A 72089-nucleotide genomic window follows, 5' to 3' on the forward strand; every position below is an offset into this window, starting at 1 on the left:
CTGGAAAAGGCAGGGAAGCTATTTCTCCCCTAGAGCTTCCAGCATGAATGTAACCCTGCTGACACCTTGATTTTGGCCTCATAAGACCCATTTTGAACTTCCAAACTGCAAAATATTTTTTTGTATTGCTTTAAGCCATTATACCACTAGATTTGTCGTAATTTGTTACAATAGAAAAGGGAAACAAATGTAGTCATTTGCCTTATGGCTATTGTTGATTTTGCATAAAGAAGTCTCTTATATTTGTCATCATTGTCCTGCAGTACACTGGAATATGTGGAGAATCACACATATGTATACTTAAATGTTTGAAATATCAAGTTTGACATATCAAGTCTAAGGTTAGGCAATGCTTGTATGTGCCGTAATATTCTGCTCAGAAAATGCTCAACACTTTGTCTGAACATGCTGTGCAATGCTACCAGGAGGTTCCTTTGTTCTTGCTTCTTGTTTATTTTTTTACATCAATAAATGAAAGACATTCTTTGTGGTCAACAACTGAACTTAGTTATATACCAACAACATTCTCCAAATCGACACAACAACAACAAATAACCCCTTTCCAATGGATTCATGTTCTTTGAAAAACAAACAAGTATTCTTTCTGCCCTTTAAAAAAATCAACTCAAAAGTAACTTCAAAACCACCAAAGGTATAAGTGTAAATAAATACTTTCTTCTGTTTAAAGATTAGATTGTAATTAATGAGTGAAAATAAAATGTTGTTTTTAAAAATGATTGTATAAGTTTCACACCACTTGGCAATAAAGATGAAATTCTTTAAAAAAATAATAAGATGAGTGCTCCCCAAAGTTTGCTAAGAGAAATTAGCCCCAGGAAATTCACTAAAAAAAAAAGTAGACTTTATGTATTTGACAATCAGTGCACGCTGGCTTTTCTGTCTTCAACTTTCACAATGGCATAAGAATTCCCTGAAAAGGCCAGAAGTAAAGAATCTTATTCAAATGTAACTAAGCTTTTCTTTAAGATATTTAAATATGAGACACTTTTATTATTATTATTAACTCTAAAAAAGTATTGAGGTAAATGATGATCAAACTATTCTCTGAAACTCATGGTAAATAATATAATGTAGTCATCAACTTGGAATTCAGGCAGACATCCTTAAAATTATTGGGATAGGCATAATAATTTCTATCAGTTTTACCTTGAGATTGTCTTCTTATTTCCATTTTAGAATTTTAAAAACTGAAACACAGGTAGGTTACATACCTCTTCATGATCATCTTATATTTGAATGGTGAAGATGGAATCAATGGAAATAAAACCAGTCTATGCCCTTGTGTGCTCTGATATCTTGTTTTTTTGGTCATTTCGAAGTCTCTATTGTCTGTCATCCTATTTTTTTTTTTTTACTTACATGAATAAAAGGCTTTAATTTTATTTTAAAGCAAACAAAACTCCAGGGAAAAGTGAAAAGAAGCATATTGTGTTTCAAGTGGTTTATGTGTCCCCTGCAATTGTCAAAATTCGTCCTTTTCATACCATAAATTAGGGAATGTGATTAATTTGTGGTGGTTTTGAATAGGAAATTTACATAAAAGCAGGCAGTTATAATTCATACACTCTAACATAATCGACAATCTGATGGTAAAATTTTCTCTAGGTGTATTGCAGAACTGAATTTTCAGTCATACAATTTCAGTGATTTCTAATTCAGCTTTTCGGAATCCTAATCAGTTATTTAGTTAGCATTTTTGACTTCATTCAATTTAATACTTAATTGGTCAAGTTATATGTGCATATATATATATATAAAACTTAATAGCTAGTTAGACTCCAAGCACTATATGTTCCTGATGTGAAAACCAGCAACTTTTTATATAATTACTTCGCATATTTTCTGTGGTTCAAGGCAGTGACAGCCATATCCTGCTTGCATGAGGCAAGTATAGACTGCAGCTTTGAATCTGTTTTCATTCAGGTCCATCATCTTGAAGTACCAAAGTATAGTAATGGTTATGACAGTTAAGATTGTTTGGCACCAGGCGACTTTATTATTCTTGCAAATATGAAGCTTAAAAATGTACCATATATAGAAAGTTCAGGTAAATTTGCAATGGTATGATGCAGTACTTGTTAGTCTTAAATTACCATTGGTGTAAGATAATATTATGGTAATGGTTATAACTAAATAATAAAGATACTTTTCATATGAGTTTTTATAAGACTTGTGCTGCCACAAGCAGAATTGCTGAAAGTGACCTCACATGCTCACCTTGTGTTGCCTGTATATTAGCCACCTGAAGGTAGGGATTGCCTTACCAAATCATCTTCCGATAGGCCTGAGGCTTCCTCCCCCAACAGAAGGATTTCTTGAGATCCAACATCTCTAGGTTTTGAAATGCTAGTATTTCCAGAACACCTTTGGAAATAGATGGACCCTAAATCCATCCATTCGTTTATACCTTCAGTGATGATACTGTTTCCCTATACTTGTTATATGAAAAAGGAGACTCATATTAGAGAGGACTCAATGATTTAACAGGCTCAGAGATTTGAGCACATTTCTCTGTGGAATGATAAGAGGATAAAGGGCTCCTAAAACTTCACTTGCTGACCTTGGGCATACACAAATTTTCTCAATAAAGTGTATTCCTTAACTCATGTTATACATTCTGAAATTCATCCAGACTTCTGCTGCACTACAGGTAAAGACGAAGAAACGATATAATTTGTATGGCAATACTCTTTGTGATTGTTCAAACTGAAATTATAGTTTCTGTGTTGAAAAATGGTTATATATTGACTTTTAAAAATAAATTTTATTGTGCATATTTAAGGTATAAACACGCTGTGGTATAAATAAAGATAGTAAATAAATTACTATAATGAGGCAAATTAGCACATCATCTCAAATATTTACCCACAGTTTTACTTTTGTGGCAAGAACCACTTAAATCTACTCATTTAACATCAATCTCTTATACGGTACAATTTTATTACCTATGGTCCTCATGCTATACATTAGCTCTCTAGACTTGTTTTGTTTTCTCTGTATATTCAATTTTTTTTGGATTCTACATCTAAGTGAGACCATGCACTATTTTTCTTACTGCATCTTGCTTATTTCACTTAGCATAATATTCTCCAGACTTATCCAGTTGTGGCAAATGGCAAGATCTCATTCTTTATTAGGTGTGAATAATATTACATTGTATATATGTATATTTACATTGTAAATATACATGGTTTCTTTATCCATTCATCCACTGATGAAAACTTAGGTTGTTTACATATCTTCACTATTGCAAATAATGTTGCAATGAACATGGAAACGAAGGTTTATTTATGAGGTGGTTATTTCATTTCTTTTGGGCATATGCCCAAAGGGAGATTGCTGGGCCATATGGTAGTTCTCTTTTTAATTCCTTTAGAAGTCTCCATACTGTTTTCCATAATGGCTATGCCAATCTATATTCCTACCAATAGTGTGTAAGAGTTCCCTTTTCTTTACACTCTTGCCAACATTTGTTGTCTTTAGGATTTTTCTAATGGGTGTGAGATAGTATCTGACAGTGGTTTTGATGTGCATATTCTTGATGATTAATAATGATGAGTACCTTTTCATATAATGGTTGGCTATTTTATGTCTTTGTTAGAGAAATGTCTATTCATGTCTTTTGCCCATTTTTAATCAGGCTATTTGTTTCTTCACTATTTAGTTATATAAATTTTTATAAATTTTGAATATGAACCACATATGAGATATATGGTTTGCAAATATTTTTCCCAATCTGTAGGTCATTCATTCATCTTGTTGATTGTTTCCTTTGCCATACAGAAGTGTTTTCGTTTGATGTAGTCTCCTATATTTATTTTTGCTTTTGTGGTCTGAGTTTTTGGTGTAATAGCTGAAAAACTATTGCCAAAGCCATTATCCAGGAGCTTTTCCCCTATGTTATTTTCTAGGAGTTTCATAGTTTCTTATCTTAAATATTTGGGTCTTTCATCCATTTTGAGTTGATATTTGTTTATGATTTAAGATAAAGATTTAATTTCATTCTTTTGCATGTGGACCTCCAGTTTTCCCAGCACCTTTGTTTGAAGAACTCTCCTTTCCCCATTGTGTCCTCTTGGTGTCCCTGTCAAAAATAAGTTGAACTTATATGTTTATATTTCTGGAGTTTGAATCTATTTCTGGAGTTTGAATCTATTCTGTTCCACTTGTCTATGTGTCTGTTTTTATGCCAGTACAATACTCTTTTGATTCCCTTAGCTTTGGAATACACAGTAATTTTAAACCAGGGAGTCTAATGCCTCCAATTGTGCTTTTCTTTCTCAAAAGTTCCACACATATTTTAAGTGTTAAGTGTTTTTTTTTTTTTTGGAAAGCCTTTTGCTCTGTCCTCCATGTTGGAGCACAGTAGCGCGATCTCAGCACCTCACTGCAAGCTCCGCCTCCTGTGTTCACGTCATTCTCCTGCCTCAGCCTCCGGAGTAGCTGGGACTACAGGTGCCCGCCACCACGCCTGGCTAATTTTTTGTATTTTTAGTAGAGATGGGCTTCACCGTGTTAACCAGGATGGTCTCGATCTCCTGACCTCGTGATCCGCCCGCCTCGGCCTCCAAAAGTGCTGGGATTACAGGCGTGAGCCAGCGCGCCTGGCCAAATTTTAAGGTTTTTGAAACTTTCTGTGAAGAATACCATTTGATGGGAATTACACTGAATCTGTATATGGCAATATACATGCCTTGGGTAGCATGAATACATGAAGAAAATCAACTCCTCTGATCCACGGTCATGGGATAGCTTTCTATTTATTTGTGTCTTCTTCAATTTCTTTAATCAATATTATATGGTTTTCAGTGTACAGATCTTTAATCTCCTTAGTTAAATATATTCCTTCATATCTTATATTTTGACACTATCATAAATGGGATAATTGTCTTGAATTCTTTTTCAGTTAGGTCATTATTTGTGTATAAAAATGCTACTGATTTGGTATGTTGATTTCATACCCTACAACTTTACTGGATTCACCTACTAGTTCTAACAGTTTTTTATATAAAAATAAATCAATAAAAAAGATAGTTCCTCATTTTTTAGCTGTGGGGAAAATGAAGCAGTTGGCCTTAAGTGAAGACCAACATTTAACAATAGCACTTTGTCATATTATTCATGAAAAAAATAAAATGTCTTGACAACCATAGATTCAAACAATTTTATAGCATGCTTCCTTTTATTGAATAAAAGCATTCAATATTTTTAAGTAAGTTTTTAAGCCTTGTAAAATCCTCTTCAATGCCTTATATACATTACTCTAAACCTTATAGATTAAGTCCATAATGCTGCTTATACAAAATTGAAGTCAGATTTTTAAAGCACATTATCCAAAATGCCACTATACTATATGTAAATGACCAAGTGTAATGTGCTGTTTGTTACGGGCAACTGCACATTCTGGTTTGCTTGGGACAGGTCTGGTTTCTGTCTATTGTTCTGGCATCCATCTAGTTTAGCATTTGTCCCAGATTTTCATTTTTTAATCAAGATTTTTTTAAAGTAAATAGTTGCTTTAGAATAAATCAGGATAGGTATGGGAAAACTCAAAGCATCTTATTTCTAGCTTTTTTCATGGTCTCATTGTCTACTTCTAAATTTTGGTTAAGAAGATTGCCCACAAAGCTGCAAAGGCTCCATTTATGCATTTATATATTGTATTATTCCATTTTCATGCTGCTATAAAGATACTACCTGAGAATGGGTAATTTATAAACAAAACAGGTTTATTTGACTCATAGTTCAGCATAGCTGGAAAGGCCTTAGGACATTTATAATTATGGCAGAATGCAAAAGGGAAGCAAGCACCTTCTTCAAAAGGTGGTAGGAAAGAGAGAGAGCACAGGGGAAACTTTCACTTTTAAACCATCAGATTGCATGAGAACTCCCCACTATCATGAGAACAGCATGGGGAAAACCACCCCCATGATCCAATCACCTCTCATCTGGTCCCTCCCACATCACATGGGGATTACAATTTGAAGTGAGATTTGGGTGGGGGCACAGAGCCAAATCATATCATTCCACCCCTGGCGCCTCCCAGATCTCATGTCTTGACATTTCAAAACCAGTCATTGCCTTCCCAACAGCCCCCAAAGTTTTAACTCATCCAGCATTAACTCAAAAGTCCAAATACAAAGTTTCGCCTGAGAAAAGACAAGTCCCTTCCACCTATGAGCCTGTAAAATCAATAAGGAGGTGTTAGTTACTTCCAAGACACAGTGAGGGTAGAGTCATTGGGTAAATGTTCCCATTCAAAATGGAAGAAACTGGCCAAAACAAAGGGGCCACAGGCCCCATGCAATTCTGAAACCCTGCTGGGCTGTCATTAAATTTTAAAGGTCCAAAATCTCCTTTGACTCCATGTCTCGTATCCAGGGCATGCTGATGCAAGGAGTGGGCTCCCACAGTTGTGGACAGCTCCATCCTGTGGCTCTGCAGGGTACAGTCCCCCTCCTGGCTGCTTTTATGGGCTGGTGTTGAGTGTCTGTGGCTTTTCCAGGTGCATGGTGCAAGCTGTAGGTGGATCTACCATTCTGGGGTCTGGAGTATATTGGATCTCTTCTCACAGCTCCATTAGGCAGTGCCCCAGTGGGGACTTTCTGTGGGGTATCCAACCCACACATTTCCCTTCCACATTGCCTTAGCAAAGGTTCTCCATGAGGGCTCTGCCCCTGCAGCATGCTTCTGCCTACACATCTAGTTATTTCCATACATCCTCTGAAATCTAGGTGGAGGTACTCAAACCTCAACTCTTGTCTTCTGTGCATTCGCAGGCTCAACACCACATGGAAGCTGTCCACGTTTAGGGCTTCCACCCTTTGAAGCAATGGGCTGAGCTGTACCTTGGCCCTTGTATCTGTGTCTGGAGCTGGAGTGACTGGGATGCAGGGTGCCACATCCCAAGGTTAACCCAAGAAACCACTTTTTCCCTCTTAGTCCTCCAAGCCTGTGATGGGAAAAGCTGCCTCTAGGATCTCTGAAATGACCTGGAGACATTTTCCCCATTGTCTTGGTGATTAACATTTGGTTCCCCATTACTTATGCAAATTTCTTCAGCTAGCTTGAATTTCTCCCCAGGATTTTTTTCCCTATTAAATATAATGGCAAAAACCGCAATTACTTTTGCATCAACCTAAACCAACTGTCAGACTGCGAAGTTTCCAAACTTTTATGCTCTGCTTTACTTTAAAACATAATTTCTAATTCCAAATCATCTCTTTGTGGACACATATGACTACGCTTTCAGGAAAAGCCAGGTCACCTCTTGAATGCTTTGCTCCTTGGATATTTCTTCTTCCACATACCCTAAATCATCTCTCTCAAGTTCAAAGTTCCACAGATCTCTAGGGCAGGGGCAAAATACCTCCAGCTAAAGCATAGGAAGAGTGACTTTTGCTTTAGTTCTCAATAAGTTTCTCATCTCCATCTGAGACCACCTCAGCCTTGTCTATATCATCATCAGCATTTTGGTCAAAACCACTCAACAAGTCTCTAGGAAGTTCCAAACTTTCCCGCATATTGCTGTCTTCTGAGCCTTCCAAACTGTTCCAACCTCTGCCTGTTACCCATTTCCAAAGTTGCTTATACATTTTCAGGCTATCTTTATAGCAGTGCCCCTCTCCTTGTACCAATTTCTTGTATTAGTCCATTTTCATGAAGAATGATATGATAGATGTGAAATGTCTTGGCTCCATTGGTGCAAGAGAAACTTCAAAAATAAATTATTCTAGTTTTTTTTTAAAATAGTGTTTTCAAATGCTTCTTTTTCCTATATATTCATTGACTGAAAATATAGATGTAGGAGTTCAATTTGATAAAAGTGAAACAGTTACCATGCTATTGGAATATCAGTAAAAACTGGCCGGGAACGATACAAATATTTTAGCCAATTGGCAAGGCAAAGCTTTGTAGTAAAAGGAATATTCGAACTAAATTAAACCTATGGAGCGGAAGTGTAGCTGGAATTGGTTTTTGGACACACAAAAGTTGTAATTATACTCAAATAAGATGAATGTTCTACTAATGGACATAGAAGCTTGAAGTTGTGAACATTTACAATTTTTGCCTATATACCTCTAGAGTAAATAAACTAAAAAACTTATAGCAAAACTGATGTTGAATGAACCCATATACGAAAGCTCAGTATGGTGATACATGCAGCCTTTCTTTTTACTTTCTATAATACTTCATGTTTCAGAAGTAGTTACAACTTGTTTTATGAGTTTCATTTTGTGAAAATATTTATTGAAGGAATATATTCTGATTGGAGATGAAAAGACAATAACTGAAATGTCTTATGCTTAGTAGAAATTTTTTTTTTCTCAGCCTCCCAGGGACTTCAGCATGTAGAGAGATTTTCATAATTTAAAAATATGTGAAGACTCTTCAATATAATTTGTTAGCATTTTCCTATTTGTTAACTATAAAATACTATTTTGAGAACAAGTATAGGCAGTTTTATAAAAAATATTTAAAAATTAAGAACATATTTAAAATGTATTTATATTAGCATCGTTGGCATAGTATTAGAAACAGATATGACTAAGAAACTGAATAAAGTATGTAAATTTATGCCCAGGTGAATTTGTATTATTTTTAAAGGCTTAGAAAATTAAACACTTTCAAAAATTTTCTTTAATGTAAATAAATATGTGGATATATTTAAACATTTTTAAGAAATATATTAATTTCAAAAATATTTTAAAACATAATTCTGTTAAGGTCTACCAATATAATGAAACCAATGGCTAGTCAATAAAATTTTTTATAAAATTATATTTTATAATTATTTTAGTAACCCCATTCACTGTAAAAATTTCCCAATTTGGATCAGTAAGTTATTTGGTCACCTAGTATTGAATTGAATATTCTTTCTTTGCTTTGCAATTGTTCTCAACCAGGATCTGGTAACTTGGTTACAGATTATACTACTGCTTCTTGCATTTTACTTCTCTCCTCTAATTCAATTTCTTTCTTATCCAGGTATGTTATTTGTAATTCTTTTAGCAAGTATGTATTAGGGCTAAACTGTTCCAGTATTTCAAAGAAAATGTGTTTATATCATCTATGCTCCTGAATGATAATTGAACTGAGTACAGAATTCTTAGGTGACATTCATTTTCTCTTAGCACTTTTAAGATACCGTTCTGCTGTCTTTGAGCCTCTTGTTGCTGTCAACAACTGTCAGTCTAATTGTTATTCTTTATAAGTACTTTATAAGTAATTAATCTTTATGGTTATTTTCAACATCTTTTCTTTCTTTCTTTTTTTTTTGTTTGAGACAAGGTCTTACTTTGTCACCCACCATGGAGTGTGGTGGTGCAAATGCGTCTCACTGCAGCCTCACCCTCCCAGGCTCAAGCAGCCTCAACCCTTCAAGTAGCTGGGACTACAGGAACATATCATCACGCTTGGCTCATTTTTATATTATCATGTTGCCCAGGCTGGTCTTGAACTTCTGGACTAAAGTGATCTGCCTGCCTCAGCCTCCACAAGTGTCGGGATTACAGGTGTGAGCCACCGCGACTGGCTTCAATACTTTTTATTTGCTTTTGTGAGGGTTATTTTAACTATTAATTATATATGAATTCTTTTTATTCATTTTGCTTGGGAATAAATGGCATATTTGAATGTGATAATTCATATCTTTACTAAGTGCTGAATGATTTCAGTCATTATTTTTACAAGAATTGGTTCTGTGACATTCCTTCTATACTGTGCTGTTGGAGCTCCTACTAATGAATGTGGTGGATTCTACCACTGGCCAGTGTATTCCCAGACCTCTTCTTCCTTACACCCTTTCATTAAAAAGAACAGAGCTGCTAAATATTTACTTTTCTAGCCTCTCTTAAAGGCAAGACTTGCCAAGTACAGTTTTAAAGATGAAATGTTAAGTGGAATTGTGTTATTGGAACTTGTGGGAAGTTCCTTCTTTCATGATGAAAAGAGAAACCCAATTGGTGGTATTTCCATCCCTCTGCTTCCTGCTACAAACTTAAATACAATGAGAAGAGTTTTAGCCTTCATTTGGATTTTAGTAAAAGGTCAAGATAACATCAGGGATGCATCTGTGACATCTCCGAGACACAGATCTGGTGATTGTTAGCTGCCTCCCTCCAAATTTGTAATTATGTGATAGTATAACCTCGGTTTCTTTAAACTGAGTCCATGGAAACACCTAAGCGCTAATACTTTACTTAAGAGAAACATGCATAGAATATGTGGGTGATGAAAACATAGCAACAAAGGAAAGGAAGATGCCAAGTAAAATAATGCAATGTATCTCTCTCTGCGTATCTGCTCACCAGGAGGCATAGTAACACAAGAGACAGTACAGTTTTTCACTTGCCACATAACAATTTTTGAAAACATGGAACGGAGAAATTTTACATCAGAGTAGTTCACTAGAGTGGAAATGGAGGCAGGCTATTTGTCTAGTGCTTTCCTGCCTCCTGCTTCCCATGAGATCACATGATGCAGAACATTTGGAGATAATCACCTCTTTCACTTCTGTGTGATGATGTCCAGCCTCTGGGTGACTGGTCACTAAGCCATATCCTATAACCTGTAGTATGATATTTCATCCATGTCTAAAAATGGAATGGAAATGCAGTTCTGAGAGGCGGGATATGGACCAGGAGAAAGAGGAAAGGAACTAGTTGGAAGAATATTCCCAACATAGAACCTTTTCATTTAAAATTCCAAATCCTTTTCTGAGGCTTCTCATATTTCTTCCCACTTTTTTTACTTTATATGATAGGACTTAATTCTAGATAATACAATGATACTATATTTATATGATTTATTTATTTGTTATCTTTTACTCTTTAATAGTTTGTAAGCTAATTCATGAAGGCAGTGAATTTTTTCATAGGATATTAATGAATTGCAGCCTTAGTGCTTTGCCCTACCTTCTTGGATATTAATATGTATTTGAACCAGATTCATCTTTTGGAGATTTGGTCAGCTTGGACTTATTCCTATTGGAGATAATTACAGGTGACAAGGATGATTTTTATCTAGTATTCTGGTGGTTAGGAGCATTAAATTTAGAGTCTATCTGAATTCACATTCTCACTCTGACACTTATAGTTGTGTGACATGGTGAAAATTATTGAATAACTTTAAAGTTGTTTTCTCACCTACCAAATGATTTTACTAATATTATCTATATTTATGGTTGTTGTAAGCAATATATGCAACATCATATATAAATCATTTTTATGGTGCCTAGCACCCAGTAAAACTTGTTAGTCATTTTAATCAGTTCAAGCTGCTATAAGAAACTACCATAGATGAGGTGGCTTAAACAACATAAATTTATTTCTTGTGGTTTTGGAGACTGAGAAGTCCGAGAGAAGATGCCAACAGACATGGTGTCTGATTAGGAAGTCTTTCTGATATGTATAACACCTTCTTCTCTTTGTGTCCTCATATGGTGGAGAGGAGAGAAAGAGAGAGAGAGAGAGAAAGAGAGAGAGAGCTTTCTTGTTTGTTCTTATAAGGGTGCTAATCCCATTCATAAGGGCTCCACCCTCATGAACTCATTAACTCCCACATACCATCACATTTGGGATTAAGGTTTCAACATGTGAATTTTAGGGGAACACAAATATTTCGTTCATAACTATGGTGTTTATATCCTCAGTGTCTAATGAGAAAGACAGTAAACACTCTGTTTTGATGTATATAGCTTTTTACACAAGTGGTGGAAAAGCTGAAAAAAACTGTGGTGAGGCAATCCATAAATGAGCAACAGCAGGATGCTGCTACCACCTCTAGGCATTCTGGACAAAGAGATCAGGCAACATGAGAGCTCAGGGGCAAAGTCACATGATTGGAAGCTGCTGCCTTGAAGGAGATGGAGGCACTGCCTGATCTTGATGACAAGATGGACAACAAATACCCTGCTTTCTCTCATCTTTTCGCCTTCTATCCTCCCATTCAAGGAACCTAACTAGAAGTCAAGTGATAAGAGAACCTTAAAAATCCAGCTCATGAGATCAGCTTGCCAGTTGTCCAGAGTGTTCAGGGAGAAGAGCAAAGAATGGATCTGAAGGCAAATAGGTCCAAACTCTGGTCCATATTCGTTATTATTGTTAGAATTATTATTGCCAAGATTTCAGCCTTTCTCCATTCTATTATTCAATGTAATTCAAAGGCTTTTTCTTATTTCTTTGGGATCAACTACAAATTACTTTTTATACTATTTCATATTAAAGCAGAAACCATACTTACTAGTTTTAGTATAACCCATGTTGCAAAGTGCCTGTCTCATGGAAAATACTTCTGTGACAGGAATAAATTAGAGTGAATCTATAAATCCATATTAGTACTTTATAATTAAACCTTGATCAGTTCAGCCACTTAGCAGTTCACCTACATACCTCTAATTTCATTTTATACTTCCCTGTTTTAGAATAAATTACTATTTTTATGCAAAGCAAATGAGTGTTTCATTTCCATTACTGACTCTTCATATGAGAGAAATTGTATGATGAAGGGTTATTGTCATGATAAAAAGTTTCTAACATTTTTTCCCTTTATGCTCTTTAGCAGTTATTATAAATAAATGATTCCTTATATCTAGATACTACTCTTTGTGTGTTTTTCAAAAGCTAATTAATTTTAGCATTAGTGAGTAATATTTTCTGTGAAATATTATCTGATTCTGTTCATCTAACAAATAGGAAGATTTAAGAGTACTTCCCCCTCGAACATTTTCTAATTCATGAAATTTTATGTTGCTTTCAAAAAACAAATCTTATTTTTTAATTTTAAAATGTTTTTGGAGAATTTCCTCAAAAATAATGTATTTTCAAATGCAGTACTATTTGTACATAGGACATTCCACTATAAGCCCTCTACCTCTCCAGGTTTTAAATAAAAGCCTGACCTAAAAAAGACACATGTGAATATAGTATATTTCTAAAATCCCTCTGCTTTTCATAATAAATAGCATTTGTGTGCTTAAAACTTCTACAGATTTAAAACCTATTTCATAGTGTTATGATCAACATAGTACACAATCCCTGTGGCATTTAGACCCCCTTTATTTTACTCATTGCACAAATACGTTGGTTATAATTGTGAAGCTCTTCTGTTATATACCAGATACCGAATTTCAAGGATAAACAGGTAAAAATAAATAGCAGTCTCAATTTCTTCTCTTAAATTGAAATTTATAGGACTGATATTTTTTAGAACAACTACAACCCATATTTATGCATTTATTATAAGTGAATCACCCTCAAAAGGACTTTTTAAATCACCTCTTTCTTTCTAGTGGGATACTTATAGTATGAGGTATGTTTTGAATATTTCCAGAAAATTGTTCAGTGTTTCAAACATTACTGGTAATTAGTGATACACAGTGCAACATCTTTCATCACCCTTTTACCACTTCAATGACCATAGCTATATTTATAGGATAAAGAATAGAGAATCTCAGCTGGGCGTGGTGGCTCACACCTGTAATCCCAGCACTTTGGGAGGCCGAGGCGGGGGGATCACCGGAGGTCAGGTGTTCAAGACCAGCCTGGCCAACATGGTGAAACCTGTCTCTACTAAAAATATATATATATAAAAATTAGCTGGGCATGGTGGCAGGTGCCTGTAATCCCACCTACTCGGGAGGCTGAGGCAGGAGAATTGCTTGAACCCGGGAGGCGGAGATTGCAGTGAGCCAAGATCGTGCCATTGCACTCCAGCCAGGGGGATAAGAGCAAGACTTCATCTCAAAAAAAAAAAAAAAAAAAAAGAATAGAGAATCTGAATATTCCCTAGGTGGAAAACTATGGCTGAGCAAGAGTGTTTCAAGTAAAGCCATGGAGAAAGCAATTAAAGATAAACATAAGGTCAAGTCAAGGTCATGGATAGAAAACAGATTTTGGATTGTTTTCTTAAAGTGAAAACGAACCAAGATGGAAAATCTAGAGTGTAAGAAATGTGAATAGTAAAAATCAGTAAAATGTTCAAGAGCAAGAAGACGAATGTTATTAGTAGAGAATGTAAGGATCTGTGTTGTAGGTTGCTCCAGGAATTTTTTTTAGCTTTCTCTAAGTTTGGTTAAAATTTTCCCTGAATTATATACTGATGAGCATAAGTTCTGCAGAATGATGATATAGTCTGTGTCCAGCTGACATAATGAAGATTTTTGAAATTACGTGTATTTATAATGTAATCTATGTGGATTCTGCCAAGAAGAGGAACTGGTTCCAGTTATCCTGTTGCTGCTGGAGGGGAATCAATCTAAATGCTGCTTAAGAAACCAATTGTTTTGTTTTATTTTTACTCTTTGTGTCTCATATCCTCTATAGGGCAGTCCGATAGGAATAGAATGTGAGCCACCAATGTGAACCACATATTTAATTTTAATGTTTCTGGTAGCCACATGGAAAAAAGGTAAAACAAACAGGTCACAGTAATTATAATAATATATAACATTTACTCCAATGTATAATGAATATTACAATTTAAATATGCAATCAACATACAAGTTATTAATGAGGTATTTTACTTGAGAAAGTGCTACATTTTAAAATTCTGTGTAATTTTGCACATTTTAGTAGTGACTCAAAGTGGGACAATCAGAGTCCAGAATTCTGTGATGCGTAGCTAATGGAAGAGGTAGGCCCTCTCTGGGATTAGAGGTTCAGGAATGAGACTCAGGAATTGTTTGGCAGATTGTCACATGTTAAAAATGCCTTTAAAAAAGCAGTTAAAATCTGCTGAAATTCAAAGAAACAGTGGAGAGCAAGTCTTAGTGACATTAGAACATCCTTACTAATATTCTTTCATAAATAACATTCCAAAATTATGCGAGTTATCTCAGTATCCTTTGGTTAATCTCCTGCTTACTTAAGCTAGTTTAAGTTGCATTCCTGTCAGTTGCCGTATTTGTTTGCTACGGCTGCAATAACCGAATACCACAGATTCAGTGGCATAAACAACAGAAATTCATCTTCTCACAGCTCTAGGGGCTAGAAGTCAAAGATCAAAATGCTGTTCTGAAGTTTGTTTTCTTCTGAGTCCTCTTTCCTTTGCAGATGGTCATCTTCTCTGTACGTCTTCACCTCATCTTTCCTCTTTGTGCACATGTCTGTGTCCTAATCTCTTCTTTTTACAAAGACTCTCGTCATATTGCATCGGAGCCCACCTAGATGATCTCATTTTACCTTAATTACCTTTTTAAAGATTCAATTTTCAAATTTATAGTCACATTATGACATGCTGGGGGTTAGGACTTCTACATAAGAATTTTAGGGGGACACAATTCAGTCCATAACACTTACAAAAAAAAAAGTCTTGACAATTATACTCTCTATGGAAGATACTGAATTTAAGCCTTGCTTTGTGGGTGATTTTACTTTTGAAACTTGATTTTTTAATTGAATGAGAAAACATGTCTACAACACATTCAAATAAGGAAAGTGTCAAGAACTGATTATATTTTATAATACCATTTTTTGAAAGGAATATGCTGACAAACAGATATGGCTCCAGAAAAAGCAAATAATTGTGAAAGTTGTGAAAAGTGTGGCCTTTGAGGGATTGTTAAATTATCAACCTGGACAAGAAAGTAAGGGCAAAAAGTAAAAGTTACCACGTACTATTTGAAGGCCTGTCATCTTAATGAAGGTATTACATTACGGAAAAGAGTAAGAATCAGAGGGAAGGAGATATAAGAAGGTACAATTTAGCTCAACATGAGAAAATTTTTTTATTCCTCAGAATTGAAGCGGCCTTGGAATAAGCCATTCATAAAAGCAAGTGTTCAGAAAATGATTATCATAAATCTGAGATGTCCATGACTATTTTATATACATACATTCATTTTATAAATAGCTATTGAGAATCTTCTATGACTTTTTGGTACTGCTTTAGGTAACAGGGCTTAGTCATAAGAACACATGTCTTAATAAAGTGGTTAACTAGTATAATTTTAAAAATTGGACTAGATAAATGTCTCTACTCTTATTTTGTGATTTCATGAACTTAATCTCTTTTCTTAACAACTTTTTAAAGTAATAATATACATGCAGTAAACTACATACATTTAAACTCTAGAATTTAATGAGTTTTACAGTTATATATGTCCACGAAACAACTATATCGAGTACAGATTATTTTCAGAACTTCCAAAAGATTACCTGTGCCTCTTTGCTGCTCATCCTCCCTTAGCTCTGGCCCCAGAGATGATCTAATCTACTTTTTATCACTATAAACCTGTCACTTTATGCAAATGGAATCACACAGAAGGAATCTTTTCTCTCTTTTTTGTTTTCACTCAGCATAAAGATTTTGAAATTCATCAATTTGTAGTCACACTAAGAAGTTTCTTCCTTTTTAAATTGCTGAATGGCATCCCATTACTATATGGATTTCTCACAATGTGTTTACTCAATCAAATGTCAATCGACTTTTAGATTGTTCCTATTTTTGTCTCTTGTTGACTAAGCCACTAGGAGTATTCATATACAAGTTTTTATTTTGACATATGTGTTAATTTCTGTTGGCAGATACCTAGGAGTAGAATGACTGGTTATTATGTTAGCTGTATTTGTAACATTTTTAAAAAACAACTTCTAAACAGTTTTCATCTGTGGTTGCATCATTTTACATTTCTAACAATCAGTAAATGAGTGTTGCAGTTGATCCTTGGCAAACTAGGTATTCCTAGTTTTCTTAATATTTGCAATTCTGATGAGAATGTAGTATTGTCCCACTGTGGTTTTAATTGGCATTTCCCTCATGGTTAATGATGTTGACTATTATATAAAATTCTTATCCAAATGTATATATTATTTTATGAAGGATCTGTTCAAATATTTGCCAGTTTTTTTAAATTGAATTATTTGCCTTCTTACTGTTGATTCTGTTATATAGATGTATTGCATACATTTTCTCCCATTCTGCAATTTGCTGTTTAGTTTGCTCAATGGTATCATTTAAACAGAAAAAAGTATTAAAATCTGATACAGTAAAATGTATAAATTTTAAAGGTTTATATTTTATTGACCTACCTATTTTACACAATTTTCTCCTGTTTTTTCTTATTTTTGCTTTTATTATTGTTTTTAATTAACACAAAATAATTTTACATGTTCATGAGGTACAGTGTGATATTTCAAAACATGTACACAATGTGCAGTAATCAAATAATCAGTGTAGTTAGCATATCCATCGCCTCAAATATTTATCATTTCCTTGTGTTGGGAACATTGAAAATCCATTATTCTAGCAATTTGAAAATATACAATAAATTGTTGTTAATTATAGTCATTCTATAGTGCTATAGCACCTTAGAACTTATTTTTCCTATCTGCTTGTCTTTTTCATCCATTAACCAGTATTTTGTTATCACCCCATGCACCTACTTTTCCCTGCTTTCGTAACCACTATTTTAATCTATGAGGTGTACTGGACATGTCATATACACCTTTCTGTGCCTGGCTTATTTCACTTAACATAATGTCCTCCAAACTCATCTATGTTGCTATAAACAGCAGAATTTCATGCTTTTTTTCTGGCTAAATTATGTTCCATTGTGTATATATGCCATATTTTCTTTATCCATTCATCTGTTAATAACATATAGGTTGAATTCATATCTTGGTGATTGTGAGTAGTGCTGCAACAAACATGAGAGTGCAGATGTTGCTTCCTTTGGATATATACCTGATAGTAGGATTGCTGGGTCATATAGTAGTTCTATTTTTAGTTTTTTAAGGAATATTCCTACTGTTTTCCATAATGTCTGTACTTACATTTCCACCAACGGATTTCCCGTTTTCATCCTCACTAGCATTTGTGTGTTTTTGGCTTTTTTATAATCAGCATTCTAACTGGAGTAAAATCATATTTCATTGTGGTTTTGATTTGCATTTCCCTGAGTATTGATATTGAATATTTTTCTCATATACTTTTTGGCCAAGGTATGTCTTCTTTTGAGAGATATTTATTGACCTCATTTGCCCATTTTTAATTTTTTTTTTTTTTTTGCTGTTAAGTTCCTTGTATATTCTGTGTATTAATCCTTTGTTGAATGAATAGTTTGCAAATATTTTCTCTCATTCTGCTGGTTACCTCTAAACTCCATTAATTGTTTATTTTTATTTTTATTTTGCTTTGCAGAAGCTTTTGTTTGATATAATTCTAATTGCCAATTTTTACTTTTGTTGCCTGTGCTTTGAGGTTTTACCCCAAATAATCTTTGCCCAGACTAACATCCTGAAATGGTTTCTTCTAGAAATATCATAGCTTCAGGTCTTAAATTTAAGTCTTTCACTCATTTTTGTTGATTATTTTAATACAATGAGAGATAAGGGTATAGTTTCATTCTTCTCTATATGGATATCTAGTTTTTTCAGCACCATTTGTTGAAGACACTATTCTTTGCCTAATACATGTTCTTGGCACCTGTGTGGAAAATCAGCTGGCTGTAAATACATGGACTTATTTCTGGGTTCCCTATTCTGTTCCATTGGTCTTTGTCTGTTTTTATGCAAGTACCATACTATTTGGTTACTATAACTTTGTAGCATATTTTGAAGACTGGTATTGTGATGCCTCCAACTTTGTTCTTTTTGATCAGGGTAGCTTTGCTATTTGGAGTCTTTTATAGTTCCATATACATTTTAGTATAGCTTTTTATTCCTTTTCTGTGGCGAATGTCATTGGTATTTTGGTATAAATTGCATTGAATCTATAAATTGCTTTTGGTAGTATGGTCATTTTCACATTAATGATTATTTCAGTTGTGACCATGGAATGTTTTTCCTTTTATGGTGGTCATCTTCAATTGATTTCATCAGTGTTTTATAGGTTTTCTTGTATAGACATTTTATTATTTAAGTTTATTCCTGGGTAATTTTTTTTGTAGCTATGATAAATAAAATTGCTTTTTAAAATTTATTTTCCACTGATTTGTTTGTGTATGAAATGTTACTGATTTTTGTATGTTGATTTTGTATCCTGTAATGTCACTGAATTTGTTGATCAGTTCTAAGAGTTTATTAGTGAAGCTTTTAGGGCTTTCTATATATTAGTTGGCGCAAAAGTAATTGCAGTTTTTGCCATTAAAGATAATGGCATTATGTTTGCCATTAAAGATATTTGCTATTAAAGATAACGGCATTAAAGATAATGCCATTAATGATAATGGCAAAAACTGCAATTACTTTTGCGCCAACTTAATAGAAGATCATGTCATCTGCGAAAGGACAATTTGACTTCCTCCTTTCCAGTTTGGAAACCCTTATATTCTTTCTCTTGCCTAACTGCTCTGGCTAGGACTTCCAGTACTATGTTGAATAAAGGTAGCAAAAATGAGCATCATTATCTTGTTCCAGATCTTAGATGAAAAGCTTTCAACATCTTCCCATTTTGTATAATACAGGCTCTCAGTTTTTCATATATGGCTATATTTTGTTGAGGTGTGTTCCTTCTATGCCTAACTTTTTGAGAGTTTTTATCATAAAGAAATGTTGAATTATATATAAAAAGCTTTTTCTGGATCTATTGAGATGACTGTATGGTTTTTGTCTTTCATTCTATTGATGTAATGTATTATGTTTATTTATTTACATATATTGAGTCATCCTTGCATCCCTAAAATAAATCCCATTTGATCATGATGAATGATCTTTTTAATGTGCTGTTAGACTCATTTTGATAGAATTTATTTGAGGATTTTTGCATCTTTGTATTTACAGGGATATTGGACTACAGTTTTCTTTTACAGTTGTGTTTTTGTCAGGTTTTGGTGTGAGGGTAATGGTGGTCTTATAGAATGAGTTTGGAAATATTCCATCCTCTTTTACTTTCTGCAATAATTTGAGTAGGGTTGGTAATACTTATTCTTTAAATGTTTGGTAGAATTTAGCTGTGAAGCCATCAGGTCTTGGGGTTTCCTTTGACAGAAGACTTTTTATTACTGCTTCTGTCTTGTTACTTGTTATTTGTTAGATTTTCTAATTATCTAACAAATTAGATAATTTGTTCATTGGTAAGTTGTGTATGTTTAGAAATTTATTCGTTTCTTCTAGGTTTTACAATTTATTGACATGTAGTTGTCATAATAGCCTCTAATAATCTTTTGAATTTCTGTGGTATTCATTGTAAAGTCTCCCTTTTCATCTCTGATTTTATTTATTTGGATCGTCTCTTCATTTTTTTTCTTACTCTGGCTACAGATTTTTTAAAAAATTTCTTCTTTTCAAAAAAACAACTTTTTTTCATTCATCTTTAGTAGTTTTGTCTCAATTTTATTTATTCATGCTCTGATTTTTATTATTTATTTTCTTCAACTAATTTTCAGTTTGATTTTCTCTTTCTTTCTAGTATTTTACAATGCATTGTTAGGTTGCTTATTTGGTCTTTTTATTTTTTGATATATTAATAAAAGTTTATTGATATAAGCTTTTATATCAGTAGTGCTTTTGCTGTATCCTATAGGTTTTGATATTTTGTTTTTCTATTTTTATTTGTTTCAAAAAATTTTAAATTTCTTTTTAATTTCATTGACCCTTTGGTTGTTCAGGCACATGTTGTTTAATTTCTATAAATTTGTACAACTTCCTCTTGTTATTGGTTTCTAGCTTTATTTCATCATGGTCAGAAAAAGTATGTGATATTATTTTAATTCTTTAAAAAATATGCTGTAATTTGTTTTGTGACCTAAGACGTGGTATGTCCTGAAGAATGTTCTGTGTACTATTGAGTAGAACGTATATTCTGCATTTGTTAGATGGAATGATGGAATGTTCTGTAAATGTCTGCTAGGTCCATTTACTCTAAACTGAAGTTTAAATTCAATGTTTTTCTTTCCTTTTTTTTTTTTTGCAGTTGTTGATTTTCTTTCTAGGTGGTCTCTCCAATGCTGAGAGTGGGGTGTTGATGTCTTCAAATATTATTGTAGTGGAGTCTATCTCCCTTTATAGATTTAGTAATAATTGCTTTATATATCTGCATGCCCTGGTGTTGGATATTTTCAGTTGTTAGATCCTCTTGTTGAATGGATCCCTTTATCATTATATAATGACTTTTTTTGTCTCTTCTTATAGTTCTTGACTTAAAGTCTGTTTCATCTGATATAAGTAAAGTTACTCTTGCTCCCTTTTGGTTTTCATTTGTGTAGAATATGTTTTCCATTCCTTTATTTTCAGTCTATGTGTGTTTTCACTGGTGAAATGTGTTTCTTGTATGCAGCATATGGTTGGGTAATTTTTTTTAAAATCCATTCAGCCAGTCTGTATCTTTTAAATGGGGGAAATTAAATTCATTTACATTCAAGGTTATTATTGGTAGGTGAAGACTTGCTTCTCTCATTTCGTTAGTTGTTTTCTGCTTATTTTGTATATTCTTTATTCCTTTCTTCCTCCCTTATTATTTATCATTGCAGTTAGAGGTTTTCTGTAATGCTAAGGTTTAATTCTTTTTTCTTTCTCCTTTGGGTATCTGTTCTCCCAGTGAGTTTTATACTTTTCATGTTTTCATGACAGTGATTATTGTCTTTTTGTCAAAAACTTCCTTGAACATTTCTGTAAGACCTATCTAGTAGTGTTGAATTCCCTCAGCTATTGCTTATCTAAGAAATACTTTATTTCTCTCTCATTTATGAAAGATAGCTTGCTAGGGTCATCTATATTTTCTTTTAGAAATTTTATAGTTGTTCATTTACAATTATTATTCAATTTGTGTTTTTTTTAAATTTTGTGTAGGTAAAAGTCAATGCTCAATCTTTTTTCTCAAATGTATGTATAACCAGTTTTTCTAGCATATTATTTGTAACCATAACTCTTTCCTCATTGAATTAATTTGGTACCTTTACCAATTTCCACACTGGCTGCACAGTTTTACATTTCCACCAGCAAGGTACAAGTTTTCCTATTTCTCCACATCTTTGTCAAAACATATTAGTTTTTGTTTGTTTGTTTTTATTACAGCTATTTGAGTATGTGTGAAATACTATTGCACTGTGGTTTTGACTTGCATTTCCTTAATGACCAAAAGTGTTGAATATCTTTTTATATGCTTGCCCACTATTTGTCTATTTTTATTAAAAAAGAAGTCTAATTTCTTTGCCCATTTTTTAATTGAGCTCTCTCTCTTTTTATTGTTGAGTTGTAAATGTTCTTTATAAATTCTGTATATCAACTCATATGATATGTGATTTGGAAGTATTTTCTCCTGTTTTATAGACTTTCTTCTTACTTCCTTGATAATGTTTCTAGAGGCACAACATCTTTAGTTTTGACAAAGTTTAATTTATATTTTTGTTCTCTGTTGTATGTGCTCTTGGTGTCAGTCTACTCTAAGAATCCATTACCTTATCTGAGGTCATAAATAATTATCTCTATTTTCTTCTAGAATTTTATGATTTTGGTCTCCTATTTCATTAAGAGCCTAATTGGCTCTATTTCATTGAGTCATTAGTTCATTTTGTGTGAATTTTTGTATATAGTATAAGGTAGGCATCAGAGTTCATTATTTTGTATATGGTTATCTGATTTTCCCAACACCATTTGTTGAAGGGACTATTATTTTTTCATTAATTGATCTTGGCCCTTTTGCCAAAAATCAATTGTACATGAATGTTTGGATTTATTTCTGGGCTCTCCGTTCTATTCCTTTGGTCCACATGTCTATCCTTATGCCTGTGTCACACTGTTTTGATTAGAGTAGTTTTGTAGTAAGTTTTGAAATCAAGAAATATGTGTCTCCTAACACTGTATTTTTTTCTCAACATTGTTCTTACCAGTCAGGGTCCCTTGCACTTCCAATATGAATTTGAGAATCAGCTTTTCTATTACCACCAGGTGTTTGGAATTTTAATAGGAATTGCAGTGAATCTGTATATTGCTATAGAAATATTGTCATTTTAGCAAGATTGCCTTCTTTTTGAGATGGAATCTTTCTCTGTTGCGCAGGCTGGAATGCAGTGGTGCAATCTCGGCTCACTGCAACCCCACCTCCCAGGTTCAAGCAATTCTAATGCTTCAGCCTCCCGAGTTGCTGGGACCACAGGTGTGTGCCCCCACGCCTGGTTAATTTTTTGTATTTTTATTAGAGACAAAGTTTCACCATGTTGGCCAGGCTGGTCTCAAACTCCTGACTTCAAGTAATCCACCAGCCTTTGCCTCCCAAGGTGCTAGGAACATTGCTTTCTAATCCATTGACATAAGATATCTTTTGATTGAACTGTCATCTTTAATATAAAAAAAATGTTTTGTTGTAGTTTTCAGTATAAGTCTCTCAATACTTGGTTAAGTTTATTCCTAAGTATTTTGTTCCTTTGGATGTTAAGTGGAATTACTTTATTAATTTTCTTTTTAGATTGTTCATTGCTGGTGTGTAGAAACACAACTGAAGTTGTGGCCTAGAGGTTTGCATTCCAAAGGGAAGAATGCTTTCACCAGGAGACAAAACAATATGATTTCATTGAACTGGAAGTTAAGACTGCTGCCTGACGCCACTGCACTGCAGCCTGGGTGACAGAGTGAGACTCCGTCTAAAAAAAAAAAAAAAAAATAGACTGCTGCCTCATCACTTTGGACTCCTCACGTCTCTGAATCAATGGATAAAAAAGGGAGTTACGATGCTGGCTGGGGTGAATGATCTTGACTATCAAGGGGAAATTGGGCTGGTACTCCTCCACAATGGAGTTAAGAGTATACACGATATAAAACATCTCTTAGAGCAGCTCTTACAATATATTTATGAAAGATATTAATCTATAATTTTCATTTCTAACAAAGGTTCTGTCTGGTTTTACTACCCAGGTTGTATTGATTTTATAAGATGAATTAAAAAGTGTTTTGTCATGTTTACTATTCTAAGTTTGTGTGAAATTGGTAATGTTTCTCTCTTAAATATTTGGTAGAATTGATTAATAAAGTCATTTGGGCCGTAAATTTTCTTAGTAAAATAAAGTTTTAAAATATAACTTTAATTTATTTAATAGGTATATAGAAAATTAAGTCTATATATATTCTCGAATAAGCAGGTAATTTTTATCTTTAATTTTTTTTAATTTCAAGTCAGCTGCTTACTTTCTTGACATAATGTTATGTATAATGTTCTTTTATTTAGCCTTTAACATCTATAGGATGTCCTGGGATATTTCTTTTTTCTATCCTCAAATGATTATTATTGTTCTCTCACTGTTTGTTGATTATTTCATATTGCCAGCTTTTGGCTTTGACTTTCTCTATTTTTTTTTTTCTGTTCTGATGTTTATTGATTTCTGCTGTTATTTCCATGTTTCTTTTTTCCATTTTTTTTCTCTAGTATGGTGTGGTAGAATCTTAGTTATTGGTTGTTAACTTTTATAAAAGTTATATTGTAGTATAAGCATTTAATAATGTAAATTGTCTGATAAGTATTGCTTTAACTATATCCCACAGTTCTATTTGGTTTTCATTAAGTTTAAAGTGCTTTCTAATTTTCATAGTAACATGTTACTCTGACACATGAATTATTTAGAAATGTTTGTTTAATTTTTTAATATTTAGGGGTTTGACAGATAACCTATTGTGGTTAATTTCTATTTTAAATATTTTATGGCCCTAAAATATATTCTGCATAATCACAACCTTTTCAATCTTAATTAATTTTGTTTATGTCTAACATATATATTTTGGTGCATCTACCATGTGCAGAAAGAAATAATATTTATTCTGAAAATTTAGGGTATAGTGTTATATAAATATTAATTAGATCGTGGTGGGTAGTACTATTCAGATTACTTATTTCTGTATTAATTTTTTGTTTACTTATTCTACTGTATTTCAGAGCAGGGTATTAAAATCTCTTTCTTCATGGTAGAATTCTCTATGTCTTTAATTCAAATTATGCTACATGCACGTTGAGGCTCTGTTCTTAGATGTTTATACTTTCACAATTGTTATGTGTTCCTACTGAACTGAACATTTCATCATTAAAAATGTTTCTTGTTATCTTTGCCAATACACTTTTTCTTGAAGTCAATTTTATCTCTAGCTTTGTATTTTATTCTTCGCATGGTTTATCTTTATCCATCTCCTCCTCTACAATGTATCGGTATATTTAGTTGCATTTCCCATAAATAGAATGTTATTTACCTTTATTTCCTTTTTGTTTACCTAAAGTATTTATTTCATTTATGTTTATTATATAATCATAAGTATGGCTGGATTTGTACTTATTATTTTATTTTTATCTTCAGTGTGTTCTCTTTTTTTCTCTCTTCTGTTCCCATCTTTCCTTTTTCATTCTGATTTTGAATTTTTAGAAGTTACATTTCAATCAACGTATTGACTTTTTTAACTGTGTATATTTTCTTCAGTTTATAGTAGATATTCTTTAGAATATGCCAGTTCCTTTAGGGATTACAAAATGTATCCTTAAATTTTAATCATCTACTGAAGTTTCATATTATATTATTTTTCAGAAACTTTAGAAACTTTGCAATCATCATACAGGTTCATTCATTTCTGCTTCTTCATTTTTTTTTTTTTTTTGAGATGGAGTCTGGCTCTACTGCCCAGGCTGGAGTGCAGTAGTGCGATCGCGGCTCACTGCAAGCTCCGCCTCCCGGGTTCACACCATTCTCCTGCCTCAGCCTCCCAAGTAGCTGGGACTACAGGCGCCTGCCACCATGCCCAGCTAATTTTGTTTTTTGCATTTTTAGTAGAGATGGGATTTCACCATATTGGCCAGGATGGTCTCGATCTCCTGACCTCGTGATCCGCCCACCTCGGCCTCCCAAAGTGCTGGGATTACAGGCGTAAGCCACCACGCCCAGCCTGCTTCTTCATTTTTAATGTCACATTTGTCATATATATATACAGGCATGTCTCATTTTATTGGGCTTTGCTTTGTTGTGCTTTGCAGATAATATATTTTTCACAAATTGAAAGTTTATGGCAACCCTGCATGAAGCAAGTCTATCAGTGCTACATTTTCAACAGCATATGTTCACTTTGTGTCTTTATGTCACATTTTGATAATTCTCACAAAATTTCAGCCTTTTAAATTATCATGCCTGTTGTAGTAATCTATAATCAGCGATCTTTGATCTTATTACTATATTGTTTTGAGGTTCCACAAACTACAGCCATAAGAGATGACAAACTTAATAAATATTGTGTGTTTTCTGACTGCTCTATCAACGAGTTGCTTCTACGTCTCCTTGTAGATGTATAAACAATAGTTGCTTCTACATCACCTATTCCTTGAGGTACAAAAATATTGAAATTAAACCAATCAATAACTTTACAATGTCCTCCAGGCGTTGAAGTGAAGGGAAGAGCCTCATGTCTCATACTTTAAATCAAAAATGAAAAATGATTAAGCATAAGGAGAAAGGCATGTCAAAACTTGAAAAAGGCTGAAATCTAGGCCTTTTGCACTCTATGGTTAGCCAAGTTATGAATACAAAAAAAAAGTTATTGAAGAAAATTAAAAGTATACTACTTCAGTGAACAAACAAATGATAAGAAGGTGAAGTAGCCTTACTGTTGATATGGAGAAAGTTTGAGTAGACTGAACAGAAGATCAAACCAACATTCCCTTAAGACAAAGCCTATTCTAGAACAAGGCCGTAACTCTTTTCAATTCTGTGAAGGCTAAGATAGGCAAGGAAGTTGCAGAATAAGAGTATGAAGTTACCAAAAGTTCGTTCATGAGGTTTAAGGAAAGAAGTTGTCTCAATAACATAAAAGCACAAGGTAAAGCAGCAAGTGCTGATGTAAAAGCTAGAGCAAGTTACCCAAAAGATCCAGCTAACATCAATAATGATGCTGGACACACTAAATAACAGATTTCAATGCAGTCAAACAGCCTTCCATTGAAAGAAGATACCTTCTGGGACTTTCATAGCTAGAGAGGAGAAGACAATGATTGTCTTCAAACCTTCAAAGGGCACTGGTACTCATGTTAGAGTATAATGAAGCTGGTAACTTTAAGTTGAAGCTAACATTCATTTATCATTCTGAAAAACCCTAAGGCTGATAAGAATTACACTAAATTGACACTACCTGTGCTCAGTAAATAGAACAACAAAGTCTGGATGTCAGCACATTGGTTTACAGGATGGTTTTCTAAATATTTTAATCCCACTGTTGAAACCTACTACTCAGTAAAAAAGACTCCTTTCAAAATATTACTGCTCATTAACAATGTGCCTAGTCACCCAAGAGTTTTGATGGATATTTACAAGGCAATCAATTTTCGTGTCAGCTAACAAAACATCTATTCTGTAGCCCATGGATCAAAGAGTAATTTTGACTTTCAAATCTTATGATTTAAGAAATACATTTTGTAAGGCTACAGTTGTCATAGATAGTTATTCCTGCAATCAATCTGGGTAGAATAAATTGAAAATCCATTGGAAAGAATGTACTATTCTAGATGCCTTCAAGAACATTCACTATTTGTGTGAGGAGGTCAAAGTATCAACATTAACAGAAGCTTGGAAGAAGTTGATTCTAACCTTCCTAGTTGACTTTGAGGCATTCAAGACTTCAGTGGAGGAAGTAAATGCTGATATGGTAGAAAAAGCAAGAGAACTAAAATTAGAAATCCAGCTGATGATGTGACTGAATTACTACAAACTCATGAAAAAACTTAATGGATGATGAATTATTTCTTATGGATGGGCAAAAAAAGCAGTTTCTTGAGATAGAAACTACTTCTAATGAAGATGCTGTAGCATTGTTAAAATGACAACAAATAATTCAGAATTCTAGATTAATTTAGCTGATAAAGCAGCAGCAAGGTTTGAGAGGATTTACTCTAATTTTGAAAGAAGTTAATACTGTAGGTAAACTGCTATTAAAGAGCATCACATGCTTAGAGAAATCTTTTGTGAAATGATGAGTCAATCAATGCAGCTAATTTTATTGTTTTATTTTAAGAAATTTCTACAGCCACCTCAACTTTCTGCAACCATCACCCTGATTCATCAGCTGTCATTAACTTGAGGCAATACCCTCCACCAGCAAAAATATTTTAACTCACTGAAGGCTCGGGTGATGCTTAGCATTTTTAGCAATAAATTATTATTATTTTTATTATTATTATTATTTTGAGACAGAGTCTTGCTCTGTTGCCCAGGCTGGAGTGCAGTGGCATGATCTCAGCTCCCTACAACCTCTGCCTCCCAGGTTGAAGCTATTCTCCTGCCTCAGCCTCCCGAGTAGCTGGGACTACAGGTGCATGCCACCACACCCAGCTAATTTTTGTATTTTTATTAGAGATGGAGTTTTACCATATTGGCCAGGCTGGTCTCGAACTCCTGACCTCGTGATCCACCCGCCTTGGCTTCCCAAAGTGCTGGGATTATGGGGGTGAGCCACCGCACCCAGCCCCTAAATTATTCTTTAATTAAGGTATGTACATTGTTTTAAGACACAATGCTATTGCACGCTTAATAGACTACACTATAATATAAACATAATTTTTATATATACTAGGAAACCAAAAAGTTTGTGTGACTTGCTTCATTGTGACAGTCTGGAACCAAACCCGTGATATCTCTAAGGCATATTCATGTAATAATTACAAATATTAGAAAGCCAGAGTCAAAGTTATAATTTTTAAGCCATTATATGTATTTTGCATAAAGAAAAATGCTGTTTCATACTCTCTCACATATTTATGATTTCTGAAATTAATTATTCCTGACCATATGATTTTTCTGTCTAGTAGTCATTTGCTTCTAGTCTGAAGAAATTCATTTAGCCCTGGGGTATTTCACCACATGCTGGTATAGTCTAATTGATGAGGTTTGAGCCACCATGGATAATTATTTCAGAATTGTACGTGCATCATGGAGATGCCAGATTATTTAAGCTGTAAAACACCCTTAGAATTGAGATAGTTGTCCCACTCTCATGTCATTTAAGGAAAAATTCTCATTTTCCTTATTTATCCAACACCATCCAAGGGTGTTGGATAAATATATACTTATTTGCCGGACTCTCTTTATTTTTCTGTATTATTTTTTTGATTGTCAGAGGTTCTCTTTAAAACAATCACATGGCAGATAAATCCCAACTGAACATCAGATTACACTTTATGTTAGTAATCTTTTAGAATGTTTGCTGAGGATTTTCAGTGTTTGTGTGTGTAGTTTCAATATTAATGTCAATCAATTTTCCTTTGTTTCACTTTCAGTTCTCAAAGTAGGATTTTCTGAGTTTCTAAAAGTATGTGCTCTTTCAGGTTACTATACTGTTGTATATGTTACACAGATGATTTGCAATTCTGTAGGACAGAAAATCCACTACATGTTTATGTCCATGATTGGGAGTCATCCCTTTTGCTCACAAGCTCTACTGTATTGTGCTGTGTATTTTACTTTCTGAGTTTCTAGAGATGACCCTGGGGAAAAGTCAAATAAGTGAAGTCTGTCTTCATTTTATACTTCTTGATTTATATTTTCTCTTTTTCCCTTATGAAAACCATCACTGTGGAAACACTTTGAGGAGCTTATTATCATTAATCACTTTAATTATTATTCTATCAAAGGGAATTTGCTTTAACAGAGGTTAAAGGAGTAAAGCAATAATAATAGTGAAATTTTAGCACTTTTAAATCAGCTGGAGGAGGACTCTTTAAGAAAAAGTAGTGTAAAAATAGAGAAAGAAGATGATGCTTTTAGAAACATGACATTTGGGAAATTTCCCCATTCTGACTAATCCAATTTAAAAGGACTCCTACACTAAACCACTTACCTTGAATCTGTTTTTGCCTTAAAAACAAAAACAATAAGCTGAATATATGCAAAATCAAATGAAATGCACAGTCATCAGCTATTTTTATTTATCAATGAAGAGTCTTAAATCACCACTGAATTTTAATACCTAGGATAGTATATTTATCTGATACAAGATGGTTATTTGCTGTCTCTGGATTTAAGGCAACAGACAGCTGACTATACATCAGATACAGTAGAATTACAAATATCAGAATATAAAAAAGAGTTCAAATAATAATGTATTGCTTCAATCAAATTCAGTTTTATTTACCCAAGAAGACTTTGATAAGTATTAACTGATTATTCTCATATTATTTAAAAAAATCATTTGGATATATCAATATAGATAACTCTAACGTTGAAAGGCAGGGTAGAAAAGTTTATACTAGAAACCAATTCTTTTTTTTTGTTGTTGTTGTTGTTGAGACAGAATCTCTCTCTGTCGCCCAGGCTGGAGTGCAGTGGTGCGATCTCGGCTCACTGCAACCTCCGCTTCCTGGGTTCCAGCAATTCTCCCTGCCTCAGCCTCCCGAATAGCTGGGATTACAGGCGCCCACCACCACGCCCAGCTAATTTTTGTATTTTAAGTAGAGATGGTGTTTCCCCATGTTGGCCAGGCTGGTCTCGAACTTCTAACCTCAGGTGATCTGCCCGCCTTGGTCTCCCAAAGTGCTGGGATTACAGGCATGAGCCACCATGCCTGGCCATAACATACTAATATTTTACTGTTATTTCCTCTTTAAAAGATAATAATGTCAATCTGGGACTCATGCTATTTTTTTCAAAATATATGTTGTTGGATCATCAATAGAATCCAATGAACCAGTTATAGAGTATCCAGAATTCAAACTCTTTCAACAAAAGTGGCATATAATATAGATATAAAATGTAAATAACATACATATAAACAATATACATAGTGTTATATATAAAGGGTAGCTCAATGAATAAATGAGTTACTAAATAACATTTTTTCTATGTCAGTATAAAAGATCGTATAGTATTTTGCTGATGGCAGAGAAAGTATCATCACGGGATTTCAAGAGTAAACTAATCTGTGTTAGACATGCATCACTTTCTACTTTCTTGACTAGTTATTCCTGTGAAAATGTGCTGACTCCTTCAAATCCAGTAGAGAAATGCACACAAGGAGAGTCGTTATTTACATGTGGTGAAGGCTTAAATGCTAGATGATATCAGACTCAGTCCCTTGTGATGAACCTTAAAAAGTCAGTGGTCTTCACTGATGTCCAGTTAAAATGTTAGTGTCCAAGGATCAAAAGTACTCAGACATGAGTTTTAGCAGTTTTTGGCAATTGTTTCAATACTGACAAAAATTCTATGTGAGGACGGGTGCAGTGGCTCACGCCTGTAATCCCAGCACTTTGGGAGGCCGAGGCGGGCGGATCACAAGGTCAGGAGATCGAGCCCACCCTGGATAACACGGTGAAACCCCGTCTCTACTAAAAATAAAAAAAAAATTAGCTGGGCGTGGTGACGGGTGCCTGTAGTCCCAGCCACTTGGGAGGCTGAGGCAGGAGAATGGTGTGAACCCAGTAGGTGGAGCTTGCAGTGAGCCAAGATCGCGCCACGGCGCTCCAGCCTGGGTGACAGAGCGAGACTCCGCCTCAAAAAAAAAAGTCTATGTGTGACAAAGAGAATGATATAAGGAACAACGGCATGATAAACTACTTCAGTTTTTATAAAACTACTGTCCACACCATTGGCATTAACTTCATATTCAATTTGTGTATGCAGCCTTTTTGTGCCAAGATGGAGAACCTGGCTGAGAAGATATGTACCTATAAAAAGTCCACTTAGAGGCAACACTTTACATTGACTACAAAGAGAAAGAACAATGAGCAGTTAAAGAACATTAGTTTTGGGGAAAACAGGACTGTGTTTGTTCCTTTTTGTTCCTTTTATTTAATTAGACGACTATCAAATTATCTTGGTAACTAAAAAATAATAATCAATCTGACAGGAAAGAAAATTAATGCTGATGGTAGAATTATGCTAAACAGCATTCAAATACGCTCTAATGGAAAGGTGTCTCGGTTCAGCTGACCTTCATATTTTTACCAGTACAGAGGAAGCATACAAAGTTTAAGCTGCAATTTGCCCTGACTAGTTATAATTTACGTGTATCTTGGTTATGTTTAGCTAATATTATAATTCATTGCACACAGGATTCCCATTTATCTGGGACCCATCTCTAAACTGATATTTTGAGTTGATAGTTTTGAATTAATTGCCTGATATTTCTCAGGCATCATGATATAATATAATCAGAAGGCTTGTGCTGATTCTTGAATTTACTAGCAGCCAAACTTGGAAATGTCTCTATTTCTTAGTGTCTTAGTTCTCTCAGCTGTTATATGTGAATAATTTGCATTGCATTCCCTGAAGATAAAATATCATAATAGATGGAGAAATGGTTTTTACACTGCAAAGTGATGTACAAATATGTGGTCCTATCATCATCATCAACCTGCTAACATAAGCAGGTCATTTCAGCCACTCAGTGGCTAAACAGAACTGTCTCCTCTTTTCTTATATTGCTGATAAACTCTCATGCATCGTGGATATTTTCAGGAGTGTCACCTGTCGTGCATAGGATGTGGCCAGGTGTGGTCTAAGGGATCATCTCTGTGGTTGGAATCAATAAGGCAGAGAATAGAAGCAGTCCCAAGTTTCCCGTCATACCATGGAGTGTGAGATTCATTCCAATACTACTTCCACCTGTGGATCTCTTCATATAGAAGATGTTCAAAGAACGGATCTGCACAGGAGAAAATAAATAGGCTGTTTGGCTTAGAGAATTTCTATTAAATGATGTTGCTTGCTAACAGAGTGTCTGGGAAAGCAAGGTAACCTGCACCTGTTGATCAAGGGACAGCTGAGAAACAAAGTCCTTGGGATGCTACATGCCAAAGGGAGGGCACCACTGATCCTATGAAAAACCGAGTTTGGTTTGCTCTCTAGCTGAGAAAATAAGTCTCCTGAAATCCAGCTAGCCCTTTGTTTAAGGAACACGGAGTGAGCCCCTAAGATCTTACTCAAACAGTCCTGATTCTTGTATGATACAAACTCACTATTCTCTAAGAAGAGACTATTTTACTCCTTAATCCACCAAAACTGGGCCTGTAGGAAAGCATCTCTATCTTCTGCATCCTGCCAAGTTGTGTCAATTCTACCTCCTTTGTAAGAGGTAGTTTGGCATATAGAGTAAGAGTGTTAGAGTGAATGTGCTCTGGATCCAGACTGCTGTGGCTCAAACCCAGCTCTTCTGCTTGTTATTCTGTCATCTTCATCATGTTACTGTCTCTGGGCCTCAGGTTACTCACTTGCAAAGTACAAATAACAGAAATACCTATCTTATAGATTTTTACATATATCAAACGATATAAAAGATTTGGAGCACTGAGGAGAACACCTCCTATATATTAAGAACTCAATAAAAGTTGCTATCTTTATGGACTTATACAAATTTGATCACTAAGCATTTAAGGTCTTAAAAAGCAACACTTGCTGACTGAGGTAGGAACTTTCCGTTTATTGATTATATAGATTGATTCCTTACACTGTGCCAAGCATTTAATCCTCAAACGATTTTATGTATATTTTATTTGCAGGTAAGAAATTTGAAGCCCTGAACAACCTTTTGAGGCTACAAGGCACTCACTCAGTAGACGAAGGAGATCTCAGGATCATCTGACTCCAAAGTACTGGCTTGCTTTCTTATTCTATGTTCAGAAGCTCTGTTCTTCCTTCAGTTTTCTGTTTCATTTCCCAATGAGAATGATTTTAAAGCATGTTAGTTTTTATGTGCATGCCCAGAGGCACTCTAGCAGAGACACAATTACCCAGAAAAAGATGCACATGTCTTCTTTATAATCCTCATATATCTATAAAGAAAAAAATCCTTACAAATACACATATATATTCCAATCTTTACAATTCCAATAGTAGATACTCACATAGAGATAGAAGAAGGTATTCTTCCATTCACTAATATGGACATGCACATAAGCATATTAGAAGGTGTCTGTGGGCCAGGTGCGGTGGCTCATTTCTGTAATCCCAGCACTGAGAGGCAAAGGTGGGAGGATCACTTTCAGCCCAGGAGTTTGAGACCAACCCAGGCAACATGGTGAAATGCCAGCTCTACAAACAAACAACCAAACAAAAAAACAGATGTGGTGGCAGATGCCTGTGGTCTCAGTTACTCAGGAGGCTGTGGTGGGAGGATCATTTGAGCCCAGTAGGTAAAGGCTGCAGTGCAGTGAACTGTGATCATGTGACAGACTCCAGCCTGGCTGACAGAGTGAGACCCTGCCTCAAAAAAAAAAAATAAATAAAAAAGAAAAGAAAAGAAAGAAAAAAAAAAGACTTGGTGTGAGGAGAACTGGCAGATAAAGCAAGAGGTGATCATAGTATGTGAGATTATGCAACTCGAACTTAGCTATTTAGACTCATATGTCATGAAAAATTAGTTTTGAATCTAGTGTGCTGCTTGAGTGTTGAGAGAAGTAGCTGACGAATAACTAAAATGAGTAAGCATAAAAATTGGCTTCTGGGAGAGAGTATGGAGGAGTTCCGTGGAGGACAGTGGGGAAGAAGAACAAACATTGCTTCCTGATCTGTGAAGGTGCCAGAAGTTAAACAACAACAACAACAACAAAAACAAGACCCCAGAAAACAGAATCAAGTCTACAATAACAAAAAAAGCTCAAGTCTATGGGCAGATACGGTCTGACCTGGAGTCTAGGTGTGTGCAATGTGACTTCTTTGAGTGAGTTTTTGACTTGGGGTGAGGAGAAGGGAAATGTGGGAAAGGGTACAGCACCTCTATGTGACAAGTGGTGTGTGAACCATTCTAGCAACTCCAGTCCAGCAGAACACAGGGTTTGCTAGCCTTAGGATCAGTGAAACAGATACAGCTGTAGGAATTCAGCACCTGCAGTAATGATAACAGAAATTATCCCTCCTTATAACCAGCATCCTTGCAGAACTAACATGACAGCTTATTTGGTGCTGCATTCCAATACATATGAGACCCAGAGAATGATAGCTTTTAGAAAAATATAAGGACTTTCTGTGACCCACAATATCAACCACTGAATCAAAGTAAATGAAGGGCTGGATTGGGTTGGGATTCCTGGAGCCCAGATACAAAGTAAGGCATTTTAAATTTGCTTGGACACTGACTATACATCCAGGCTTTTGTAGCCTGAGGGACCAATTTTTATAAACACACTGCACAATATGGTCATAAATATTCTTTACAATACATATATATCTACTTGAGCCAAGGGTCAGAGGAGTCTTCTACTACAATTTAGAAATCATCCATGAAGTGCTGATAATGTAGGTCTACATCAGAGTCCTGAGAAGACAGATAAAACTACATTTCAATATGATTGATTTCCTTTATAATCCTGTGTATTTAATTTAATACAGCTAAAATCAATATTGTGAGACAGGGTCAATAGGCTTTGCCCAACTATCACAAGGTAATAGCAATAAATATGTGAACACAGGAAGAGAAATTGGCAGCTATTGCAGATGCAATTCAAACCTCAGAAATCCAGAAGTGATAGGTAGGACAGGATCCACGACCATGGTAGACACGTCCCATGGTAACATAGCTCCCTTTAAAATGATGGCTGACCCCCACTATAAATATAAACATCTTCTCTATTATTCTTTCAAATAATCCATATGCTATGCTTACATTTATATCTCCTGAGGCTCTCTTTTGTGAAACGAATATTCTATTTATTTCAAATAAAACTCTTTTAAAATTGTCACATTATTTATGCTAGCATATCCACTTATTAGATTTGTAATAGCTCTCCAGAGATGGTCACAAACATGCATGAGATTAATTTAAGCATCTACTATTTTTCACACATGTCAAAATAAGTTATATCAGGGAAAATAATGCATATTTCTTACCTGATTAGAATTTTCAGGATCGTATATCATCTTCAGTGGGTACTAATTGCTACTAACTGGCATTTGATTGAAGTGGTGAAAAGGTGGATTCATTCTGTTTCACTAATTAATTCAAGTCGGATTTTGCCCAAGTCTTATAAGCCAAATATCCAGTAATAAGGGAATGATTAATTGAGTCTCAGCACATCCATATGACAGAATAATGTGAAGCCATTAAAATGGTATTTTAGAAGAATGCTTAGTAAAATTGGGAAATGCTTATAGTAAATTTGCTATTACTACATGCAGAATAAATTCTACATTCATCATTCTGGACTCTAAGGTCCTACATAATCTGTCCCCTGCTTAACTCTACTTCCTATCTTACCCATCTGTCTCCTTCCGTATCACAATTTATCCACACTGGTCTTTGTTTTACTTTTAGAACATACCCTGACTTTTCTGCTGTCAGAACTTCACATTAGCTGTTCCCCATGCCTGGAACGCACCTCCCTACGTCTTCACCTGAATGATGCCTTCTTTTCACCGAAAAGGTCCTTTCGTAACCACTATATTTAGTATAGTGATATACACTGAAACCACCTGGAAAATCTAGTATAATTTACCTATCTCAAGACTCTTGACTTTGTCACATGTGCAAAATCCCTTTTTAGATGGAATATAACATATTTACAGGTTGTGAGAATTAAGCCATGAACATCTTAATTGGGTGGGGGAAGTTATTATTCTGCCTACTATGGTTCTGTATCATCAATCAGATCAATTCAATGGGGAGCTTATTTCTTTTAATTTTATGCTGTCATTTCCTCATCTGTAAAAGGTAATAAGAGTTCTACAACAACTTAGGTTTGTTCTGAAGAGTAAATGCTTTGAAGGTTCTGGCACATATGAGATACTTAAGAAGCTATTACTATTGCAGTGAATAATATAATTTTACAAATACCCTCATGGAGTTAAAAATTACACCACCCACATATATTGATGGAAAGTGGTAGGACTTGTGAGGCAATATATGATAATTTAATAAGATATAATACCATAGTAATTTATTCTAGATACATATATACCCAAATTATGAATGATATAGTTTTTGAATTACCATTGAAGAGTCATTAATATTTTAGCAACTCTAGAAGAAAATGATAAACACGTTTTTTGGAACATTATCTTATTCTCCCATCTTTGACAAGGTAAAGATATCTACATTTGCATATTTTCAGTCTACTTTATTTCTCTACGATCAAGAAGATTCTTCTGTTTTTCTATTGTGATTCTATATCCTCATCCACATCTAGTGAGTACCTGCTTTGTGTCAGCTGTGCCTTTGGGCTTTTTGTAATGTAGATTATTTTTTTTTGTAAGATGGAGTCTCACTCTGTCACCCAGGCTGAAATGCAGTGGCTTGATCTTGGCTTACTGCAACCTCCGCCTCTTGGGTTCAAGTGATTCTCTTGCCTCAGCTTCCTGAGTAGCTGGGGTTACAGGTGCCTGCCACCACACCTGGCTAATTTTTGTATTTTTAGTAGAGACGGTTTTCACCATGCTGACCAGGCTGGTCTTGAACTCCTGACCTCAAGTGATGTACCCACCTAAGCTTCCCAAAGTGCTGAGATTACAGGTGTTAGCCACTGCACCTGGCCTGTGATGTAGTTTTAAGATAACAAATAGAAATAGAAACAAGGAGAGCATAATGAATTTAGGAAAACAAATAGAAAGAGACACACCCATCTGGGTGCAGTGGCTCATGTCTGTAATCCCAGCATTTTGGGAGGCCGAAGTGGGCTGATCATGAGGTCAGAGGTTCAAGACCAGCCTGCACAACAGAGTAAAAACCCATCTCTACTAAAAATACAAAAATTAGCTGGGCATGGTGGCATGTGCCTGTAGTCCCAGCTACTTGGGAGGCTGAGGCAGTAGAATTGTTTGAACCAGGGAGACGGGGGGTTGCAGTGAGCCAACTGCACTCCAGACTGGGCAGCAGAGCAAGACTCCATTTAAAAGAAAGAAAGAAAGACACAAACACATAAATTGAGCATCATTGAAAAGGGCCTGCATACTCAAAAAAGAGTAGAAAGAATTGTGGCTAAAAAAAAAAAACAGTAGGAATTCAGAGTTGTAATCAGGTTGTGGGGGAGAGATTTTAAGGAAATCGGTTGTGATTCAAGGGAAAGATATTGCTAATGACAGAAGTATAACATTTGGTAAAGATGTTCAGAACAAAGAGAATATGTTTCTTACCCTTTGACATTATTTGAGAGATGACAGTAAACAGCAATTTTTTTTTCATTACTTTCAGTTGCTAGATTTTATTTTGTTCCATCCAACTCCATGCTTGGGCTGGCATGTGGGGCTTCGTTTTTGTTTGAATTATACAGCATCCAGTGGATACGTTATATTCTCTTCAAGTCTCATAAACCTATTGCATGTCATTCATACTCATCAAACCATTTACAGTCCATCTGTCTTCTCCTCCAGCAATCTTTATCATTCCCTATACCTTTTTTCTCTACAGAGAGACTGACCCTTCCTCTGTTTAAGTTCACTTTTTCCAACTGTTCAGAAATATTAATCTCACCTTCAGTCTACAAACATGTCCTCTAAACACGCAGCCATGTTTCTTTGTAAGCAGCTACCCTCATTTTCTCCCTTCTATAAACAAACTTTGTTAGAGAACCTACAAAACCACTTATTTTCTTTCATTTCCTATTTTCTAGTAAACTCACTTGGATATTATTTCTGTTTTTAATATGATAGACATGCACCTGCAATCATTAAATCCAGTGATTGCCTTTTATTTAGTTAGACTGCTGTATAGAATGATAACATTGATCATGGTTTTCTTACTTCACTGTAACACATTATTTTATTACCCACCCTTCAGCTCACTGATCATTGTCTTTCTGGCTTTCTTCTAGCTGTGTCCCAATAGTTGGTGCATCCCATGGTTTCACCTTTGCTCCTTAACTCATATGGACATGATTTGTGTGTGCTATTATTCTCTTATGCAGATTTTCTTAACAGCAATGGACATTCTTAAATAAGCAAAACTAAAAAGGCCAAAGTAAATTTGTCCCTAAAGTTTCCTGTGTTTCCTGTTTCATTAAATGAAGCCAATGACATTATTATTCATCGAGGTGTCCAAACACAAAAGCTCAAACATTTTTGAAATGCCTTCCTTCAACCTCATATCAGTTGGTTACCAAATCATTCTTATTATTCTGCCTATGTTAAACATGAAATTCCTTTCCTCCACTCCATAGCTCTATCAGTGCAGGCTTCTTTTCCCAATTATGATGTCTCATCCTCTATGTCTTCCTTTCCACAGATTTGAGCACAATATTCTCTACTTTAACACTTATTTCAAATATTGGACAGAAAAGAATGATACATAAGACCTTTACAATATGGCCACTGATATGGATTAAATGTTTGTGTCCCCCTTTTCCCAATTTTTATGTTGTGGTCCTAATCCCCAGTGTGATAATGTTTGAAGGTGGGACCTTGGAGAGGTTGGTTGGATTTGGATGAAGTCATGGGGATAGTGCTCCTGTAATGGGATTGGTGCCTTTATAAGTGGATGAGGAGACCAGAACTCTCTCTGGGAGATGTGAGGATGTAGTGAGAAGGTGACTGTGTATAAGCCAGGAAGTGGGCCCTTAGCAGAACCTGACCATTCTGGCACCCTGATCTTGGTCTTCCAGTCTCCATACCAGTGAGAAATAAATATTCGTTGTTTAAGTTACCCAGTCTATGGTATCTTATTATATCAGCCTGAGAAAATTAATACAACCACAAATTCCTTTTCTTAATTTGCCAAGCCACATCTCATTTTTAAATATACTAACTTATTTTTTAAACATATGCAGAGCTGAGGGGTACCACTATTCAAATATCATTAAAAAGCTTTCTAAAGGCACACAAACACATGAGTTCAGGCAGTGTACCACAACTGTAAGTGTTGGAAAGAAGCTCTAACGGACAAAGCACTTGAGCACAGGCAGTAGCAAGAGGCTGGCTGAATCTGTGACACTCCAGAGGCATGGTCGTAAACGTTTGACAGCACTAATAGTGGCTCAGAAAGGGCTAATCACTGGCAACAGTGGAAAAAAAATAGTTACTCCACATTTTTACAACTGACATTGCTATTTCTGAAACCTTCCTCTTCTTTCCCTTTCTCTATGTTGTAATAGGAATTCAGGTATTGACATGTCTCAAGTATGATTAATAAGCAATTCATGCAAGAAATATTCTATGAATATGAAAAATATTTGAGGGCAAAGAGTGATTACTTTTGTTCCCATTAGTCTTGTAATGACAGCCTGTTCTGACATAAATTAGCTCTGGCTAGTCTCAACCGAAATATTTTCAGGTACAGTTCATCTGAAGTTTTAAGTTATTCTCAAATAGATAATATCATCTATAGTAGCATGCTCAAATACCGTAATACTCATTGTGTGGGGGAGCAAGTAAAACTGAAGATGATTCAGGTGAATATATTGCTTGGCTTTAGAAACTGTAACTGCAAAATGGATTCTTAAGAATGGGAGTCTAGTAAAGGAAACAAGAGAATGAACACTGACAAATAAGAGATGCATAGTGGCAGAAAGAATTAGAAGTCATAATGATACTTGTAGAAAAGGAAATTAGAGCAGAAAAAAAAAAGTAACCCTGGCAACAAAAAGAACTGTAAACATTTTTAGAGATAGGAAGAAAGAGAAAAAAAATCATGGTAACTGAAAAAAAAAAAGGTCCTTTACATTAGAGGAGTGTATTTTTCGCTAACATATTTACTCACACACACACTTAGAATAGGAAATCTATCCAACAATTTCAGCAAAAGACAACAAATTCTTTTAAGAAAGCCAAAAAGTAAAATAAAAAAATTCTGATTAATCTTCTTGGAAAAAGTATTCTAATATCAAAATTTTATTATTTTTTCTTTTTTACTAAAAAAACCTCTAGAGTTAGAAGTTAACCTTTAATTGCATAGTGTCATTTTACATTCAGCATTACATAATTTGAATAGTCTTACTCAACATTCAGCATTACATAATTTGAATAGTCTTACTCAATTTTATAAGCTGACAATTATAAGGAGTTTGCTTTTAAATGGCCTCAGGCTTTAACTAGGCTAGGATCCTCTTTGGTTTGGAAAGCACAACATCCCACTGAGCATTACCCAGGAATCTGATCATTATTTCAAAAAAAAAAAATCTCATTTTTATGGCCAGAGAGAATCAGATAGGAGAATTTCTGCATGAAAATGTAATTTTATCATCCAAACTGATGAGGTGGAGGGGGAAAACGTTATAACCATTTGAAAGACAGTTTGGTTGTGTGTTATATGAAGCTGAACACAGACTTACCATACAATCCAGAAATCATACTCCTAGTTATCTACTCAATACCCAAGAAAGGGTGCAACTGAGCCGAAAGATGTAGAAGAATAAATGTGAAAACAGAATCGTGTCAACTATATTAAATTCCTAACATATATCCAGTGCATTTAAAAAACTCTCACAAATGAAATCCTGACACCAGATGCCTCCACTGGTGTATTCTTCCATTTATTTCTGAATAAATTACACCGATCTTAAACAAACTCTTCTGAATTATAGGAAAATGTCTCTTTTTTTATGAGGTCACCACAATCTTGATTATAAAATCTGACAAGGATATCACCCACTCTGTAATTACAAAACAGTTTCTCTCATGATATAGTTATAAAAATCCTAAACAAGATAACAAAGCAAACTCACAGAATGATTTAACATAAAAAATATGTCAATGCTATTTATCATAACTACAAAAAGATTAAAAACAATTATCTCAAAATAATTTTTTAAGATACCTTTGCTGAATTCAATACCCATTCATAATTTAAAAACAATTAATAGTACGTTAGGTGTACAAAGAATTGTCTTTTATGAAATAAAGACTATCTGCAAAAATCTAAGAGCATTCATATTTTGATGATAAAATATTAAAACTTTCTTCCCTTCTGCCCTGTTTCTTTTTCCACTACTTCAGATAGTGCACAAAGGAAAAATTCACCTCTATCATTACTTTTGCTCTACATCTCACTATGGGGTTTAGCCAGGACAATATAACGAAAGAAACAAAAACAAAAACAAAATAGAGAAAAGAAAAAGAAAAACAAAAGTAGAAATCATGTACATAGAAAAGGAGAAAGAAAATTCTTATAATTTGCCTATCAATGTTTATATAGTTAGAAAATAAAAAAATCTATGAATTATAATGAATTTAATAAGATTGCTTTACATACTGTTTTGGACAGTGCTTACAGATGCTTTACTAAGAAAGGTGAAAACAGTGAATACACAGATAGAACTCTGTGTCAGCATTTGGCAGCATTTAGCTGTCATGAGACTTCCTGAAGGTAAGACTTAAATCAGTAGTTCATGTAAACTGTGCTTGTGTGCAATGTTAATGCCACCCATCTCACTGCCATGTGAGTGCAACATAATACTTTACAGGGCTGACAGGACTGGAGTGCGTTCTCGTATTTTCAAATTAATGTTAATTCTATCTCACTTTAAATGTAGACATTTTATCACCAGCTTTTGTATCAGCAAGGGAGATTCTAGTCTTGGCAATAGCCTCAAGTCTGACTTCAACATTACCCAAATAGTGGTGATGTTCACTCTTCTCAGCAAATGAAACTTTCATCTGTTTTTAAAGCAATCTACAGGATATTTATCTCTCAGTTCCTTCATCAAAAAGAGCTCCCAAGAGGTGGTAAAAATTATTTTCGCACTATCACAGTGAGATTTAATGACATTTTAAATAAATAACAATATCCTGTTTACACATAATAAAGTATTACATTTATAGTGTTTTGGCTTAGATTTATAAAAATGCACTAAATCAGTGATGAAAATCAGGATTTATAATTGTTCTATTATTATTTCTGAAACTATTTATGGTAGGAAACGTTAGTGACTGCTGCTGGCACTGTGGTAGCAGAAAGTTAATGATTCTCTTGTCTTTTAGTGGAGTTAGACTGTAGTTCATGTGTAAAACAATACCTCCAGGCTGTGCTTTAAATGCTGAGCTCATTTATCTCTCATCAGTTAGGTAAATGAGATGCGGAAGTGGCTCCTGGTTTCTAAATAACTTTTTATACACTACTGAAAGCCTTAAAGGGTACTAAAATGCTTTCTCTTGTTAATAAAATTTCACTCATATAATCCATTCCTTAGTCTAGGAGACTCTTTTTTTTTTTTAAGCTTCCAGGCAGGCTGCTGATTTCACACTTATTATGCCAATGTTTGTAAGTTCATTTTTATTACAGATTTACTTGTTTATATGACGATATTTTCAAAATATATTTACCATAGTTATGTAAAGTGTTAACATTAGGGGTAGCTGAGTGAAAGCTATGCTGTCTTTTCAACTCTTTGGTAAATCTGAAATTATTTGAAAAGAAAAGATCTAAAAAATTACACACCATAATGCTCTCCTTTTATCCCCCAAAATAAGAATATAGTTCTGATCAGCATATTTTGTACTTATTTTATTATTATAATGTGGAATGCTTTTAAATTTACATGTCATGCATGTGTGACTAGCATAAGTTTTTAAATGTATATTCAAGAAGTTTATAAAGATTGCCACAAAAATAATGCCTAGTAAGTAGTTACAGCCCAAACATTCCAACTGCCACTCTACATTTCTTTCTCACACATCACTATCAATACTATGATAGTTGAAGACCAAAAATAAATATCATTGAGTGAGTGTCTCTGTGTAATCTATAGTACGATCCTCAAAGGCCACCCTTATTGTGCTGGAGAGAGCACAATGTCTTTCATTCACAGAAAGAAAATTAACTTTATTGCTGTCCCTAAACCTTTTAGTGTTTCCTATTCCACAGACAAAAACTCTCAGGCACAGCAGAATTATTTTCTCTCCTTCACTTAGATAAATTCTAAGGACAAAGGAAATACTTACGAAATTGTTTTTGGATAGATCAGTGTGTGAGTATAAGTGATTGAGCTATACATTCAGAAAAAAGTAAGACACAATTTCATATTTAAGACCTCATCTCTGTACGGAGGTTTTGATCCTTAATTTTGTGTGGCTTGGGCCATAGGAGGCTCCAGATATTTGGCTGAGCATTATTCTCGGTGTGTGGGTGAGGGTGAAGGTGTTTCTGGATAGGATTAACATTTGAATTGGTAGACTGAGTAAAGCAGATTACCCTCCCACACGTGTGTGGCCCTCATGCAATCCACTGAAGGCGTTAATAGAAGAAAAAGTCTGAGAAAGGAGAATTTGTTCTGTGAACCCCAAATATCTGAGACAGGTCTCAGTTAACTTAGATTGTTTATTTTGCCAAGATTGAAGATGCGTGCCTGTAACACAGGCTCAGCAGGTCCTGATGACATGTGCCCAGGGTGGTCAGAGCACAGCTTGGTTTTATACACTTGAGGGAGACATGAAACATCAATTAAAAGATGTAAGATGAACATTGGTTCAGTCTGGAAAGCTGGGACAACTCAAAGCAAAGGGGGGACAACTCATAGCAGGGAGGGGGCTTCCAGGTCATAGGTAGATAAGGGAGAAATGGTTGCATTCTTTTGAGTTTCTGATTAGCCTCTCCAAAGGAGGCAATCAACCATGCATTTATCTCAGTGAGAGGATGGGTGACTTTGAATAGAATGGGAGGCAGGTTTGCCCTAAGCAGTTCCCAGCTTGACTTTTCCCTTTTGCTTAGTGATTTTGGGGTCCCAAGATTTATTTTCCTTTCATAGTTCTCTCTGCCTGACTATCTTCAAGCGGTGACAATAGTCTTCTCTTGCTATCAAACTCAGGATCAGACTTAGACTCAGACTGGAATTCACACCGTCAGCTTTCCTTGTCTCAGACCTTTAGGCTCCAGACTAGTACGATGGCATTGGCTCTCCTGAGCCTTCAGATTGCTGATCTCAAGTTGTGGGACTTAAGTCTCCATAACTGCATAAGCCAATTCCTTATTAAAAAAAAAATCTGAGTGTATGTGTATGCATGCGTGTGTGTGTGTGTGTGTGAGAGAGACAAGATGTACATAGATAGGTGTGTGTGTGTGTTTCTATGTGTGTATATATATTTATATGATTCTATTCCTCTGGAGAACCCAGACCAATACTGAGATGATTCATAATTAAGTTTAAATTAAAATAACTCTGAGCTTTTTTGGTATGTCATTTATGTCAGGCCTCTGAGCCTAAGCCAAGCCATCGCATCCCCTGTGACTTGCACGTATACGCCTAGATGGCCTGAGGTAACTGAAGAATCATAAAAGAAGTAAAAATGCCCTGCCCCACCTTAACTGATGACATTCCACTACAAAAGAAGTGTAAATGTCCGGTCCTTGTCTTAACTGATGACGTTCCACCAAAAAAGAAGTGAAAATGGCTGGTCCTTGCCTTAAGTGATGACATTACCTTGTGAAAGTCCTTTTCCTGGCTCATCCTGGCTTAAAAATCTCCCCCACTGAGCACTTTGCGACCCCCACTCTGCCCGCCAGAGAACAACCCCCCTTTGACTGTAATTTTCCTTTATCTACCCAAATCCTATAAAACGGCCCCACCCTTATCTCCCTTCACTGACTCTCTTTTCGGACTCAGCCTGCCTGCACCCAGGTGATTAAAAGCTTTATTGCTCACACAAAGCCTGTTTCTTCTTTGCTTCACAAAGCGCGTCTCTTCACATGAACGCGCATGAAAATTTAAACGTATTCGAATGCTATGGGTCTAAGATTGCTTTGGATTTTAAACCAAGGATGAATTCCAATTTGGTCTTTGTTATGCTTTTCTTTGGAAAGGTGTTATGCCATTGAGTCAGTTAAAAGTGAAATTTACTCATAATCCTTGGTCAAGGGTTTTATAACCCTCCCATCTTTGAATTACTTATAACTTACTTTAGAATTATTGCTCATCCTCTTCCCCTTCTTTTACATTGTCCATGCTCCTCATATAACATAGCTATAATTAATGAGTTTTACCAAGTCTGTTTCTTTAGTCTGTAAATCCAGGGTGGCATATATTTCCATATAGCATCTAGTGTTCTAAAAATGCTTGTCCAGGCAATTGGGTTCCCACCTCAGCCATCCTGTTCCTTCATGGGATTCTGAAGTTCTCATGTCTATAATTTACCATCATTTCAATTATAGTAAGTACTGGTGGAATCACCTGACTTTTCTTATCTCCTTGCCTAAACATCCTTCTCAGGAATTAAAGCACCACAGGCCTGAGCTGAAGCCCAGAATCCAGAGCTAATCTGAGTGGGGTAGATGAACCTGTATCAGTAAGACATGAAATTAGAAACTAATGGCAGACAGGAAACTATGGGCTCTTGGACCAAGAGGGACCTTCAAAAATGGCAAAACTAAATCAAAGATGAAGACACGGGATAAAAATTAAAAGCTGGCTTGGGTACAGCTACAGAGGACTTGCAATGATGTTCAGTGAGATTGATCGGAAAGCATCAGGGGTGCATAAGAAGCTCATTCATTGAGAGATTCCCTGACAAAGGAATCCTCTCATAAGACACTTGGGCTTTTACCCATGAACAGTGGAAGAAGAGATAAAGTCTGGCTTTGAAAACAATTTTATTAAACACTGACCCTTCTAATATACCCAACAAGGCCTAATTGTGCATTAAATCTAACTTGCAGAATGTTTTGTTCTTCAGAAGCCGCAACATAAAGCAGTGAACATAAGTAAAATTTCAGGACAAGCAGTATCAAAAGTGTACAGGTGTATATAGAACTTTTTCATGGTTTTCCTTGGTTAAATATTAAGAAAAAAAACCAAGAGTTATATATCCTTAAGCAGACAGTTTCTTTGACAATATATTTTAATTAGTACAAGAATGGTAGAATATAATAAATACAGAAGATAATTTAGGCATAGAAACATGTTAAGTGTATCTAAAACTAATATTTATGAATTATTAATTTAGTAAAATTTGTCATTGTGTTTAGGAATATTAAGCCATATTAAGTAGTATATCTTAATTTAAAGTTATTCACACATTCCAATAAGTATGAAGAGTTAGAAGAATATTGTTTAAAAATATAGATGGCAAAGATACTAAAGTTGCACCATTACTGTAGTTTTGGAATACAGAATAGGAAAACAGCAATGTGAAATAGTAGAGTTTATTTCAATGTTTTAAAGTCCTGCAATCTTCATTATGTAGCTATTAAAAAGCAATTTTTTGTTCATATTACTTTGACCATATCACCTTAGGCTTTCCAAGGGTGTTTTCCTGCCAAGAAACAAATTAAGCATTTATTAGAGGGTCACTAAGGCATCATTACAGGAGTAATTGCTCACTATAGATTCTTGCCATTAGTTCATTTATTACTCTCTCTGTCTCTTACAAGCTTTATAGAATCATGGATTTTTAATAAGTCTTGCACTCTGTGGTGATCTCAGGTTTGGTGTTGCTCATATAATTTGTTTCCTTTTTGATTCTGACAGCTTGTTGTTTACAAAATGATAAGTTCTTCCTGTAAGAAAGTCCATAAAATTGCCTGAAAGATGCTATAAAATTGCTAACACTGTAGAATATGAATGATTAACAATACTAATTCTTTGTCTTTTTTGTGACAATTACCTTCCTTCTTTTCTTTATCATCTTATGATTTCCAAATTATAGGTAGATTATGTAGCTTTATAGTAAATCACAAGGCCATTCATAGGCTTATTCTGGAAAGTTTCTATACTTTCCATGGTATACCAATGTGGAAACTGTCCAACATGGAACTCTCTCTACCCCTCACCAAAGGCCATGCCACTGTGGCTCAGACAAGTGCTTGGGAATTCCAGTGGGACAGACACTAATGGTACTGACCCTAAAATAAAAACCACAAAATAACTAATTTCCTGATGCACCATTATGTTCCCTTTTCACTTTTCTGAAAAGAAAACTCACTGACTTTGCTTTCACATATAAGGTTATTATGCAACTAATTTTTATATGAAAATGATCTCCTTATGAGATAGTTCAGCATCTTTTCATACAGATGTAAATAAATGTGGTAAAACTATAGTTTACACTCTCATTTTCTAAAGCATTAGCACTACTGCATAATAAGCAGTGTCATTTTATAAAATAATCCAAGCATAGACAGAGTAATGGTTTTATCATTAAGATTCTGTATCATACAGTATGAAGAAACTCTGTTGTTGTGTTTTGCATTTCAGAACATCACACAGTTGAATATTGGTGGTATGCAGTTATGAATAATACCTAAAGTTTCTCTTAAAAAGTCTGCTTCTCATTTTCAACGAAAAAACTAAATGTATGAGTATCACAACTTTCATTCAAATAATGTATGTGGTAGACATGATTGCTGTCCATATCAGTTATGTCTGGGCCTTCTTCCCTGCCACCTTGCAATTGGGAAGCTGTCTGACCTAGGTTGCTTTGGACAGTAAAATGTGAACAGAAGTGACTTGTATCATTTATGAACTGAGATTTTTGAACCAGCAATAATCCACTACATTTTTTTTTCTCTGCCACAGTGATATAGTTTATCTATGTCCCTACCCAAATTTCATCTTGAACTATATTCCCATCATCTCCACAGGTCGTGGGAGGGACCTGGTGGGAGGTAATTTAATCATGGGGGTGGTTACCTTCATGCTGTTCTCGTAATATGAGTGAGTTTTCACAAGATCTGTTGGTTTTACAAGGGGTATTTCCCGCTTTGCTCGGCACTTCTCCTTCATGCCATCATGTGAAGAAGGCCATGTTTCCTTCCCGTTCCACCATGATTGTAAGTTTCCTGAGGCCTCCCTCAGCCATGCTGAACTGTAAGTCAATTAAACCTCTTTCCTCTGTACATTATCCAGTCTCGGGTATGTCTTTATTAGCAGCATGAGAACGAAATGATACACAGAGTACCCACAAAATATTCCAGAAAATATCTTCTTGTTTTCTCAGCCTAGGTCCCAAAATAAGAATGACTTAGAGAAGAGCCCTTAGCTAACCTGCATAGGACATAAAATTTGAGTAAAAAACTAACCTTCAGTGCTTCCATCATTAAGTTGTTTGTTGTGCATCTTAACCTAGTATAAATGAATGTTCCCATAAGGGGAAACACTTAAATATGTGGTATTTGTTTAGGGTCTGACTTGTAGATAGTGAATAAATAATGATTGGATGTTAGAAAGCAAGCAATCTATGCTATGTAATGGTGAAAATGTTGGTAACATTGTTGCTATGATAGCTTGGAAGGCAGGTCAATTACTAATGAACCTGCAGCTTTGAGGGAAGAAGTTGGGATGTGCAGGGTTAGGAGCATATGTTGGTTGCTATTGGCTATATTTGGCGATGTATTAAAAGGAAGAGATGAAAGGAGGAAAGAATTGATCAGTTTGCAACTAGAAATGAAAGAGAATAGAGAAAAATCACAAAATTAGGGACCTGCGAGGTTGCAAAAGGTAGATGCTTCTCCATTACCGAGTAAATAAAGTAAAATAAAAGTGATAGAAGATATTCAAAATAATTTGAAAAAATGAGATGTCACTGAATATTGGATATTATTTCAATATGAATGAAATTAAGAGTAACATATTTCAAAATAATACAAAATAAAATAAAATATTATAAAAAATTTGAGCACGGAAGTCTATTTGAACCTCAGCCTTTCTGCTCAGATCCAATTAATGTTAGAAGTACAATATTGGTACTTAAAAACGTTAAATGGATTAAAGTGGTGTGTATTAGGTCCATTCAACTGGACAAAATAGCACAGGGAAAAAAAAGGCCAAAGGTTTAGTTTCCCACTGTATTCGTTTTCTATTGCTGTGGTAACAAACTACTACAAACTTAATGGCTTAAAACAGCACAAATGTATTATTTTACATTTCTCTTGGTCAGAAGTATAGCATTGATCTTATTGGATAAAATCAAGGTACCAATGTGTCCGGAATTGTTGGGTTCTTCGTCTCACTGACTTCAAGAATGAAGCCGCGGACCCTCGTGGTGAGTGTTACAGTTCTTAAAGGTGGTGTGTCCGGAGTTTGTTCCTTCTGATGCTCGGATGCGTTCGGAGTTTCTTCCTTCTTGTGGGTTCATGGTCTTGCTGGCTCAGGAGTGAAGCTGCAGACCTTCCCGGTGAGTGTTACAGCTCATAAAGGCAATGTGGACCCAAAGAGTGAGCAGCAGAAGGATTTATTGCAAAGAGTAAAAGAACAAAACTTCCACAGTGTGGAAGGGGACCCGAGTGGGTTGCCACTGCTGGCTTGGGCAGCCTTTTTTTATTCTCTTATCTGGCCCCACCCACTTCCTGCTGATTAGTAGAGCCGAGTGGTCTGTTTTGACAGGCAGCTGATTGGTGCGTTTACAATCCCTGAGCTGGACACAAAGGCTCTCCACCTCCCCACCAGAATAGCTAGATACAGAGTGTGGACACAAAGGTTCTCCAAGTCCCCGCCAGAGTAGCTAGATAAAGAGTGTGGATTGGTGCATTTGCAAACCCTAAGCTAGACACAGGGTGCTGATTGGTGTGTTTACAAACCTTGAGCTAGAGACAGAGTGCTGAGTGGTGTATTTACAATCCCTTAGCTAGACATAAAGGTTCTCCAAGTCCCCACAAGAGTAGCTAGATACAGAGTGTCGACTGGTACATTCAGAAACCCTGAGCTAGACATAGGGTGCTGATTGGTGCATTTACAATCCTTTAGCTAGACATAAAGGTTCTGCAAGTCCCCACCGGACTGAGGAGCCCCAGTGGCTTCACCCAGTGGATCCCGCACCTGGGCCGCAGGTGGAGCTGCCTGCCAGTCCCACGCGGTGCGCCCGCATTCCTCAGCCCTTGGGTGGTCATGGGACTGGGTGCCATGGAGCAGAGGGGGCACTCGTAGGGGAGGCTCCTGCGGCACAGGAACCCACGGAGCGGGTGGGAAGCTCAGGCATGGGGGGCTGCAGGTCCTGAGCCCTGCCCCGTGGGGAGGCAGCTAAGGCCTGGCGAGAAATCCAGCGCAGGGCCGGTGGGCCAGCACTGCTGGGGGACTCAGCACACCGTCCGCAGCCGCTGGCCCGGGTGCTAAGCCCCTCATTGCCCAGGGCCGGCAGGGCCCACCAGCTGCTCCGAGTGTGGGGTCTCCCGAGCCCACGCCCACCCGGAACTCGCGCTGGCCCACAAGCACCGTGCGCAGCCCTGGTTCCCACCCCGGCCTCTCCCTCCACACCTCCTCGCAAGCTGAGGGAGCCGGCTCTGGCCTTGGCCAGCCCAGAAAGGGGCTCCCACAGTGCAGCGGCGGGCTGAAGGGCTCCTCAAGTGCTGCCAAAGTGGGAGCCCAGGCAGAGGAAGCGCCCAGAGCGAGCGAGGGCTGTGAGGACTGCCAGCACGCTGTCACCTCTCACCAGCAGAACTGTTTCTTTTAGAGGCTCTAGAGGAGAATCTATATCCTGACTTTTCCAGCTTTTAGAAGCTGACCAAATTCCTTGGTTCATTGTCCTCTTTTTAAAAACCAACAATGGCCAGTTAGGTCTTTCTCAGGGTCCTGACTTCTGCTTCTGTTCTCACATCTTTTTCTCTGACTCTGCCTATCCTGCCTTTGTTTTACTTTTGCAGATCCTTGTGATTACAGTGGTCCACCTGAATTATCCAGGACAGTCTTTCTGCCACAAGATCCTTAATCACATATACAAAGTCCCTTCTGTTATGTAAGGTAACATAATCAGAGGTTCATGGAATTAAGATGTGGATGTCTTTGGGAAGTCATTATTCTGCCTATCTTAGTGAATAAATGATGAATGGATGTTGGAAAACATGCCATCTATCTTACGTAGTGGTGAAAATGTTGGTGAAGTTTTTGCTATGATAACAAAACAGGTCAGTATCTAATGAATTTGTAGCCCTAGGGGAAGAGTTTGCAATTTGCAGCATTAGGATCCCCTTGTATCCAAAGTTTCATGTCCAATCTACATGCAAAATACATTCACCTTATTTAGTCCAATATTCTCAAAAGTCTCAACTAATTACAGAATCAACTAAAAGTTAAAAAAAAAAAACTCATCTAAATTTTGTTAGCTCAAAGTTTCAGATCTCATTACCTAAATCATTTAACTCAGGTATGGGTGAGAATCTGGGTAAAATCCATCCACAGGGAAAATGTTCCTTTATCTTTAGACTTGTGAAACTAGGAAACAAGATTCCCGCTCCTAAAATACAATGATGGGACAGGAATAAGACACAAGTTATAGACATTCACATTAAAAAAGGAAGACAAGGGAAGAATAAAGGAGTCACCAATTCCAATTTCAAAATCTCAGATGGAAAACTCCATTGAATTTAAAGGCCTGAGAATAATCCTGAGACTAGTGGTCTTTCCTCATAATTGTCCTTCTTTTTTCATGAAGGACGGCACAGTAGGTTAGTAGTTTTACCAGCCTGTTTCCTGCTCTTAGAATTTTGGAAGTCAACACCTTTTTTCATTACTTCATCTTTCTATTCCTTTCAGTAAAATCTGGCTATGTTTCTAGTGAGCCTGTTCTATTATACTCCTCAAAATTCTTCCAGCCTATGTTCATTGCCCAATTCCAAAGCCATATCTACAGGTTAGGTATTTTTACAGCAGCAACCCTCTTCTTGTATGAAAATTGGTTTTCATTTCCTATTGGATCAAATGTAAGTTTTACTTTTAGTTTTTTAAGGATTCTCCATATTGTCTTCTGTAGTGGTTGTACTAGCTTACATTCCCACCAGCAGTGTAAAAGTGTTTCCTAAAAAGGAAATATGAAGGATGTGGTAAAAAACCACATGCATTATAGCATCTATTATTTTCTGATTTTTAAATTATGGCCATTCTTGCAGGAGTAAGGTGGTATCTTATTGTGGTTTCAATTTGCATTTCCTTGATAATTAGTGATGTTGAGCATTTTTTCATATATTTGTGGGCCGTTTGTATATCTTTTTTTTTTTTTTTTTGAGAATTCTCTATTCCTGTCCTTTGCCCACTTCTTAATAGTATTATTTGCTTTGTTCTTCTGGGTTTGTTTGAGTTCCTCGTATATTCTGGATATTAGTCCTCTATCAGATGCATAGTTTATGACTATTTTCTCCCATTCTGTGGGTTGTCTGTTTACTCTGCTTATTGTTTCTTTTGTTGTGCAAGCTTTTTAGTTGAATTAAGTCCCATTTATTTATCTTTGTTTTTGTTGCACTTGCTTTTTGGTCATGAATTCTTTGATGAAGCCAATGTCTATGAGAGTTTTTCTGATGTTATCTTCTAGAGTTTTTATGCTTTCAGGTCTTAGATTTAAGTCTTTGATGCATCTTGAGTTGATTTTTGTGTAAGGTGAGAGGTGAGGATCCAGATTCATTCTTCTACATGTGGCTTGCCAATTATCCCAGCAGCATTTGATGAATAGGATGCCCTTTCCACCACTTTATGTTTTTGTTTGCTTTGTCAAAGATCAGTTGCCTATAAGTATTTGGGTTTATTTATGGGTTCTGTATTTTTTCCATTGGACTATGTGCTGATATTTATACCAGTACTCTGCTGTTTTGGTAACTATAGCCGTGTAGTATAGTTTGAAGTTGGGCAGTGTAATGCCTCCAGATTTGTTCTTTTTGCTTAGTTTTGCTTTGGCTATGAGGGATCTTTTTTGGTTCCATATCAATTTTAGGATTTTTTTTTCTAGTTCTGTGAAGAATGATGATGGCATTTGGCAAATCAGAAAGGAGGAATTACCTAAAGGTCAGAGCCAGGGCATAAGAGTCTGGGGAGGCCTTCAGTGGAGAAGAATTAGGGCCTAATAATGATACATTTCATAATCTAGTGTAGAGGATCTTGCATAGTATGCAAATAGGTTATAGATTCTCTATGCATAAGTAACTGCTGCTTCTTCCATCATTTTTCTATCAAATGGAATATTTACTGTGAGTTTCCTTTTGATGCTTCATCATCATATATTAAGAGCATTGGAAGCAGACAAATTGGATTTTAAGTTTATAGATTTCTGTACCAAGAGGAATGGCAACCAAATCAAATGAAGACACAGCCAGTCATCATGCTCAGGCATTAGACTTTGTGCCTGATGCAGAGATTAAGTAGAATTTTTGGTTTTTCTTTATGTTCTGAAGTGTAGAAAGGAGCATAAACTGCATATTTGGCAACCCAGAGGGTAAATTGTTATAGTCTCTGATGCTGCCTGAAAACACTTCTGCTTCTTTTCCTTGGCAAATTGATAGGCTTGCACTTGCTTTTTACTTTGAATTTGGGAATGGTCGTATTTCTTGATTTGACCAGAAAAATGTTAATGCAGGGAGAACATGAGTCACTTCCAGATGGACGTTTATCCAAGTTATCACGCACTAGACTCTCTCTTCCTTCTGAGATGGAAATGATTTTCCAGGTAGCAGCTGTTTTATCACTCTGGGTTCAAGAGTGAGGGTAGCTTGGTGCAAGTGCCCCTAGCTAACTTATACTGGACATGAGGTATGAACAAAAATGAGCAGGAAAGAAAACTTTGTGGCTTGAATCCACTGAGATTTCAAGGCTTTTGTTTTGTCTTTTGTAACTATAGCATGACATAGCTCATACAAATATCATTGAAAAATCTCATTTTATTTTTCATATGAGATGACATGGGACAATAAAAATAATTGGCTTATCCTTGTCAGTCATCTTAAAGGGCTAATGCAAGTCGATTTGAAATCTGAGGGTAGACTGAAAAAAAAATAGGTTTTTGAAAAATATATATGTAATTAATAAAATATGTGTCATATTTCAAATTTACATGCTAAGATGCCAGTAGTTATGTTTAGGTAGTTTGCCTTTTTCAGATCCAGTTTTCTCACTGACTCTGAGGCATCATTCTGCGCAGTTGAGAGCATTTTTAGAATTTACCTACATAAAAGTATTTTGTATTATAAACCTATTTTGGTTTTTTTTTTTTTTTTTTTGGCTGTAAAATAAAAATTGGGCTTTTCTTTTCCCAACTAAATTGATGCTTTTTCAAATATACTTATAATGCTTGATATCTTACCTTCCACACTCCTCTGATTCTGGTGACAGATAGAAATGATCAGCCTATTATCAGCTCAACAATTTCTTGTTAAAGACAATAAATGACTTTGTTGTTGTTTTAGCTGTGGATTCAACTTTTACTTTAAAAACATGTTATTCAACTTCCTACTTTATCTTCTCCTCAGCTCCTGACAACCACTGTTTACTCTCTGCTTTTCTGTGTTTGATTCATTTTATTTTTACTTTTTATTTTATTTTTATGAATTTATGAAGTGAAGTGTAATTCTGTTGCATGGATATATTGCATAATGGTGAATTCAGGGCTTTTAGTGTGTCTATCATCAGAATAACATACATTGTACCTGTTAAGTAGTTTCTTGGTTTTCATGGTTCCCAGCCCCCAATGCTTTCAAGTCTACATTGTTATCATTCCACACTTTATGCCCGTGAATACCCATTATTTAGTTTCCACTTATGTGGTAAGTGACTTTCTGCTTCTGTGTTATTTCTCTTACAGCCTCCAGTTCCATTCATGTTGCTGCAAAAGACATGATTTCATTCTTTTACATGGCTGAATAGTATTTTATTGTGCATATATAAACACATTTTTAAAAATCTAGTAATCCATTGATGTACACATACAGTGATTTTGCTATTGTGAATAGTGCAGCAATAAACACGAGTTTATGTATCCTATTGAGGTAACAATTTCTTTCCCTTTGGGTAATTACCCAGTAGTGGGATTGCTGGACCATATAGCAGTCCTATTTTTAGTTCTTTGAGAAATCATCTCACTGTTTTTTATAAAGGTTGTACTAATTTACATTCTCACCAGCAGTGTATAAGTATTCCCTTTTATCTGCATTCTTGCAAACTTCTGTTAATTTTTAAAAATAATTATGATTGGTATAAAATGTTATCTCATTATGGTTTTAATTTGCATTTCTCTAATGATTAGGGTTGGTGACCTGTTTTTCCTGTGCTTGTTGGCCATTTGTGTATCTTTTTTAGCAAAACGTCTGTTCATGTCCTTTGCCCACTTTTTAATGGGATGATTTAATTATTTATTTATTTATTTATTATTTGGTTGAGTTGTGTGATTTTCTCATCAATTTTGACTATCAACCCCCTGTCTAAGGTATGGTTTTGCAAACATTTTCTTTCATTCTGCAGGCTGTCTGTTCACTCTATTGATTATTTCTTTGGCTGTGAACCAAATGTATCTGGTAGACATTTCATTTTATCCAACAACTGAAGTATATAAATTTTTATCATCAGGACATGTAACGTTCTCCAAGATACATCATAGGTAAGGCTACAAAATCAGAATCAATGAGTTAAAAAAATCAAAATTATATTAAGTATCTTTTCAGATCACAGCAGAGTATACTAGAAATTGATACCAAGAGGAACGTTAGAAACTATAAAAATACATGGAAATTAAATAATATGCTTCTGAACAATTTTTGAGTCAATGAAAAAATCAAGACAAAATTTAGAATTTTTTTTGAAATGAATGAAAATGGAAACACAACATACCAAAATGTCTTGGATACAGCAAAAGCAGTGCTAAGAGAAAAGTTTATACCATTAAATGGTTACATCAAAAAAGAAAAAACATCACAAGTCAAGAACCTAACCTCACGCCTCAAGGAATTAGTAAAACAAGAACAAACTAAACTCAACATTGGCAGAAGAAAAGAAATAACAAAAATGAGCAGAGCTAAATGAAATTGAGACCAAAAATAGAATACAAGTGATCAATGAAACAAAAAGTCGGTTTTCAAAAACATAAAATTGTTTAACTGTTAGCTAGACCAACCAAGAAAAGAATAGAAGATCCAAACAAACAAAATCAGAAGTGAAAAAGGAGACATTACAGACTAGTATGAGCAACTACAGGCTCACAACCTAGAAAACGTAGGGGAAATTAATAAATTCCTGGAAACACACAACCATCCAAGCATGACCCACGAAGAAATAGAACTCCTGAACAGACCAGTAATAAGTAACTAGATTAAATCCATCATAGATACTCTTCCAACACAATAATAAAAGCCCAGGGCCAGATGGATTCACAGTTGAATTTTTCCAAACATAAAAATAACTGATACCAATCCTCCCAAAATTGTTCCAAAAAAATACATGAGGAGGGAATTCTCCATAACTCATTCTATGAGTTCAGTTATCACCCTGATACCAAAACTAGATGAAGACACAATAACAAACTGCAGACCAATATCCTGGATGAATGTAGACACAAAATCCTTCACCAAATACCAGTAAAATAATTCAGTGACACATCAAAATGATAATACATCGTCTATTTGATTATTTTAGATACCTCATTTTAAACTGTGCTGAAGTCTAACATAAGTAATCTTTGTGATAAATCCAATCATGCAGTTTATGGGAAGTTGCTATTCAATGGATATACAATTTCAGTTATTCAAGGTGATTAAATTCTAGAGATCTGCTGCACAACATTGTACCTTTAATTAACAAAACTGTGTTATACACTTAAAAATTTGTTAGGGCAGTATATCTCATGTATAGTGTTCCTACTACAATTTTAAAAATCTGATTCAAAATACTTATTTTTTTTATTTGTGGAGCTAATATACTTTTGAGTTTAATTTGAAATTAATTTTGAGGTTGACTTTAGTAATAGTATTTTGAGAAAAATCTTAGGTTTACTTATGAGAGGTGAAGCCAGCTGGACTTCCTGGGTCGAGTAGAGACTTGGAGAACTTTTCTGTCTAGCTAGAGGATTGTAAATGCACCAATCAGCACTCTGTAAAAACGCACCAATCAGCGCTCTGTGTCTAGCTAAAGGATTGTAAATGCACCAATCAGCACTCTGTAAAAATGCACCAAACAGCACTCTGTGTCTAGCTAAAGGATTGTAAAATGGACCAATCAGCTCTCTGTTAAGTGGACAAATCAGGTCTCTGTAAAATGGACCAATCAGCAGGATGTAGGCGGGGCCACATAAGGGAATAAAAGCTGGCCTCCTAAGCCAGCAGCTGCAACCCACTCGGGTCCCCTTCCATGCTGTGGAAGCTTTGTTCTTTTGCTCTTCACAATAAATCTTGGCTGCTGCTCACTCTTTGGGTCCGTACTACCTTTAAGAGCTGTAACACTCACTGTGAAGGTCTGCGGCTTCACTCCTGAAGTCAGTGAGACCATGAACCCACAGGGAGGAACAAACAACTCTGGACACGCCACCTTTAAGAGCTGTAACACTCACTGCGAAGGTCTGCGGCTTTACTCCTGAAGTCAGCAAGACCAAGAACCAACTGGAAGGAACCAATTCCAGACACAGTATGATAACTTTGGGAGACCAAAGTAACACCTATAGATAGCAGACCAGAGAAGACATTTCCTGTGATTATCTATAGAGATGATGTTTTTTGTGCTTATTCATAAAAACATTAAAAACTGAATAGCCTTAACAAATGAGTTTTAGAAATGGCCATACCTGAATTCAATCCTGGATCTGCCAATGTCTAACTGTATGACTTGAGCGATTAAAAAAAAAAAAAACTTATCTAAACCTCAGTTTACTCATCTGGAAAATGAGGTAGAGGGGAAATATTTTTAAAAAGCCAAACATAGATTTTAATCTGTCAATTGAATGTGGTCCTTTTTGTGAAGTGTTTTGCATTAAAAGTTCGAAAAAAATACTAGATGAAATGATTGGTATTAGAAAGGCTATATATATAATTCTGGGACTGCCTGAACATGTGCTTTAAATTTTTCATACCTATTTGCAGTTGGAAAATCAGCTCTTACCTGCTGGTAGAAAGGCTTAGTTGATCAATTAACTTTATAATAATTACCCCTCCTGCTGTAAAGCTAATTAAATAATGGCCCAAGAGCAGATGTCAGGAACTGTTTTAAATTTTCTAAAGTAGTTTCTTTGATTCAGCCAGCAACTATTCATTAGATTATGTATATAAATTCTAAAACTCTAATTTCAATGAAATTGGGTATTATACTACTTTCAGTTTATATTTTGTTGAAGATACAATTGTCCCTAAAGAATGATCAATTTAACTGCTTTCATCACAACCAGTGGGCAAATTTAGGCACAAACCTATGTAATAAAAAAAAATTCATGAATTATAACTTTTTTTGTCAAATAATTATTGTGGCCCAGTGTAAAATAACTAGGTGTTATCTTGAAATAATTAGAATTCTTGATCAAATACTGATATGCCAACAATTTGTTATCTTCTATCTTTCTGTTACCACTGTTGAAGCTTTTATCACAAATAACATTTTAGAAGGGAATAATAGGAATTCAATTAAAGTGTTAAACCAAATATTGCATTTGTTATCTACTATGTTTTTGGCAATGTAGTAGATTTCTGTGTGTATAATTTAGAACATATTATATTGTTTATTTTAGTCAGAGTTCTCTAGAGGGATGGAACTAATAGGATAGATATATGTATAAAGGGGAGTTTATTAAGTAGTGTTAACTCACAGAATCACAAGGTCCCACAATAGGCCATCTATAAGCTGAGGAGCGAGGAAGCCAGTCCAAGTCTCAAAGCTAAAGAACCTGGAGTCTGATGTATAAGGTCAGGAAGCATTCCACATGGGAGAAAGATGTAGGCTGGAAAGCTAAGCCAGTCTAGCCTTTTCACATTTTTCTGCCTGCTTTATATCCTGGCCATGCTGGCAGCTGATTAGATGGTGCTGTGACTCAGATAAGACTTTGAACTTTGGACTTTTGAGTTAATGCTGAAATGAGTTGAGACTTTGGGGAACTGTTGGAAAGGCATGATTGGTTTTGAAATGTGAATATATGAGATTTGGGAGGGGTCAGGGGTGGAATGATGTGGTTTGGCTCTGTGTCCCCATCCAAATCTCATCTTGTAGCTCCTGTAATTCCCACGTGTTGTGGGAGGGACCTGGTGGGAGATGATGGAATCATGGGGAAGGTCTTTCCCGTGCTGTTCTCACGATAGTGTATGGGTATCATGAAATATGGTTTTAAAAACAGGAGTTTCTCTGCACAAGCTCTCTCTTTGCCTGCTGCCATCCATGTGAGATGTGACTTGCTCCTCCTTGCCTTCTGATTCATGACTGTGAGGTCTCCACAGCCATGTGGAACTGTAAGTCCAATACAACTCTTTCTTTTGTAAATTGCCCAGTCTTGGGTATGTCTTTATCAGCAACATAAAAACAGACCCCACTCCTGGTATCAATTTGCTGTACTAGTCTGTTTTCATGCTGCTGATAAAGACATACCCAAGACAGGACAATTTACAAAATAAAGAGGTTTATTTGACTTATAGTTCCACATGGCTGGGGAGGCCTCAAAATCATGGCAGAAGGCAAGGAGGAGCAAGTCACATCTTACGTGGGTGGCAGAAGGCAAAGACAGAACTTGTGCAGGGAAACTCCTGTTTTTAAAACCATCAGATCTCATGAGGCCCATACACTATCAGGAGAACAGCATGGGAAAGACTCACCCCCATGATTCAATCATCTCCCACCAGGTCCCTCTAACAACATGTGGGAATCATGGGAGCTGCAAGATGAGATTTGGGTGGGGACACAGAGCCAAACCACATTATTGTTCATATTATTATTCATATTATTTTTATTCAGATGCTGAGAATAGGCTCAGTGTTTTACCTGACATGCTGAAAGTCACACAGTTGATGGTAAGTGATGGTAAGTCATGGAGCTAGAATTCCAACCCACTTTGTTTTATTCAAAACTCGATTATGCTAACTACTATGCCTTGATGCCCCCTTTATCAGTGTTCAAAAATAAGCTTTCTAAAATATTGAACGTCTTCAGTGTGCTGTGTTATTAATAGCTCAAAATTCAATTCTTACCATATTATTTTAATATAAAAATAACAGTACTAATATCTACCACTTACTGTATAATTAATAGGTATCAGATTCTGTACTATGTGATTTAATATGCACTCTTAAAACTTAATATCTTTGATTACCATTTGAAGAAGTAGGTAGTGGTTTTTATCCACATTTTACAGATGAGAAAACTGAGCCTCAAGATGGGAATGTATTATTCATGCTAGCAAATGGCGGAGATATGATTTATATCCAGAGCTTTTTGACTCTAAGTATTTACCACTTTATTTTCTTGCCTGTTGGTATCATGAAGTTATATATAGCTTAATAATTCTCACAATGAGAAAAACATATTCCCTTTTGGAGACTGAGGCAGGTGGATCACTTGAACCCATGAGTTCAAGACAAGCCTGGGCAACATGGCTGAACCCCATGGTTGCAAATACTACAAAAATTAGCCAGGCATGGTGGCCCGTGCCTGTAGTCCCAGCTACCTCAGAGACTGAGGCTAAAGGATCATCTGGGCTCAGGAGGCTGAGGCTGCAGTGGGCCATGATTATGCTACTGCACTGTAGTGTGGGCAACAGAGTGAGACCCTGTCTCAAAACAAACAAACAAACAAATAAAAAACAAGACATCACCAAATCAAAACATATTCCAAGAACTGAGAGACGAACTTTCAGACATGAAACTAACTGAATACCCTGACAGGTAATTGTTAATAAGCCCAAATTCCTCAAATCAAGATTTTCTGAGCTGTACATCTGTGCTAAATTCAAAGATTCATGTTAACAGTATTTGAAAGTTTAAGAAGCTCTTGGATGACATGGCCCAGTGATTTGGAGTTTTGGTCATCTATGAACATGTGGGTGTTAAATGGATACTCTAGAGACATAGATATTCACCTGAACATGGCTGCTTAGTGCAGTAGTTATAAAAAATTATTGAGCTAAACTGCCTAGGTTCAAACATCTTTATAAGTATGTGACCTTGTTTAACTCTTCTATCTATTTATACCCCAGATATTTTCATCTGTAAGTTTGGGATGATGATAATAATAATAAAGTTTCACAGACAATTGGTAGAATAATTAAAAGGCAATGTCTGAAAAATATGTGGAATTATGTCTGGAACAAAGTAAGAGCAATACAAATATTTGCTAAATAAATAAATAAAAATAAAGTCTTCACTGATGACCCAGAGTGGAAGTGGTCTCTCTGTCTTCTGTGTTCTGACACATTGGAGTCAACTCATGGACGTTACCACGTTACCCTTCCTTTTAATTATTTATTTACATACCTTTTTGTTATGGTAGATTTTAAGCTTCTTGAGAAGAGAGAGTATTTGTTTTTTGTACAGTCTCAGAATATTGCTCAATAAGACTTAGGCATAAGAGAATCAATTACTCTCTAGAGGCAGGAGTCTGACTTCTGTTTCCTTTCGTGGGAGGGAACATTGTTAACTGTGACAGTTTTACACAATCTGTCAGAATACAGTGGCAGTTAACATTGGTGGAAATTGATACCTTCTGATATAATCATTTGGTGCTTTCTATGTATATGGTAGGTGACATAATTTGCCTACGAAGTTGTCTGTGTCCTAATCTTTAGAACCAGTGGATATGTTACCTTACATGACAAAGAGGATTTTGCAAATGTGATTAAGTTAAGAACCTTGAGATGGGAGATCATCCTGGATTATCCACGTGAGCCCAGTTTGATCATAAGGGTCCTTATAAGAGGGAGACATTGGAAGCAGGGGTCAGAGAGGTGCTATTGCTGATGAGGAACATGTGCCAGGGAATGTAGGCAGCCTCTATAGACTGGAAAAAAAAAAGGAATAGATTCTCTCTTAGAATCTCCATAAAAAACTCACCCTTGCTCACACACTGATTCTAAGATCTTTGATCTCCAGAACGTTAGTATGCTACATTTGTGTTATTTGACGCCACTAAATTTATAGCAAGTTTCTACAGCAGCAATTGGAAATTTATAAAATCTGCTTCTGGAATAAAAGAAAATGAAAAAAAAAGATAATAAGAAAGAAAGAAGATTGGAAGAAATAGGATGCTTTGCTATAAGTAACATCTCTGGTTGGTGTGAATAACGGACCCATAAATTGTAAGACAGAATTAATTATCACAACTGATGATGGGCAGGAAATAACACGAATTGTTGCAAACAAAAATTTAAAACAAGCACATAAAGTATTTTTTCTTAGAAGTTAGTAGAAGTTTATATAAAAATTACTTTAGTATGAGCATGGCAACGCAATCAAATCAAATCAATTCATTGTATAAAGAAACAATAAAATTAATGAAATAAAACTAATTCGTTATAAAAATGCAGGTGTCACAAACCAAGTGCAGAGTTTCTTTTTATAAACACAATATTGTAAATGGTGAGTAAAAGTTTTAATTTTTTTATAAACTGTAATATGTAAATGTTTCTATTCATGCCTCTACTCCCTTGCCTGCTGTCTCTAATCCCCGATTTTAAACCGGAAGCAATTGTGTTTAGGGCTGTTGCGAAGGGATAGCAAACAGAACAGCACTGGAGAGGATGATACTGTCACTCTAGTTTTAATAAAGCGTCCTCAGAAATGCTGAACAGAAGCTTTAATAGCATTCCTGGCAATAACCATCCTTGTTCCCCATGTATTTTGAATCAGATTTAATTTGAATTAAATAGAAATAAAAACTCTTTACCACTGCACCCTAATGACTGTAATTTTCTCTCAAGCTGTTACTTACAGACACAGTATCCTGCACCTAGGAAAGAACATCCCTATGCTTTTTTATTGAGTCTCAAGACTAATGTCTTAAAAACTAACTTATGTTCAAAGGATGAACTTAATTTCAATACCGTGAATTAATATGAAATATAAGCCTTTCTGAACTCTCCAAAATAACAGAAATCTCCAATTTAGATGGCTTCCTTTTGTTGCAATAATTCTAGTCGGCCCGTTGACATCACCCAGTTTGTCTTTTTCAGGGCTGTAATACTCCTGTCAGCATCTCTGTGTGGAGCATTTAACTCACCACATAGCTGTAACCCTGATTGCCAGAACCAAAATGTCTCTCCATTACCACTTCAAGGAGCTCAACTGTCTGGTGCCAGATGGTATGCAAATTGGTCTCTTTCCAAAGATACAGATGTCACCATGCCCAGAGTTTGTTAGAGTGTCTACATCCTCTCCTGCTGGGAATATAATTTGGTGGAATAGCTCTTTGGCCTACCTGACAATGATCTGCAGAACATTGACTCATTCCCAGATGACAGCTTTTAAAAATGCATCTTTCTATTCATCAGAATGACAAAGAACCAAAATTCAAAATTGGGGATCAACATACATTTTTGAAATATATGTGCTGAATGGAACATATGATAGGTGAAAAAAGAAATTTGCTATAAAATTAGGATGATTACTAAAATGAAATTTCACCAAAATGAGAGCTCTAATTTATCTTTCCCTCCTTTCCTCATTGTAAATGCCACCTAGAAGAATATCAAGTTATCAAGTTGTTCACGGCAAATAGACCAGAGGAACCTGTTTGCTTCCATGTATCATTACTTTCATATGTAAAGAAAGGCAGGAATGAAAGGAAAAAAACATCAGTGTTCATGAAAGTTACTTGACCTACATAAAGGTTTTTAGAATGAATAGCTGAATTTAAGCCCTGTAGCCTAAGTTTTCTCTTTGTTAATATCTAACATATATGTCCACTTTTAAGGATGTTTCTTTTGTTCCAATTCTATCCCATGGAGTTCTAGAGGAGGATTATTTTTTTTTTCTGTTCCCATGCACTTTTAGGTCATCCTGTGACCTAATAGATTATTCAACTAATCATATATTCAAAAGTAGGAATAAAATTTTAGCCTAAGACAAGCACACCTGGGAAGATAAATCAGCTCCAAAATAAAATATACTACAGAACAACGAAAATATTTTAAAATTGTTTACAATTTTAAGTTCTCCATATCACTGTCTCCTTTACTTAAAAGAATATATAAAGTCTGAGAGTATTTAATAGATTCAAGCATAATCCTGGGAGTGAAATGTAAAGCCACAATGGAAGCCTAATTATATTTTCTGTGTTCTTATCATTTCTCTAAGATATGCTGGACATCAGTCTTTAGCATGGACAAATAAAATATATAATTATACTTTTGGCAGGGTTGTATAATTTGCCATCTCACCAAATTATTGCTATGCCACCAAAATATTTTTAGAAATCATCATAGAGAAAATCCAACAACTCTGTCCTATACTTAAGCCAATAGATTGGTATACAGATATCTCTTAGTGAAATTTATATGCTAGTTTAAATTTGAGGTAGATTATTTAGTATTTAGGAAGGAACAAAAAACTATTTTTGTATGGAAGCTATAAACTTAGTATCATTTTATAAAGAACATGTCTAGAAAGAATTAACTCAATAAAGACATTATATTTTTAAGTTTTATAAGCAAAAACAATGTTCTTTTATTTGAGGGTTTGAACTACTATACGCTATTAATGCTAGAAATGATCTACTGTAAATACAGTGCATTTTTTCAGACAATCAAAACTGATTTAATAAAATAAGTCACAGTTAAACAGGAAATTAAAAAGATAATGCCAGGCTCGGTGGCTCATACCTGTAACCCTAACACTCTGGGAGGCTGAGGCGGGCAGATCACTTGAGGTCAGGAGTTCAAGATCAGCCTGGCCAACATGGTGAAACCCTGTCTCTACTAAAAACACAAAAATTAGCTGAGCGTGGTGGCACGTGCCTGTAATCCCAGCTACTTGGGAGGCTGAGGCAGGAGAATCACTCGAACCCAGGAGGAGGTGGAGACTGCAGTGAGCCAAGATCCCACGGCTGCATTCCAGCCTGGCAACAGAGCAAGACTGTCTCAAAAAAAAAAAAAAAAAAAAAAAAAAAAAGATTAAATTCTACTAATGGCTTAGCAAAAAAAAAAAAAAAAAAAAAAACACCCAGGATTCTAGTCTAACTTCTAATTTCATCTGACTTCAAGATAAATTATTTGATTTCATAGTAAGGCTGTAGGAAACTCTGAGAGTCTTAATTTACTTATCTGTAAATTGGGGAAAATAACTGCCTGAAGAAGTAGATAGACACATTATGGTGTTAGACCAATGGTAAGTACTTAGTGATTTTTAGCTATGATGATGATTAGTATCATAGGTATCTAATAACACTACATCTATAACAAATGTTTCTGTCCATTTGACTTTAATACACTACCATTTTTATTTTAAAATATCATCTTTTTAATGGTCTTATAAAATAGTCACTGATTTTTCTTCTTCAACTTGTAGCTGTTTTGCTTTCTCTACCTCATTGTCACACATATTTTTCTGGCTTGTAGACTCCTTATGAAAGTAGATGAATGTCCACGTATTGCCTTTCTTAATAGGACTTAGGCAGCTCTGGATGAAAATACTTGTAAATTTACATCGTGCCCTCACTTTCTATGTCTTCTTTAATTTCAAATTTTAGTGCCCTATTTTTCAGTACAGTACAGTTGCATGTTCCCTTTATTGCTCCCTGGTGAAAATGGATATTCACTAAGTCCAGCCTCCAACTCCCATCAAGTTATCTTATAACTAATGAGTTATGGTCATATATGAGAGAAAGTTTTTCCTAAAATTAAAACATGAAAATTGAGTTGGTTATCAACAATTGCATATAAAAAATTAGCAGGGCGTGGTGGTGGGCACCTGTAGTCCCAGCTACTTGGGAAACTGAGGCAGGAGAATGGCGTGAACCCAGGAGGTGGAGCTTGCAGTGAGCCCAGATTGCGCCACTGCACTCCAACCTGGGCGACAGAGAAAGACTCCGTCCCCCCAGAAAAAAAAAAAAAATTGCATAATAGTGACGTACTGCTCTTCAATTTTGCCTAATATCATGCAAAAGGCCGTTATGAATATAAAACAAACTAAAAGCTGGATGTTTGCTTTCAAAAAGTTGGAAAAACTAGATCAATTGTTTCTACTATCCTCTGTCAGATTTGCAGTGTTACTGATATTTAAACACTAGAGCCATCAACATCAATACAATCATTAGGCTTTTTTAAAAGTACTTGGGATAGCATAGTTAATATGCTGTACTTATTAGATAAACAGAACCGTTATTCTATAAAGTGGTCATAGATCTCATTTGTCATTTGATTAAAAGGCAACAATTTGTAGTAAATGTTAGTATGTGTTTCCGAGGCTGCCTTCCCCTACCCACCCTCTGCTGTTTTAAGAAAACCGACACTATCTTGTTATGTCAGAAAACTTAGAGGGTCCCTATGGTTTTATACAACCAAATACAGTTGATATAGAATATCAATACTTCTTACTCTACATTCCTCTCTACCCCTTGTGTGATTACTATCGCATTACAAATTGAGGCTTATGGAGGCAGCTGCTGTAAATCAGTAGCAATACTATTTCTCTGTGCCTCTTAAAATAGACAATTATGATTCAGATCCTCAAAAGCCCATGTATAGTAAAGATAAGTTCTGCATATCTATATTGGCATTTAAACAAATAAAAGTTTATGACTATAGAATCTATTAAGAAAGTTTAACTAGTTAATGTCAAACTTGTGGAAAGAATCCACTTTGAACATAGTTACTTCTAGAAAAAAATAAATGAAACTTTTTTCTATTGTCCTAAAATGGTAAATACAAAACATTCGAAAGGAGTGGTTTTCTTTCAATGTGACTATATTATTATTATTGTTGTTGTTTTTAGTTCTGTATTTAGTTGTTTTTAGTTTCAAACACTGAAAACACGGGGCCTTTTGTAAAATATAGTGACAGGTCTTTCACTGGGTATCATTTTTATTTTAGCATCTTGTTCTAGACATTTTCTCCAGAGGCAGTAGTAGTAATAGATCAACAACATTTTACCAAAATCTTAAGACTGCATGCCTATAGAAGGAAAGGAAAGTCAGCGATGGTAAAAGATGAAGGAGAAACACAATCAAATAAATTAAAATAGGAGTCACATCTTGTAACGAAGGTGATATTTCATAAACCAAGAAATAGAATTTACTTAGCTTCATGCATCAACAATTCAAATGAATAAATAAGTAAACACACAACTTGACATGGGTAAGAACAGCACTGAAACAGGCAGGACCAATGATACCAATATACAGGTGTCAAGCCAACCTCCCCATTGTGGTCAAACCTCAAACACCATCGCATAGACATCTAATATATCAGAATTATTTACCCCAAATAGATTGGTAGTATGTGTGTGCAATCAAATTGAAAAGTGTACATTTTTACCTTAATGTGTTTATTTCTAGTGTTATTTGTAATTTTGGTTTTTAAGATACATTATTCAATTTTTAAAGCATTAAAACCTGCCAGTAAGATGTTTCAAACATTTATGCCATGTATAATTTTGGTTTCAAAAATTAAAAAAAAAACACATTTATTTTTGGTGCTTTAATAGAAATGAATAAATTAGCATGTCTTTACCTATTATGTTGTTATATCTTTAATGTTAATTTGATGTTTGAAATTTAAAGATTAATATCTTCCAAAATAATTTATCCATTAAACTATGTATATAATTTTTTGGAATGACCAGAGTATAAGAAAAAAGCCATGAGGCCAGAGATGTATTCATGAAGGCCAAAATTACCTTCTGCAGAAGACTTTTTGTTTCTTTGCTCATTTTTACATTTTACAGAAATTTCAAGGCCTGGGGAGTTGGGTCAGGGAAGGCATATCTACTTCAGGCTTGCAGCCATTAATAGAATTTGGTTTTATCTTTTGTTTTGTTGCAGTGATATTTTTACTAACTATACTTGTCTCCTCTCAGTGAGCAGCTTATATCTACATTTAGAATGAATCAATATGGGAGTGCTTTAATAACTATCACCTTTAACAACTTCAGACTGAGGCTAAGGTCTAAAATCAGCTGCCTGTAGAGGTTATGTGATCTTCCCTGAGAATTTTCAGAAATACTTGGATAGGAAAACCTGGTTTAAAGAGAAAGGAAGGAAAAGAAGGAAGGACAGAAGGAGGGAAGAATAAAAGGAATAAAATGAACCCCTCAAATAACTGAAAACTATACTTCCTGTGGTAAGCCATTAAAGGAAGTGTTAGTTTTAAATGGTGAAAAAATATGGCACATCTTGGTTACAATTGCAGGAACATCTAAAGATAAATCATATAGCAATAGACTCTGCATTTGAGTGGACCTGGATATCTACAGGCCAAAATATATATTCCATGTTTCAATGTAATTGGACAAAATACATTTGACATTTTAACAAATAATAATCATTACTCTTGTTGCACCTTTTGCATGTGTTTGGAACCACTTTAAATGTTTGCGTGTTTTATGTGAGATCTTGGAATTATTTTTTACCCTCATTTTCACAAAAATGAAACTCGATCTCAGGAAAATTAAATCACTTCCCAAAGTTCTCACTGAGGAATTTTAGATGCTTGTTAGAAGCTGGTTTCAAACTGGATAGTCTAACTCCTGTAGTCCTGCTCTTTACCACTATGATATTATTTTAGAAATATGTTCCTTTTAGCTTAAAAACCTCATTTGAAATCTTCAACTTTGATATCTCATATATTCTAGGCATACACATGTATAACCTCTGTATCTCTATACCCCAATGACCTACTCGGAATTTGATAAAATTTAAGTGTAATTACTTTTTCTATAAATGATAGTCTAATAGCTGATGTGTTGAAAACATTACACCCCAAATTATCCTGAATATACTTCACTTTAATGTCATGGCAGATATTTAGCTCTCCAAAATGATTATAGCATTTAAGTTTAACTATTATCAATTTGATGACAAATAGAATGTCCTGACTCACAAGTACTTATGAAATAATAGTTATTAAATAAATGGATTTGAAAAACTTTTAGTTATGCAACCTAAATTCTAGCTTCATGCTTGTACCCTCAAAATGTACTTAGAATATACAAGCCTAAGAGAATATTTTCTCTTGATTCTTTTATTCTTTATTTTGCCACAAACAATGCAGACAAGGTACATATTGCAGAAGAGGTGTCAATAACCCCTAAGGATCAGCAGAAGAGGTTAGATAGGTATCTACAAATGTACATATTCTTTCAAACATGGAATCAAAGTCTATGCAGTCTGATTTGGGTTTTTCCTTTTTTTTTTTTTCCAATATATTGGCTTCTGTTTTCTGAGACCACATGACTCTTTATAGTTAAAATTCCAGATTTGTTTGGTTTCTGTTTGTTTATCTTTTTTGAGGGAAGTAGGAAGAGGATGGACTATTTATGAATAATTGAGCAAACTGAATTTCACTCAGTGGAATTTGCTTATACAAACACATATACAGGGTTATATTTGTTATAATAAAGAAGAATGACAACAACAAAATTTCATCACTGAAAATTTAGAAATATTAAACAGTCTTGCCTTATGAAATAATCTCATTCATCTAAAAATTAGTGAATGGTTTTAGAGAGACTTTTGAAATCATCAATCTATTTCTTATGCCATTATGATATTGTCTTGTGAATATGAGAATGACTAAGCAATGTATTGCCTTTCATGGTATAAGTAAAAATACAGCATCACTCTATTACCTCACTGTGTAGTTCAGTATGATATTAGAAATGTAAGTGGCTACAATTCAATAGAATCTACATTTAAACTCAAAGCATCTTTTCATATGATGTCAGAAATTGAATGTGGACTAGTAATACTTCCAAGCATGACACATCTTAGTTGAAACATATTACCTGTTTTGTCACAGAGTTTAAGACAGATGCTTTAATGATGCAAGCAGACAGTTTCACTGAAATCTCATCAAGATGTTGCTAAAAATATCTTTGGTCTTTATACTGAAATTAAACTCTAGAGAAAATTAGAATATTTTCTTACGTACTTCTAGACAATAAGGCTTAGAAACTGAATTGGGTCCATAGCATTTAAGTAGAACTAGAATTTAAGGTAATTTTTCAAGGAATAGTCTTATCTCCATTTCTAAGTAAGAACTCGTATATAGAAATATATAGATGGAAATATATAGATAGAAATATTACAGAAATATTTTTAGTCTGGAGTGGAGGGGCCCTGTGTTGGAGCCAACATACTCTTCTACACAACACTCACTGTCAAAGCTGGGAACTAGGTTTCCTAGAATCCTCTTAAGTATATGGTGTTGGTTTAAGGTTTTCCAATGAGAGGAGCTCAGGTGAGATTTAGAAGCCATTACTCTTGGCAACCAAGACATTGCAGTGATGCCACTCTCCAGCTAACTCCTTTTTGAAAATAGAAGATGAATGTAATGACTTCTTAGTCTTCTCCACAAGCTCTGCCTTCTCTACCTGCTCCTGTTTGAAGCCATTAACAATTGTCTCTCCATGCCTTTGGCTAAGGTATTCCAGACCTTCCCTCTAACATGTCCTCCTACATTTGTTTAAGCTCAAATTTCTTGATTAAATTCTTTCCTGAAAAATTGTAGTGGCTCTATTTTCTTGAATACACCAGGATTAATACAATTTTTGGTACCACAAGTGCTTTGGTGAGTACAGACTTAGGTTATGAAATTAGAATTGATCATCTGATCTGATTAGATTTAAAGGGATAAATAATCTAATTGTCCGGTAATTAGGATACAATGAAGGCCAATATTTTAAAAATATGTACACTTGACAAGTTAGAAAATCTTTGGTGTTCAAAGTTTAAGAAGGTAGAAAAGCTCGAGTGGATTTATTTTATATAATCTTTTCTCTTATTCCTAACTAGGTCCCCTGAGATAATCCAAAGGACAACCTTGTGAGATATATTAGCAAGTGAGTTTGTTTCTTAGTTTTACCTTAGTGGGTTACCATAAACTTGGTGGCTTAAATAACAGAAATTTATTTCTCACAATTCTAGAGGCTACAAACCCCCAAATCAAGCCAATGGTAGCACTGTGCTCCCTCCGAAGGCTCTAAGGAATAGTCTTTTCTTTCCTCTTCTTTCTGCTGTTTGCTGTCAATCCTTGGCATTCCTTGATTTTTGGCATTGGAACTCTAATCCCTGCCTCCGTCTTACATGGCTCTTTCCTCTGCGTGTCTCCTCTGTGTCCCTTTTTTCCCTAAATCTCTCTCTCTCTCTCTAAGTATCCCAGTCATTGAATTAAGGCCCTCTCTAATCCAGTATGACCTCAACTTAACTCAATAATGTCTACAAAGTATATGTTTCCAAATGATGTCACATTTACAGTTCTTCAACATATTTTTTGGAATTCAACCCACACAATGAGGGAAGCAATAGCACTTTCAAAAGGCATGATAGTGGTTTTTCTCTGCAAGCAAAGCATAGTAGTGGGAAATTGTGTTATTAAAATGGGATTATTAAATATAATGAAATGATGGAATTTTATAATGGTGGGGCCATGCAGTGCCACTTAATCACTATAGACAGCCTACATAGAGTAAGCCTAATCCGTAGCAGGACCAGAGCAGCACCAAGAATGGTTTGACCTACAGAGATCTTGAACAATCTTTTGCTAG

At 35.3% G+C, this 72089-nt stretch overlaps 1 long non-coding RNA gene across 1 annotated transcript; it reads right to left on the reverse strand.

Moving 5' to 3' along the window:
- Positions 1 to 5853: 5853 nt before the first annotated feature.
- Positions 5854 to 35914, reverse strand: LOC129060468 (uncharacterized). The gene is made up of 3 exons (XR_008527237.1): positions 35732 to 35914; positions 33751 to 33937; positions 5854 to 7115 (listed from the first exon to the last, which is right to left on the reverse strand). It is a non-coding gene; the product is annotated as an uncharacterized LOC129060468 (long non-coding RNA).
- Positions 35915 to 72089: the final 36175 nt, after the last annotated feature.

Source organism: Pongo abelii, chromosome 6, assembly GCF_028885655.2.
Source record: "Pongo abelii isolate AG06213 chromosome 6, NHGRI_mPonAbe1-v2.0_pri, whole genome shotgun sequence".
NCBI classification, from domain to species: domain Eukaryota; kingdom Metazoa; phylum Chordata; class Mammalia; order Primates; family Hominidae; genus Pongo; species Pongo abelii.